Source organism: Betta splendens, chromosome 6 (genome assembly GCF_900634795.4).
Source record: "Betta splendens chromosome 6, fBetSpl5.4, whole genome shotgun sequence".
NCBI classification, from domain to species: domain Eukaryota; kingdom Metazoa; phylum Chordata; class Actinopteri; order Anabantiformes; family Osphronemidae; genus Betta; species Betta splendens.
In genome coordinates, this window is record NC_040886.2 from 10,525,355 (window position 1) to 10,595,859 (window position 70,505).

At 46.5% G+C, this 70,505-nt stretch overlaps 1 protein-coding gene across 5 annotated transcripts; it reads right to left on the reverse strand.

Annotated features, from left to right (window-relative positions):
* Window positions 1-17,487: 17,487 nt before the first annotated feature.
* On the reverse strand, window positions 17,488-41,677 carry sema3d (sema domain, immunoglobulin domain (Ig), short basic domain, secreted, (semaphorin) 3D). 5 transcript variants are annotated; one of them, XM_029154506.3, is made up of 19 exons: window positions 41,461-41,676; window positions 38,687-38,845; window positions 35,504-35,751; window positions 32,461-32,621; window positions 30,912-30,974; window positions 30,691-30,810; window positions 30,515-30,608; window positions 29,952-30,080; window positions 28,550-28,686; window positions 26,834-26,948; window positions 26,605-26,674; window positions 26,374-26,518; window positions 25,640-25,862; window positions 25,391-25,479; window positions 25,206-25,247; window positions 24,407-24,564; window positions 23,402-23,466; window positions 23,159-23,298; window positions 17,488-18,472 (listed from the first exon to the last, which is right to left on the reverse strand). In XM_029154506.3, exons 3-19 carry the CDS (start codon window positions 35,709-35,711, stop codon window positions 18,026-18,028), a joined length of 2,406 nt encoding a protein of 801 aa, XP_029010339.1. In that variant the 5' UTR covers window positions 35,712-35,751; window positions 38,687-38,845; window positions 41,461-41,676; the 3' UTR covers window positions 17,488-18,025. The 5 variants fall into 5 exon arrangements, with proteins under 5 accessions (XP_029010339.1, XP_029010337.1, XP_040927222.1 ...); XM_029154504.3 differs by having other exon boundaries at window positions 41,427-41,676; XM_041071288.2 differs by lacking the exon at window positions 38,687-38,845 and having other exon boundaries at window positions 24,407-24,561; window positions 41,427-41,677.
* Between the last annotated feature and the right edge of the window lie 28,828 nt (window positions 41,678-70,505).

Genomic DNA, 70,505 nt, shown 5'->3' on the forward strand with positions numbered 1-70,505 from the left:
TGTAGAAAATGTGTTAATGGCTCTAACAGACATGTCGATTCATCACGTCTTAATTAGTCTTACCTTCATTAACTTTATCTTAATAAGGCGCTGCTAAAATTAATGACTCATTTAGCTAATTAGGATTACTTGTGCGATTGAAACAGACTGCATGTTGGAATCCCGTGCCTTGGAGCAACTTTAGAAAATGTCAAATAATCACTTAAGCTAATTTAATAAGGTTTTGTCCTTCGCTGACAAAGGCTGACTTTCATTCGGGGGAGTAACAAAAGGTCTGGAATGTACGTCTGGAGTGTGTGGGACAGCACGTGCAGGCTTGTCAGTGAGTGTGTGCACAGTGGGGTGGAGAGGGGGGTGTGGCAGGTAATGTGGGGGGAACATGCCCAGATCCCCTGCTCCTCCACGCTGCCTGCACCTAGAGAAAAGGGTAAATGCGATACGTTGTCACAGTTTGCAAACAGCAGCGTCCGGTGGGGGCCGACGGGTTCGTGTAGCGGGTCGATCGTACAAAAGCTGATTTTGGGCAGCTTCAATGAAAAGAGGCGAGTGCTGCAGCTCGAGGTGGAGAGACAAACGCGGAGTTCATTAAAAAAAGAAAGGTGAGAACAGAGAACGTGTATAAAGGAGACATGAGGTGGACAAAAGGATAAGAGACCGAAGCCACGGACAACAATGCAAAATACTAGCACTAAAAAAGTCCTAAAGATGAAAGGATTCTGCAACAAGCAATCGCTCTATTGCTCACAGTGGGACGCAAATCCACCAGGGAGCAGGGAAATATGAGCCTAAGTGAAGGGGGGACCTTTCAAAGATAATCTGGACGATAGCAACTGACTGACAGTAGGTCAGAGATTTAGACCCAGTTAAGACACATAACCACAGGGATGGGAGCTAAAAGCAGGCTCACCTTTCAGCCGCAGCAGATCTATCAAACCTGCTGTCACACAGAAACACCTCTGTTGTAAACAGCTGATAATGACATATATGAAACTATTACCGGTGTTTAATTCCATTTCAGTCAATATATGATTAGGTTTAAATATCAACGGACATAATATTTCAAAATTGATTTAGCACACGCATACTGTAAGCTTTCGTGTCATTGTAATGAACATGAAAAGGTGGAAGGCAGCGCTGCCTCAGCCAGTTACTGAGACACAGTAGCTGTCATCTTCTGGCGCCTCTCGGAGCCATTCCACAGCATCTGTGTTGGCGGAGGTCTGGGCTCGGACCGGCACATAATCCGCCTCCTGGAGTGACCCACCCGGGGCTCGGGCCTCCAGCCATAAAGACGTCAGCGGGCGGCGGGTCCTCGTGTTACCACGTCCCCTTCCTCCAGAATCCCGACGCTGCTGACTCTGTAGACTGACTCTCATATATCGTCATGCCAGGCTTGTACCTGTTCCAGTCGTCAGTAGGTGGTTGGTTTAAGGCTTATTGGATTCCCCAAAGCAATTACTTGTCTCTGAATCTGCAAAGTAGATTTATTTTTTCTAAAATCACTGTTTTCCCTGAATGCATTTGATCTACAGTATCATGATGTCACTGTCTGTTCTCTGTGACAATAATCATGTTGTTTGCCTGTCACTGAATCCTTGCTCTTCTAGTTTCACTCTACTTTTGCCAGTTTCTGCCCAATGACTTTCTTCTGTTAAAGGGAGGTTTTCCTTTGCACCATTGCCGGGTTCTTACTCAAGGGAGATTTATCTCTCATTATAGTCTACTACATTTCTCTATATAAGGTATTGCCCTCAGTATGTGAGGTCCCCTCTGATTTAATAGTAATCGGGGTAAAATTAGAACTAGCACATTTGCTCCATATGTAAAGAAAAGTGAAGTCTTCCTCAGGGAACTATTCATATTAAAATAATTAGTAATTAGAAATTATACTTAGTTGTATTGTACCATATTATATAATGTCATAAAATGTTTTTTTAGCATATTTACACCTAATTGCTATAACTACATTCCACACACTAAAGTCATTAAATGCAGAAAGGACTTCAGTTTCCATTATAATTTTAATTATGTTTAATTTTTAAATCTCTTGGAATAATTAAGAGAAGTTCTACTCAAATAATATAATAATAATAAAAACATAATTTGTTCTTCGTGTTTTCTACCAATGCAGACATATGATGATTAAAGCCATTTCATGCATTCACATTTCCCTTGCTGTGAGGTCTGGTTGAGCAGGAGCAGAGGAGTTATGCTAACCCTCTTAACCTCGCCTCCATGTGGTAGCAGTCAGCTACTCTTAATGAGAGGTATTCTGTTGCATTTTGCCCAGAGAAACAAAAACCATGTGCGTATGTAGCTCTGGCGACGCAGCAGCTGACCATGCGGAGGGAAGAATCTAGACTAGATGCCAGCAGACAATGCGTTTTCAGTTCAAGCTGGCCCGAATATAATCCCTCAACACAGATTCAGCACTTTAAGTAGCCCAGAAAGCAGAAAGGCTGCAAAAGAAAAGAGCTGAGAGCATCAGTCTGTTTCATCATTACATATTTAGATTATAATATAATGTACCAGCTAATGTCTCTCTGCCTAACAGTGAGTGCATCAGTGCCTGTGTTAGAGCATTTGGATCGGCCTGGGCCACTGTCGGCACCTTTAACAGTTGTAGCTGCCATGTTGCTGCAGTGTGGCAGTAAATGAGCCTTCACGCTTTGCAGCCGCCCACTTAAGAGAACACGTCCCTGAACACGGCCTTTAATTAGTGACTTAAAAGATCAACATGAACAAATGCAGACACGAGGAAATACCGCACTTACAGCGCTGCCTACGATTTGCTACAGCAGTTATCTGTGGTCCATCTACAGTAATTACTCTAAATTTTGGTATTTAACGTACATGTTGCATGTTACTATTATTAAAAAACTGCAAAACTGACAGCTGGCTGCTTAAAGCAGGTGAGCCAGACCTGTACAGTACAGTACGTATGTGGAGTCTGAGACCATGTGGACTTGATTTTCCCAGTAAACAACGAGCCACACTCCTTGTTGTTCTCCCTCACACAGACACACACACACGCAGTAGAAAAACACCAGGTTGTGTTGTGAGATCACGTGACACGTCCGCGTTCCCTAGGGTGAATTTCCAGTTTCCGTCTCAGTCTCTGCCCAACAACGCCAACAAAACTGTAAATAAGACAGGTTTTATTGCCACAACAAGGTGGGATCACTGAACTCCTCACCCTGGCAGCACGCTATCAGTGACAACCAGACAATGGACCTCTATGGATAACGAGCAACAGCTGTCAACAGACGTATCACATCCTGTGTAATAACTGCTGCTAATGCAAACAAAAAGGGTGTACACTTACAATTTATAATCCACTGAATAGAATCCTCTGTATCTGAAAAAGTGTGTGTGAGGGAAAGCGCCTTTGGTCATGTGGTGAGTGTGTGGAACGTGGGGTTGGAGTAACAGCAGATGACTTTAAGTGGGCAGGAATATTAGTATATAGAGCTACATGACAACCATCTGCCATCTCCTCATCCTCTCTCTCTCACTCTCTCTCTCTCTCTCGCTCTCTCTCTCTCTCACTCTCTCTCACTTTCTCGCTCTCCCCTCCCCGATCTTCCAAACATAAACACAGTAGTGTTTTGAGTTCCTTAGTTACTGGTCTGATGTAAAAAAAAAAATCACGCTGAGCGTAAACGTGTTAATGTGTCTCGCACCATCACCTGGGAGAAGCTCAGTGACGTCACCCGCTCTCTGAGGAGGAGAGGAAGGCGCCGCATCCTTCGGGAGCCTGTGTTTGACTGTGTTTGGCACAGAGAGATGGAGAGTGACACGGTAGCTAGTGAATGAAGGGTGGAGGTGGAGATTCACGGATGAAAGCGTCTCCCAACGGAGGGAGGATGCGCTCGGACAAACATCACACCACAGACATCCCACTAACGAGTGACTCATTGGTGGAGACTGTGGGACTGACTGCGTGTTCCAGATGCCACAGACGCATAAAGCGACTACAGTATGTGGAGTCTATGGCTCCCGAATGACATTCAGATTTACAACCCTCCAAAGGGCTTCACGCAGTAGAGCAGCCTGCCTGCTAACTGTCCTGAATGTTCCAGTGGATCAGCAAATCTTTCCTTCTCGACAGTCCAACGCCTGACTTCATGTGACCCGTTTTTCCCTGCGTTCACTTACATGGCGTTGAGATTGAACTCGGAAACATGTGAGGTTCGCACAGTCACGTTGCGTGTGTTTTCCATCAGCGCGCAGTGTCACCGCCACGCGGAAGCGGATGAGCCGCATACATCGCAGAATCGTAAAGCAAAACACATGGACCACACTGTGCATAGACAGTCTGTCAGCCCCCGTGCAGCTTTTGCGTGATGATGTGACCCTATGTGCCGTCTACACTGTAAGAGCATCTATTTGTATGCAACTGAGACGGGAACCTCGTTTGTCGTGAGGTTCTGAACACGAGGATCCAGCTCATGCAGGGAGCTGAATTGTTTAGCTCACACTAGCAAGGTCACAAACAGAACGGCCAAATGGCAGCATGTCAATACTGTCAACGCAGGACAGGCTTAAGATAATCGATAGTGAACACGCAAAGCCACAAGCATCTACTGAGCAAAGAGTGTGCTATTTTCTCATGCATTCTTCTTCCTTTTTGCTCCATTTGATTATAAGAGAAACACATCAAATAAGTTCACGCTTCAAATACTATACAGTACTATTGATACACAAACACTGACTCGTCCGTATTTGGTGCTGAAACAAACGATTTCACAATCCACAGCAACCAGTAGAGTCTTTGCATAATAAGTGTGAGTAACTAACATTTTTCCTTTTGAAATATCATTATCCCTAAATATTTTTACGACATGATCACTAGTTCTGCTAAGTTTTCCCTTCAACTGTCCGAAACGACCGATTATACGCTGAACATCTAGAGGAGTAATTTATGTCTTTCTAATTAACATTTCAATGAAGTATGTCTGTGTGTGTGAAGGGGGGTGAAGCTGAAGGGGGTGTCTGTCCTGGTCCCTGTCCCAGGCTGCTGTAAAGTTACCCCGTGTCACCACAGGACTGTTGGATGGCTGTCAGGGCGCTAAATTAAAAACCACAAGCACTCCGTTTTTAATTTCTGTGTTTTTACCCCTAACGGAGTGGGACTGTGTGTGTGTGTGTGTGTGTGTGTGTGTGTGTGTGTGTGTGTGTGTGTGTGTGTGTGTGTGTGTGTGTGTGTCTGTACTGGGTATATGCTTACCTGGTTAGCGTGCAGGATGCGCTGTCTTCCTATTGGGAGAGTCATTATAACACAGATCAACCATTTGTCCATTTTGACCGTGGTGTTTTATATAACAGGATAAACCATATGATGAATAGCTGAACCGAGGCATGACCCATTTCATCGGCGGAGTCTCATTTGAAGGAAATGACTCCAAATGACAAGACAATTTAGCCAGACCAAAAAGAAGTGGCGAGCGTAATAACATTCAGGGAACAGAGGAGCAAAGAGAAAGGGAGACGTGTTTAGAGATAATTGTGTGTCTGTGCAGATTAGCAGAGTGTTGGTGGACTTGGTAAACAACAGTTATTCAAGGCTCCAGTGTGATTAGTGGTAACAACAGAAGAGCAGGACGCCAAGTTATACTGTTTACAAGCTGCAAATTAAATTTAATAGGCCAAATTGGATACTGTTGAGCAACCAGAGCTATAAGTATAGTTCTTAATAAAACACAGTGAAGCCTGAAGGAAGAAGTGCAACTTCTGTAAATTCAGCAGCTTCAGCAGATGGAGCCGAGCGTTTGGGTTAATGAAGGACTGTGGGAGGATGCAAATGTGAACTTTTATGTACCTTGTAGTGTCCACATCAATGGCCCTTAACAAACCTTTCACCCATAATGCAGCATAGTGGCCTTGTTCCATTTCACACACAGTACATAACATTTCTCTGACCTTAATTTAGTAGTTAAAAATGAATGAATGCCATTTTTATTCAAGGTTCAACATCTACAGTTGAAATACTGCAACATTATTGGTTTAAAATGTAATGTCACCTGATATTATCTCTATAGAACTCCTAGTGAAACACTGCGATGAATCTTTGCATCCCATTGCAGGACAAACTGTTTGCATTTCATAGGACACCTCTATAAAGTTTTTCACATTTCTTATTGGAAGCCAATAATCCAGTTAGTGCGAATATGTTTGGTGATGCTTTATTACTTCACTGGCTCCCAGGGCAGAAGGTGTTAGGAATACATGGCCATCCAGGAACCTTATGTAACAGCATGGCGCCATTAAATAGACCTCCGGGAGTAAAGTGGAAGACAATTAAATCATGTACTGTAGCTTTGTGTCTTTCCTTCCCCACTCGACTGAGCCAGATAGATTTCTTCTGTGGACATCATAGACTATGACACAGTAAACCCCTGACAAATTACTGTATAAAGTATCTCCCCTAAGAATGTGGACACAGTCAGGAGTCTGGTGAAGCTTCATCAGATAGCGGAGATTGATAGAGAATTCTGAATCCAGGGTTTATAATCCGAGGCGTTGCTGTTTGAACAGCCGCCCAGATCCAAAAAAGGCCACGCTTCAAGCCGACAGTGCTTTTTTAGCAAGTTTAGTGCTGAATACTAACTCTGCTGCTATAAGATAATCCACTTTAGCTTCAGTGATTTTCCAAACCATTTAAAACATTGTTTTGGACATTTGCCACCACCTGCTCAGACCTGAGGCATCGGTTTAACATAAGGGTTCAAAACGATGAAAGGAAGATATGTTTGTTCTGGATGGATTTCTACATCGGTCTGTCTCTGTTTGTTGAATGTCAGTCGGGAAAAGTTATTTTGTGTGAGTTCATTTGTAATAATGATTGTTTCCGTCTGTGAGACTTTTGTTTATTAAAAAAATACTAGGAGCAGTTCTCGTTCCTAGTTCTGGCTTCGCTCCTTGAATGTAACGCAGTGAGGGTCAACGGTTAATCAGTCTTTTATTTTTCTTGCCATCCTAAAGAAGTTAGAAATAAACTATGGCAGGTCGATTAATGTCTAACGTTGCAAATGCCTGAAAAATTCCTATACATTCAATTCTTAGTCTTCAGACGTATCAAAGCCCTTGTCAAACCTTCAGCGTATCGAATAGCCGGGACGGCGAGAGGGTACATCCTGTGGTTCACGGAGGTGAATGGAACCATGTGTAGGACGTGAGCGCAGCCCTGCCTTCAGCTGTATGAAAATACACACTGGTCTCCCTGATCTGACCTGCCCAGTCTGAATATTTATTATTTCTACCTGAGACGGAAATGTTTTGAAACTGGAACTGCACTGGACTGATGACTGCTTGGTGTGTGTATGTTACTGGGGACGATGAGGAGCATCACATGGGTGTGTCCAGGAACACTGCAAGCAATTCCCTCGAAAACAATGCTTTTTTGTGTTTTTTTTTTATATCAAGTAATCAATTAAATTGTTATATATAATATAATCTCCTAACATTTCAGCTGTTTGTTGCACTGCAGACCAGGATCTGTAAGGGAGGTTTTAAATTTTACTGCTATTTCTTACAGGTGGCTGTCGTGTGTGCGACAAGATGCTGATTTACACACACAGCAGGAAGTCCATGTGGTAACCAGGACCAACCAAGGGCAATAAAAGCAGCACCTTCCTAGTTAAGAATGTGGAGAAAGTGGGAGGAAGAGAAAGGAGGGGCATGAACGCAATAAAACTGAAAGTTAAGGAGCACAAACGTTTTCTTAGGACTGAAGCTCGTTCTACTAAAGATGCAATGACACTGCACACACCTGAGGTAGCAGTAAGAGCCTGAATGAGAAATTCAATTAAGGATTTTATTTATTTGATCATTTATTTTTTCTGCATCTGTTTTAACCAACCGATCAGCAACACATGTCGAGTCCTAGCGGGTCGTCTGTCTGAGCTCAGCACCTGGTCACGGAGAGGAAGTGAGTGTCAGTCATCTCAGGACAATGGCCACAGTGTCCGTCCCGCTATGACCTCTCACGCGCTCAGAACACACACACAACACTCCCACCCCCACAGGAGGCCTCGGCCATTTGCACAGGTCGCTGGCCGGCCTCAGTGACACTGTCCATGCATCCTGTTGCTCTCAGCGCTCTCTCTCTTTCTCTCTCTCTCTCTCTCTCTCTCTCTCTCTCTCTCTCTCTCTTTTCTTATCTTTGTTTGGGTTTATTCCCCTCTTTTCTCTGTTCCTGAACTTTCCTGAAAGTCTCCTGCAGCACTTGTGCACATATAATTGAATCGTCCTTGTAGTGCATCACTCTTGGACCCGTGCATGTTGTTCGGTGAGAATCAAAGGCCTAATGACTCACTAACTGAAAACAGTGGATGTGAGGGATGAGAAAATGTGCAGAATATGAGTGTAAAACAGGTCACGTAAGCAGCAGAATGTGTACGTACGTCTACAGCAGGGTGGGGGTGAACGGACTCTATATATAACTTTAGGGAGGGCGCTTTGGTGTGGCTGCTCATCTTCCTGCCCTATAACTGACTCCAGAACTACAGTCTACAGAGGCACAAAGTACAACCACAGCTTCCTGTTAGTTTTTATTACAGCCCAAATTACAGTGAAACGGGAAACAGTGTCTTCTCAGATTATTGCCTTCGTTTCATATAAGCAAGTGTATGGCCACAATAAACAGTACTTCTCTGCTCTGCTGTGCTTTTCTAAACATCTTATTCAAATATTTCAGTCCAAGATAATATATTGGATGCTAGAGTGCTGTATAATGAGAACTTGTCTATTTCCAGATAATCTAGGGATACTTAAATAGGAGCCCGACTGTCTTGGCTGCTTATTGCTAAATGTTCAACCTTGAAGGTTGAACCACAAGTTCATCGTTCTGAACAGGAGCAAGAGAAGCTGAGGGAGCGCCTCAATGTGGAGCCTTGCCTATGATTAATGGCTGGAAGCGTGACATTGAACTTGATGGACAACCTTTATACGCTGAAGGTCACAAACTGTATAGACACCAGTGAAACACTTGGGCTGCGCAGGAACCATGAGAAATGAATAGCTCTCACAAAGCGGCTTTGTGTGTTTCAGCCAAGGAAACGAAGAGGACGTTGTTACAACTTTACTCGTCAGCTATTCAGATTTCTCACCTGCAGCCAAACAACCAAACCACAACTGTCCCCCCCCGTGTCCCACACTGTGGCGCACACAGTCACACATTGACGGGATTTTCTACGCTCCGCGAGGCTTTGGCCGGGTGTCGATCTTGCGTGTGGTCTGTAAGATAATGCCCTTGTTACGAAGCCCTACGTGCTGGAGACGCTTAGTGTAGGATTTACACTGGAGAGACTTCTCAACCACGTCTAATCAAGACATGTGCAGCAACAACTGCCACCAGGAGCCAGGTGGTACAGTACTTGTCATCTAATGTAGGACTGGAGGATTACGTATTTATCATTAATTATAAAGTCATACTGTATTATAAAAAGGAATGATGGTGATGATAAACAGGTAGAAGCTACTAGGGTTCATGATGGGTAAAGCATTAAAAACATATTTTGATTTGATCATATCATGATCATCATTTGTTTTGAAACCACAAAGAAATCAGATTTTTAAACACATAAATTCTGTTTGCTGCCTGGATCTATCCTGAAGGAACCCAATCTGCAATTGACTTATAATTAATTGAGTTTCAGTCTTCAGATTGGTTGCAGCACTAAATAAAGATCAAATAGAGATGTCTCCAGACACCTGTGTGTGTGTGTGTGTGTGTGTGTGTGTGTGTGTGTGTGTGTGTGTGTGTGTGTGTGTGTGTGTGTGTGTGTGTGTGTGTGTGTGTGTGTGTGTGTGTGTGTGTGTGTGTAACAGAGACCCCTTTAAGCGCTCCCTAGAGACAGGACTGACACAGGACCTAAGAATAGCCCGGCAACATTACCACCATTTGGGGGTGAGAGGAGAGGGTGAGCAAGCATGAAGGGGGGTGGGACACTAACACATGGGCGATGATGGCCAGACACAGGCGCCTTCGTCCTTTTGGACAACCCAATTATTTGTATTCTGTAACCAATGTCCCCTCCATTGTCTGAGAGGGAAGCATACAGCTTACAGTACTCATCAGGCACGCACAGGTCAAGCCGTTTGCAGCCTTGCCCCTTATTTTTAGACTGAGTAAACAGCGGTCTGTGCTTGAGATGTCAATCATCGATGGGTGTGATGTTGTTAATTGCAGGAGATGTTTGGGCGAGATGAAGGGGACGAGGAGGGGAAGGGGGAAGCAGGAGGCAGTAGGAGGGACAGGAGGAGGAGGTTAATCATCAGGAAGTAGGACTGCCTGAGCGCTTCGGCACATTCTTAACCTTAGATTTATGAAACGCAAAGGTGGTTATTACTGATTAAAGGACAGCGATGCAATTTTTCTCACTGTTACCCCAGCTCTTCATTTTTCTGACAGACTAGAGGAGCTGTTTATTTAGGGGTCCTTCTTTTGGATTTGAAGACGGATGGATGGAGAGAGTGAGACACACGGAGCTACAAAAACAACATATCAGTGGATGTCGAACACTGTGACCTGTGCTACTCACATGTCACACATTCACACAGTCCTCTCACATATCAGGCGAGAGGTCGTGACCCCTGTACTAACAGCTCCGCTTCTGCTGCCACAGAATATGAGAGCTTCATGCCGGATGCCTGAATGGTTCAGGCGAGGCAACACTGCAGTGAATAACCTGTCAAAATAAGAGAATGACAGCTAAATGTGTGTGTGTGTGCGTGTGTGTAGGTGTGTGTGTGTGTTCACATTTGTGTTGGTGTTGACACTAAGAATATAGAGACATGAATAGCTATATTCCGGCCAGCCAAACAGCCACACTAGAGCTGGTGCTCAAGCAGTGTAGGTGATGAAGTCTCATAATCACCCATCATTTGAGATAATTGGGTAATTGGCGTAATGGATTTCAGTCTACTCTGAGCTTGTCATTAGAAACAGGTATAGACAGCTTTATTTATGGCATCCACGCTAGCGGCTCAACGGAATAACAGGACGTCCCAGAGGTAACTGGCTGCATCGCTGCGTCCTAACGCAGGAAGGAATGGCGAAAGAAAGCAAAACACGGCGACATATAAAAAAACAAGCAGCAGAGAGGCTCTGCCAGGTGGTTAATGGCGGTTCAGGGTTGTTTAATGTTCAGCAGAGGGAAAGACAAAGCTCGTTAAAACAGCAGCCTAACATTAAGGCCTCGCTGCCATTATAGATTTAATGACATGCTGGGTCGTGTCCAACTACATTTAACCCACTCATTTGCATAATAGTGCTGCCCTTACAGTACTCACAGGGAGTAATACCTCTACGTGATCAATCTCCCTCTCTTTATCTCGCTCTGGCATCCTTTCAAATACAGACACACACCCACACACACCCACACACACACACACACACACACACACACACACACACACACACACACACACAAAAAAACCACAAAGGACTATTAGCATATGATTTGCATAAATTGTCTGCAAAAAGGATATTGAGGACACTGTGTGTATGAAATGTGATAATGCCAAATTACCAGTTGTAAAAAAATATCCCCCCATCAATAACTTAGACTTTTATAGTGATAGTAAACTGACGATGACGCGTCTTTGATTTTGATTTCCTTGTTGTGCATGCGAAAAAAAATCGTCTGGCGCGAGCGATTGCGGACAGTAACTGCAGGATGGAAGCGTTTTACGGATTAAGGACGGAACAAGTCCAGCTGAGTGAAGGTAATGTCCACACTGGTGGGATGTCTGGAAGTCCCCAGATAGGCATAAGTATCAGTAACAGTGATGGCGGTAGATCAGCCTTGACTCTAGTCAGCGCACCTCAACAGCTGGAAGGACACAGACTCATGAATCTCGGGAAACGACACTTTCCACTGAGTACGCGATGCCGTCAATCACGTTGATTGCGACTTTTATGTCACCTCGCCCTCACGCTTCCAGTCTGCATGGATAATACGCATACGCACGCGTGCACGCGGGTGTAGAAACGGCGACCGCCATAAAATCCAAAGCAGGCCGGCTATGACCTCCGCGTCCGCTGTGAAATATATTCCCTGTGCATTCTTTCACATATTTCAGGCGTAAAATGGCAGCGAGCGCGCTCATCTGTCACTGCCCAACATCCACCGCTCTGATGAGAGCTGTGCCCTTCATGCTCGCTGAAGCCGGGGGCCTCGCTACCTCTCGCCATGCAGGCTGCTGCTGCAGCCTTCTACTGCATTAAACGACAATCAGCTCGATCAAGATGAAGGTTAACGGAGACAGTAGACTGCTCTGTGTTGCAGGAGACTGAACAAACAGCATTTAAAGTACAGTGCATCTAAAACAGAAAAGAATGGCAAAGAATGAGATGATGAGCGTGCACGTGTGTGTGTGTGTGTGTGTGTGTGTGTGTGTGTGTGTGTGTGTGTGTGTGTGTGTGTGTGTGTGTGTGTGTGTGTGTGTGTGTGTGCGTGTGTGTGTGTCGCTGGAAGACTGGAATGTGCCTGCCATAAAGCAACATGATAACCAACATGCGCATGGATTAGGGGAAGACATCAAAGACCGGGCCATATGGGTGAGATTATTAAAACCGCGGGAGCGAGGACGCTTGGGAAACGGAAGAAACAAAGGAATACGTCAAGATACAGTCCATCTGCAAGTCGACCGTGAATAATGATCGTCCGAGGCCAGCGTGTCTGTGGCGATTGATGAAAATAATGAACTTGGAATGAATGTAGAATAAGCTCATTACGGACGATGCCGGCAGACAGGTGCTTATCACCCCGGAGGAAGCACAGGCAGCCTCCCCTGAATCATCCATCATGTAAAAGGAAGGAACCGTCATCACCAGGGAATGCCCTCAGTTTCATCCGCGGTGAAGCGATGCATGGGATGTGAAGCCGGGGATATTGTTTGTCTTTGCGGCTCTCGCCGTCCGATGGGTCCAGTGCGTGTTACTGGGACAGCGGAGTGGAATTTAAGGCGTTTCATTCACTACGGGCAGCAGAAAAACTGCTTTTATCTGGTTAAGCACTCACGAGTAGACTGTGCCACATCATAAAGTCACGGTATGTATTCACTGCTCTTAGTCCTGCTATTATTCAGCCTTTTATTTGGTTCCTTCTGGAAGTAAACCTGGTGCAGATTGTCTCTTATGTAACGTTCTTGTGGATTTGGCTCGGCACCTGAGGGATCAAGTTAAACGACCCTTGGGCCCCATAAAACGGCTCTGTTTGGAACAGGCCCACAGTGAAGCAGAGGGGAACGTCGCGGGTGCCGTTGCAACAGAACAACAGATCGTTTGCAAAGCAGCCGCTTCGGACCTTGTACAAGTGAAGTGAAGCAACCGAAGCATCCGTCCTGTGGGTGTGTTGCGTTAATAGAGCTCCTGGCACCAATTAGCTCTTAACGGCGTCAGGTGAAAATCCACAGAGCTGCAGCTGCCTCAGTCACAGTCGTGTCATCAGAGCCTTTGATCGTCAGGCGCTGGCAACTCATCGCCATTCACACCTCTGGAAAACACTTAGAGCATACCAGCGTGCACGCATTTACACACAAGCAGTCTTCAAAGCACTGCTGATAATGTGTTAGACAGGCCTGTAGCATCGTTTCTCTCCCATCAGCTACATGGGACCGCTATAACGTCTTAAAGAACACTTGGCAGCAATTACTGTACACGTAAAACTCTCTTCACGACCACTGCTGTAGTTGAAAACAAATTAATTATTTCTTTATAACAGGGTGTCTGGTTTCAAGCAAATCCTAAATGATGTGACGTGTTGAATTGGAGGAGGTGTTATAGTCATGGTCACTGATGCCATTCAAGTATCCACTTCTCTTTATTCGTCTTCCTAAACCTCTAATCACTCCAACATGTGACACTGAGCGACTCTTCTCATATTTTCAGCTTCTGTTGCTGACAGACTTACAGTACTGAGTGTAATACAGTAAAATAAACACTGAAGTCGGTTGGGGTTGAGAAACTCTGGCGTAGCAGGAGGATGCTGTGATGTTGTCATGTCTCTTTGGCAGCTGAATATCTATTGCGCCAATCGTGGAAATATTTTCCAAACCATCGTGATGGGACGTGCAGCTGGAGAGCAACGCTAAGATAAAGTGACCAATTGGAAAAAGCCACTGAGGCTAAAGGTCAGTGAGGTGTGGCATCAAACTGCACTGTGCGCATTACTGGTGTCCATTACATGGATACTGTGTTGTCTCCAGGGATCTGCGGTCGCCAGACCAGCTCATAAGACGCATTAAAGCACACACCTGCAGGGAAATACACCAATATATACAAACACACGGTCAAGAATGTGAACGTATGAATGTGAAATTGTTTACAAAGCATGTTAATGTGCTAGAAATCCACTCATCTATCTTTTCTTACACAAGCTTTTATCAATCCCTGTAAATGTGCAACAGCAATGAGAGATATTTCATTGTTTTTTCATGAAATATCGGCTCAGATTTAAAGGAATGTGTGTGGCTAAGCAAAACCAAAATGTTTTCAAACTATATCTTCTCACTGACATTCAATCTTGGGCAGCAGGTCTCATGTTCTCGTACAGTCAATTCTAACACTGACAAAACAATCCTTTAGATTATTTTTAGCTGGTTAAGTAAAATAACTCCCCAGTCACATCTAATTCCCTTGTTTTCACACTTTTCAGCAGTGTGAACCTTGTGGGTCTAAGTCAGGACAACACTGTATTAAAGCCCACTACATTCTGCTGTACAGGTTCATGGGTTAAGTTGGCACAGTACAACACTATACAGATGAGTATCTCACCCACCTCCTGACCTACAAACTAAAGCCTGAAATTCGAGAGCATTCCTTACAGCCGGGCTTGGAAAGAGCTGGAAATCATTCCCTCCTCAATGTTCTGGGCAATTTCCATGTTTACTGAGCTCATTAACCTTCATGACTGAATGTGCTCTCTTGTGGTCTGAGTCTGTACAATACAGAGCAGGCAGAGGACAACCTGATTCTGTGGACTGTTGCAAGCACATGGTCTGCACTCCTGCGTTTTACTCTTTCTGTTTCACTTCCTTCTGGTTCCAGAAAGGTCCGTCCCCTCCTCTTCTTAACCCCAGGCTTTCATCACAGGTTACCAGACGTACTCTAACTATATAGATCTCAGTCCGTAGCAGAAGAACCACAGAGACATATTCAGCAGTTACATAATCCATGTTCTTGGGTTCAACATGGTCCCACAAAGTTTGTGTGACTGACATCTTCATGACAGAAGAAATGTCCGAAGATGCACAGACTAAGCTGAATTGCAGACAAACTACCTTTAACTGTCAGTGAAACACTTATTTGCATATGTTTTCGAGAGCCGTAAGTAGAATAAGCGTGTGCCTTTTGGAACTTGCCTTTAGTTTCAATCAAATTTGCAGGAGCGTTCCCTGAACTGTGGCTAGTTCTAAGTTCTTGTCAGACTCCCTCATGCTGCCTCATCCGTAACAATCATCGAACCTCTGTGAAAGCGAGTATGCGTCGCTGCCAAATACAGACTGACAGCGAATATCGAATCCAAAGCTGCAGGAGACCTTCAGTTCCATGGGAAAACAGAATATCTAGAAGAAGCGTTTGGCATTTGGAAATGTCAGAACACATCTAGAAGATATGTCTTATTTACAGTACAGTGCATCAACCTTCAAAGCAGCTCCATGCACAACAAAATGAAGACATCTATCAGAAGGTGTGTTTAGGGGACTCACTGCATCCTGTCCGTCCTGCTACAAATCCTTAAGTGTGGAGAGATCGCAGACGCGAGGACCAAAGGTAGTCATTACGCCGAGGGAACAACTGTTTCCAGCTCATACACGCATACCTCTCGCCTTCCAATACCCCCAGGCCGCCATTAATACCGTCCAGCCCGACAGGCCCCGCACAACGCTTCGGCAAGTCTCCACCTAAACTCAGGAGCTCACTGTCAGCGACTGAGAAACACAGCTGCACAGCTGTAAATACCCTGTAATATACATTCAGAAAGGCCTTCACGCTCCCACATCTCAATTCTGCTCCCGTCACCTCGTCTTCCTGTCCTGGTGTTTGATATCTTGATTGTAGTGTGGTGCTTCGTTAATAAATCATCTTCAAGACAGTGATACATGCGTTATTATACATTATTTTGCAATGCATACAAATCTTGCTTAACCACTTTAAACCTAAGCTCCACTACCTCTCACCAGTGTGTGAGAATAGCTAATGATCAGACCTTATTTTGAACCACTGGACAAAGTCTTTTTCTGCAAATGGAAGAAAAGAAGTGATAAAAGATGTTCGTGTGCCTTTGTATGTAAGTGAGATTCCTGTAAGACTGCAGGGGGTCCTGACTAAACTAGCCTGCTCGTTACCTCAATCACGTCAGACTCAGCTCGTCTTTCTGGAAACCACATCAGATCCACGCTGGTTCTGTCTGCCCAAGTCTTTCTGGAAGTCACCTTGACTCATCAGCTCTTCACCAGCCAAATTTGTAATCAAGTTAACTCTGTGAACAGCAGTGAGCTGAGCAGCTGACAATTTGTGATGGAAACGCCTGTTGAATGAAATTGCTGAAGATAAGCATCATCAAGAATAACTATCATCAAATAACTAGTTGAGCTGATCGAGCTCATTTACTGTTTTTTGTTGGGTTATTTTGTCACCTTCAGCGCGTTTAAAGCCCAGTCTGGTGTTTTCACGTTCCTCTGCTGTTGCTTTTTGGGGGAAATCTATTTTGTTTGCAGCCGTCTGATGAATAAACTATAGACAGGAAGGAAGTGCTTGAAATATTTATTGTCTTTGTTACAAGAAAAGCAGAGAAATCACTGGAGAAACCTGAGATGGGAGAGGTTAATACTCTTTGTAAAATTAAACAAAGATGTTTGCATTTCACCATAGGGTCAGTTTGAGTTCTAAGTGTTGGTGGGGACCCATTACATGATTTAAAGCATTTTCCCTTTATTTTCTGTAATCCAGCTTGGGGACAGATTTTATACTTCAAATGTCCCATTTTCTATAACGTCATCGTTATTTTTGCTTGATTGTATCCAAGCACTGTCTGTGCAACATAATATACATTTTAAAATATTATTCATTATGTTTTGAATTATAACCTTGTGGTTTTGATAGTGATGTCACCACAGCTTTATCAGATTGTTCTGGGAAAGCGCAATAACAAATACAATTTAGAATAATAACATTTCCTGAAGACATGCTTTTACACACACACACACACACACACACACACACACACACACACACACACACACACACACACACACACACTGAGGAGAGCAGCTGGTCCTGAATAACTCTGACATCTGCACACAGAGTACAGGGACTTGTTTTGCTATATCAGGAGAGGCTTGGCCGAACTAAACCGAACCCGTGAGTGTCTCAGTGTGTGTGTGTGTCGGTTTAATGTTTAATGGATTTATTACGCATCAATCTGAATGCAAGCAGAGAATAATATCTTAATGGGTGTGCGCGAGTCAAAGACAGAACAGCATTCAGCTCAACTTTATTTAAATACATGAAAAAAAAGCAAACCTTGGTTTTAACCTACTAAATATATGAAACTCCTGTACAAAAATATGTTGTTTTTCCACCCCACACTTAATAATACATGACTATACTTACTGTTACACAGATTTGAATGAAAGCAAACTGCTGAATATCTCCTGTACACGTTATATTTACAGTCACTGTACATGAATTGTCCTGGTCCTCGATTTTGAAAGTCTGAATCGCGTCAGTTCCTGTGCATTTCCCTAAATGGCCAGTTGATTTGCATAAAGGCTTGTGCGTGTGTTTAAAGGCTATAAATTGGAAACCATCCTCCTGCTCAGCTGATCTACAGTTCACCTGCATTGTCCATAATGAAGCTTTTTTCACTTATGACCAAACATTTTTAATTTTGGATTCCATTCCTTTTTAATATACTGTTGGTGACACTTCTCGCTGAAACAACCACTACTTGCTTTTATGCTACGTCTCGCTCATGATCTGTCATTGCAATTGCACAGTCTTGTGTTTGTTTCCTCACTGCTCTGCCGTCCTCCCCACCCGTCTCCTGTCGCTCTCCTCCACGTTATCTCTGGGGTGTCTCCTGTTCCTGCTCTTCTTCAACTCCTGAATGTGTTTCCACTTCCCCACCCGCCCTCGCGCCTTCGTCGGCTTTTTCTCCAGCCACAGCGAGTCACAGTACTCCTCCAGGGAAGCGAACGGCGAGCTCATCACCCTCAGGTAGTCTTTGTAGCGCTGCCGGGACTCGGCGCTGTGCCGGAGGTCTGGCGCCGGGTCCTCGGCGAGCTTGGCTTTGGCCTCTAACTGGCCGTGTGTGACGAGCTGAAGGGTAACGCGGAGCAGGGCGCGGGTGAAGTGCGTGTGCTCGTTAGCCACGCACACGTACACGCCGGCGTCGGACGCGTGGAGGGAGCGGATCAGGAGGCCTCGGCCGGTGTGGACGATGCGATCGTCCAGCCTGACCTGGAAAGGAAACAAAGACCAGGAGAGCTTCATGAGATGAGACCAGAGACCAAACGGAGACGTCCCTCTGTAAACTGTGAACAATGCCTCTGACACTATTCACACACATATATCTTCACGCATAATTAGCCCACTAAGGTGGGTTAAACATGGCATTGACCCCTGAAACAGGAAGCATATTGAATTGGGTGTGGTGAGTGCCACCCACAGCATGAGAGTCCAGAGGTGTGTGTGTGCGTGCGTGCGTGCGTGCGTGCGTGCGTGTGTGTGTGCGTGTGCGTGTGTGCGCGCGTGCGTGCGTGTGTGCGCGTGCGTGTGTGTGTGTGTGTGTGCGTGTGTGTGTGTGTGTGTTGCATGTGCTTGTCGTTGAGGTGTTTACGCCTTCTTCTTTTCATTTTGCGTCCACCGTGATTCATCAAACGCCGTGGCTGCTGTCAGGACCTAAAACAACACACCTGCGCTCAGAGCACAGACAAAGACCACGCCGGTGTCTGTCCGACATCGTGTGCCCGTGCACGCGTGGCTCTTTCAAAAGCAGACCTCCCACAGCCCTGCTCCAACCTCCCAGAGGTGCAAATGATATGACAGCTCAAGGAAGAGGCCCGGCCGTGGATATTAGTGCTCTGTGGTGGTTCTGACACTGATGATGTGTTGTCCAGGCAGACGCAGACCCACAGGCCTCAAACCCTGACCCCGACTCACGTTTGCTTCGGTCGTCTGTCTACTAACACGTCCTTGTTTTCTGACCTACCTGAGCGGTTTGATGAAACATGTGGGTTATAGAAGTAAGGTTTTGGTCATCATTCACTATGTGTTAATTGTGTTCCATTGTGTGTGAATCTACATGTTATATATTTATTTTCTTCTTTTATGTGTTAGAGTCTACATTCAGAAGTCTGTGTTCCCAAACGCCTTTTGGGAGAACAACCTAGTCAAACATTCTTAAATTGTGTTAAGTTGTGATTCTTAAATGAATCACAACTGTGCGTACGTAAGTATTTACTGAGCTTATCGTGTTTCTGCTCTTTGTTCCAATCAACATGCTTCTTGAAATTCAGCATCATCCATGTTTTTTGTATTACTCATTGTTAACAGGCCAGAATTCCTGACTCCAGGAGGTGAACACTCACTCACACACACACACACACACACACACACACACCACACACACACACACAAACACACACACACACACACACACACACACACACACACACACACACACACACACACACACACACAGCGAGAAGGACAGAGCCCTCTCTCCCAGCTGACGGTTTTAATAGCTGACTTTTACAAGGGGATAACAGAAGTATGTGCGCCTATGAGGCAAGTAAATATTAGAGGGGGCTGCAGGTGCTGTGAGCAGCTGCTTGAGAAGAACCCATCAGGGCACAGAAAGTGTGAGGAGAAATGCAAAAGGGAGGAGACTGTGGAAAAGCACGGAGATAACGTATAGGAAAACAAAGTAGATGGAGTAACAGGCATGAAACTGATGAGGGAGGAGAGAGGACAGCAGACGAGGAGAGATGACAGACAGGAGGGAATGGAGGAGAAGAGAAGCCAGGAATTCAGACGTCTCACTCTCGTTGACTGGCCCTGATCAACAGAAAGAAACCTTAAGTACACAAACGTATCTATTATTGGAAGGACTGTTTTTCTTCATATATTCCAAATCATCTTTATAAACAATTGACTCTTGCAGCATGCTTTTACTGCAGGCCTCATAAGTCACTTTGGATGAAAGCGTCTGCCAAATGATTAAATTTAGGCATAATATTTGCATACAATTAGTGGTAAAATACATTGAAACTGAATGTTTTTTGCACCTGACAGTGCAGATGCCAGTAAACAACGTTCCCAGGTGGTGGTCAGAGGAAAAGCAGAAGAACAAGAGAACGGGGGCCAATCCCTGCCTTTAAAATAAAAGAGTGTAAAATTAAAAGACTCAAAATCCAGCTGCAACGTTAAATCTGATCACAAACGTGTGATTACATAACAACGAAGCCCTGGTTTAATGAAATACATCTGTACTGTACGTGTGTTGACATGAAAACATCTGCTGCTCCTTATTACTGTAAACCGGCAGCGTCTGTTTAGGCGGCAGCATTCAGTCCTTTCTGAACCAAACTAACTTCCACGTGAAAGTCGTCATCATATATCGCCTATTACAGTTTTTCTCAGTCGCTTTAGTACAGTTCTCAGATCAGATTGAAATTCTCAAAACTGTTTGTTCAATCTTCACATCAAGATGTCACGTGTGCACATCATATAAGCAGTTTATCGCTACTTTGAACAAGTTGCAACTGCTTTGGTACATGCATTCAAATGATTATGTATAATTCCCTGCTCTTTGCTACAATATCAATTGTTTATGTCATGTTGATCAAAATGTATTATATAGTTCACTTTGCAATAGTCTTACTCCTCAAAACATCTAGTCATTAGTTCATCGTATAAGTCATTAACTGCAAAATGGTTGATCAAGTTGTCATAATGTGACAAACATATTTCTATATCTCCATTATATTTTTTTTTTCTAAATCTGTCCTGATTTGATAAATTGCTCTCAGGTGACTTAACTTTCTCTAACAAAGGTGCATCTCAATAATCATCAACTGGCAAGTATTTATATATGGCTGTTGAGAGACAATGTTGAGAGAGGAGGTCAGAGTGGAGATCACCTGCCAAAGTATGTGATAGTTTGGGACAATGTGAGTTTTCATCACTCCAACATCATCAGGCATCAGGATGGGAGGTTTATGATCATCAGCCACATAAACAAATGACCCTCCTGGCTGCCATTGTCCAGTCTCTTGCAATCAAACAAAAAGGTGTAACTTACATTTTACAGTAATTTTCATCCAAACTTTAGCCAGTAGTACACAGTAATATTGACAACATGACTAAGTACTTTGACTGTCTTGTTCGTAGACAATGACACAAGGACTTGATATTCTGACGCCACTTACACGTGCAATGACATAAAAACTTAGTTTTCAGAGATGAACTAAAGATTTTGAGTAAGTTACAGGCTCCATAGTGTTTTGCTGTTTGTACAAATTGTTTTAAGAAATGCACACACATATTTGCAAACTTCAACTCTGATCTGAGAATTGTACTAAAGCGACTGAGAAAAACTGTAACAGAAACATGCATTCAGTTATGTGAGACACTGAAGCATTTATGCTGCGGCCTCCCTGGGTTCAAGGCATTCCTCTGTATCTGGGTCTCCCCACCAACCCGCTGCTTGTTGTTGTTTTTGTTCCATTGGTGCTTGATGTTCTTTTCTCTATGTACTATTGGCTCCCGCCGACAGGTCGAGGCAGATGGCCGCCCACGCTGAGCCCTGGATGGATGGATGGACGGACGGACGGACGGACGGACGGACGGACAGACAGACAGACAGACAGACAGACAGACAGACAGACAGACAGACAGACAGACAGACAGATAGATAGATAGATAGATAAACAGATAGATAGATAAACAGATAGATAGATAACAGATATAGATAAACAGATAGATAGATAGATAGATAGATAGATAGATAGATAGATAGATAGATAGATAGATAGATAGATAGATAGATAGATAGATAGATAGATAGATAGATAGATAGATAGATAGATAGATAGATAGATAGATAGATAGATAGATAGAGAGATAGATAGATAGATAGATAGATAGATAGATAGATAGATAGATAGATAGATTCTAAACACTTTTGCTTACTGCTTCATCACTTTGTCTACAGTACAATAGGTCACATATCATCGCTTGTCTGAACACACAAACACAGAAAACTTCCCACTGTGGTCGTCACACCCAAACACATGGCCGTCCTTATACGGAGCAGTCTGTTGTGACTTCTGCTGTAGGAGGTTAGAAAGAAACTCGCACAGACACACACATCGTGAAGCGAAGCTGCAATCACGTGGCTTTCTGCTGCGCCGGCCTGTGAGGGGCCACATGGGTCTTCAGTGGCCCCTGCACCTGTCATTGTGTTTACACTTGCCCGTCAGGGGACACAGCCAGATGACTTCAACATGTGGCATTGAAAAACGAAGTTCTCGTTGAAATCACAGAATTAATCATGAAAAATATAATGAAATGTTTAAATCATTAAAATAAACTAAATTAAAGTTTAGGTTTTTTCATATACATTATTACATCTTGTTTATCTAATGTATATATTGTTCACTGCTTTCTTTATGATATTTATATAAGGTGCAGATATTGTCTTTTAACTTTTTCCATATCTTTGTTATTCGTCATCTTTTCCAGAAGGAACTGCAGAGATTTCATAACGCCCTGGACACTCATAAACATCAATAATGGTCCTAGTCAAGGAACTAGTAGCGATGTAGATTGCTCCCTTCTCACCTATAACTCCACAGCTAATGTGACTTCTGGGTTTTCACATTGATTATCCCATGAGTTGTGAACTACTTTCATTCTCATGAAGGAAAACAAGACCTGCGGTGATGTGATTTGGATTCTATGGAAGTCTCGACTGTTTTCAGTAGCGAACGGCTTCACCTGTGACCTGGCATGCAAAAAATGCACCCCCTCAGGTACAGCATCCTGATGAAAAGCTAATGAAAGGCCCAACCCCACTTCAGAGACGGGGTGAGATGCGTGTGGCGCGTGTGCTGCTGTGTGGGGGCGGGTGCGCGCTCTGACCTCCTCCCTGCGTTCGGGTCCAGTTCTCTGTATGTACCACTGGATCTGGGCCTGCTGGGATTTGGGGATACACTCTAGGAATGTTGAGTTGTTCTGCACCCCGAAGAGGACCCTCTCCTCCACCTGTCCCCCGCCAAGACCTGAAGAAACCACAGCTGTGAGGGATCTTTGAAGAAAGTGCATGGTGATCATCTGATGACCGGCTTGTGTTTACAGCCTACAAAGAGAAGGACATGTACGTACCGTCTCCTGTGTCCCAGCACTGACTAGCAGGGTCTCCGTGTTTAATATCCTGTCTCCTGGCTCGCCTGGAAAAAAAACAGAGATTGCAAGGTCATGTCCTGCGATACTGATAGTTTACAGTTGTCTTAAGATTCTCTGGTGGATATGTAAAAACCTAAAAGTCTCACGACGCCTCCAGCTATTCTGTCCAACACTGAGCCACATGATGTCGCAATACATTTCATTTATTAACCTTTATATGTGCGATAAGAGTCTGCCTCGCTGTATCGGATTTATAAAAAAGAAAATAGACACTATCTCACTGCACGTGAAGACGAATGCTTGTGCTTCCTTTCCTAAATCTTACAGTACAGTTGGTTAAAAAAGAGTCTTTGACCCCAGCTTGGAGTTGGGCTCCTTTTTGTTTGTATTGATTCCCCCTCCTCCACCTCCTGTCAGTCCCCTGTGATGGGACATCTGTAGCCTTCACTCACTGACACCGCGAAGATCAGCTTTCAAAGAGCCCTGGAGACCCAATGCTGGGCCTTGACTCTTCCACAAACTAAACCAGAATCCCTGCTGGCCAATAATATGGCAGGATGACCCCTAACAGTAGGGTGAATATTATATAGAGCTCAGATTCACGCAAGTACTGTAAGCACATACACTGTAGGTTATAAACAGCTGCAGCAGCATCTCTAATCAGGCTCAAACGCACCAATAACCCCTGAAAAAAAAAGCTGTGAACAGAACCAGAAAAACCCAGAATAGAAAACATATTTAGCAACAACCGTGGACTTATTCAGTCGCTCTCAGAACAAAGAATCTGCCTTAGGGACACACACACCTACAGCACGCAGAAGTAGAGCAACAGAGGGTCAGTCCAAAGCAGGTTTTTCTTTTTTGGATCACACATGTTTTGTTGGTACAGTGATCTTAAAAAGCTTCACCTAAAAAACCAACGTGTGGGTGTATGAATGCCTGCGTTTAGGGTTGAAGCGATATAATTGCGCGAGTGCAGCGCACCTCTTGGACGCGGGGACGTATCGCGAGCACGTGTGTCCATCCCAGGCGCAGTAGGGGTCCCGTGCCAGGCAGCATTCAGCGCAGGCTTGTCCGTACAGGTGACATCTGCTGAGGGGAACCTGGGCCAGGCCTTCACTCGAGCCCACGTAGAGCTGCTGCTGCAGCCAATCACAACACTTTGCATCAGATAAGTAAACATCAAGAGCCTATATCCATGAAGTCAATAGTGCACCTGCATGTGATATTTCTACAAATTGAACAATATACATTTTAAGCATCAATAAGTTGAGCCTGGGACATAGGAAAGACATTGTTAATGTGACAACAGGTTTGTTGTTAGGACAAATGAAACACGTCACAGGATTTCTCAGTCGCGCAAACTCTTCTATCTTGTCTGAAGTGGAGCAGAATCATGAACACAACCTCCAAACTACCACTGCAAACACTAGCAATCACACACTCACACTCATACACACACACACACACACACACACACACACACACACACACACACACACACACACACACAGGTCAAACGCCGCTGGAGATTAATGGAAGCTGTGATTGGGGCTGAAGTGTCTACTGACACGTGTGACCCTTAGATAATGAGGTAGAGTGGGGCGAGGGAGCTAGAAAGAAATGGAGAGAGAGAGTAGAGAGTGGATAGGAAAACAGCGGGTCTTGTGCCACTTCCGGCGTGTGCACACGCTGAATGCATTTGGCACGGAACAAGGAAAAGACCTCATAAAGACACAATTAGTAGAAAAGACAGGACTAAAAAGGATCAATAAGTTCAAACCTGTTTAGAAGAGATCTCCAGGCTGACAATGGGAGCGGGAACCTGCACAAAGGAGAAGCTCAATAAACACACACTGCAGTCAGAACTGTTTGATTAAATACAACAGAGGATGAAGCAATCAAAAAGCAGTGCCTGCAGCCAATAGATGCAGATTTGTAGTGTGTGCAACCATGAGGGCTCCCAACCTGGAAAACTTGAAGTTCTTCAAGCACGACCTCCTCTGTTGACCAGTTCTCCTGCGTGATGCTCACCACTTTGAGAACGGAACCAGCATCTACGACAGAACGCAACTGGGTTTTGCACCGGTGATCTATTGCCATCTGCTGGTCATGTTTGGAATTGCAAAAGCTATAGGCCAGAGCTGTGTGTGTGTGTGTGTGTGTGTGTGTGTGTGTGTGTGTGTGTGTGTGTGTGTGTGTGTGCGTGCGTCTCACCTGTTCCCAGGAACATGACCTCATACTGTCCATCCTCTGCTAAAACTCTGTCCACCACAATCTGGGTGAGGGTGTAGTCCACTCTGACGCGCGTGAACACTGGCCGGCCGGTCAGCGGGCGGACGGCGCGATGCATGAGGGGGTGGAATCGAATGAAACTGACAACCTCGTCTGGGAAGTCTTTGGTGGTCTTAAATCGGGGATCGTAGGTCTTGCTGGGACACTAAACAACAAAAAAGAGTTCTTATAGTTCAAAACTGCCCCACCTGTTTATTCCTTGCTTTCTATCTTTTCTATCTTTGCAACAACTCACTCTTCCAGCTCTTTACAGATTTAATGGAGCATGTCTCCGCCTAGTGGGCAAAAACAAAACTGCAACTGCAAAGCTCAACTGGAACATCTGTAACTCTGTTCTAACCCAGGGCTCACATTTGTGCAGATGAGTCTTACATCATACATTCCAATCAGCTTCATTAATTAAGCCATTATTAGCCTTTTAATTAAATTAAACAAGAGTGGGACTAACATGTCAAGCAACCCCAGGGTTATGTCATACGTCGTGAGTTTGCATGCGCAGATGGGAACATTTGTGCCCTGCAGCGTTTTGAACACTTCACCCTAAACTCTGTGTTTATTATCGCACAATTAGCAAAGTTAGATGTGAGACGATGAGACGATGTGTTAAAAATGTAGGTAGCATTGATCAAGTGTCCGCCTGTCAGTGGACATCATACCGTTCCAGGCCGTGGATACGGTATCCTCCCCTCATATTCCACCCATCTGTGGTCGGGCCCCTCCTTGTGGGCATAGGGTCCGTTAAACGCAGCCCTTATGTCGGCCATGCTGTACACACATACTGCTGATCCACGGAAAATGGAGCTTGGAGGGAGAGAACAAGGACGAAGCAAGGACGTTAACGACTCACGGAGTAGTGTCGATGTCGGTGTGGTGAGCGGTGAACTCACCTGGAGGTAGTGAACACAGCATAAACCACGGGGTTTTTGCCGTCTCTGGTGGGAAGAAGAAAGATGTCCTCTGGGAAAAGAGAGGAGAACGATGTAAATATGGTTCTTCGCCAGCGCGGGGGGTGTTGCTTCACACAGCATCCTTTACAGTCCACTGCTGCAGCTCTGCATTGTACTGTCTAGAAGATTAAATCCACTTTACTGGCCCAGATTTGGACTTTTTACTCACGGAGCTCATCAAAGTGCGTGTCCACTCCATCTGGGCCGGGGATAGAACACACAAGCCGGGCTTTGAGGAAGGTGGTCCATTTATTGGTCAGGCTTCTCAGCCCACCCACGTCATTCTGCAACACAGCAGTACAGTACGCTGTAACAAAACCATGACCAGCGAAGTGCAAGGCGACGGCCGCGATTCATAATAGACTCTGAACTTAACCACAATCTGACTGTAATCTACACACGTGGATTTAGACAACACAGGATCGCACCCGACTCTGGTTTCCTGCTCTAATTAGGAAAATAAACAGGTCAACCACATGCCTCTCGTATGGATCTGCTTATTTAACTAGAACAAGGGAGGCTTCGTGTTGGTATAACGACAGCTGGGAGAAAAGTGAGGCAGGGAAAATGTAGAGAGGGAGAGGAAAATATATAAAGACAAACAAAAGGAGGTGCAGCAAGCGAGGCTGCTGATTAATAATGCAGGGTTCATTTTAACATGTGAATCGCTGCTTTAAGAGGTAAGAGGGTTCGAGTGCACCTCTTTGTAATGCAGAGAAACCTCCAGAGAAGCTTCTTATTAAACTGGTGCATGGTGGTATAGAAAAGGATACGTCTGTGGTTCAACACACACACACACACACACACACACACACACACACACACACACACACACACACACACACACACACCAAAACACACTTAAGTTCGAGAGACCAAAAAATCGTAAGCACTTAATGAGGATGTTTCACAATGGTGATAATCTTCAAAGTGGATTTTAGTCAAGTGGCCTCTTTGCTTCAGCATGCAGGGGAAAACACACTCACAGATAATGAGGGGGGGGGGGTCCAGAGGAATCTCCTTCCAGTCTGCCTTGCAGCTTACTCCCAAGTCATAAATACACTGAGAGCTTTTGTCTAAGAATGTAGCGAAAGACCTCTGACTACTAATAGCAAACCGCTGTGTGGGCCGGTCCCATTTAGAATCACTAATGGCTCCCGGTACAGTATACAAACCGACCAATCACGAATCTATCCCGCGTCTGTCCTTAGTCACATGTTCAGTGCCGAGCCTGTTTTGACTCGCTGTCACGGCCCGTTGAATGATGGGGCCCAGCTCTCGTTCCATCGGAGCCAGGAAACTCTCACTGTGAGTTGGACTGTACTTACTGTACGCAAGATGTATTACGCAAATATTAATTATGAAAAATATAATATTAGAATAATACAGTGGTGACTGCTGCTACAAAAATGAATGTCTTAAGAGACAAAAGACAAATGCAAATAGTTTGACTATTACTGTACATTGTGCACAGATCTATTACTTGATCCTGACACCAGCCCCCTGCACCTCTTTCAGACGACTACAAACAAAGAATAATTCAGCAAGGCCTCCTCCTGGGGGACATAAAACACATTTGCCATGGCCAAAACAAAGATGCCTTATCCATTCCGATCACTGCAGGAATTATGAGACCCCCAAACACCTTAAGTGGTCTTTCCTCTTGGCTGTCGCCTCCTATATCACACAAACTGAAGCTTTGTCTTCCAGGCACGGTTTCTCTTATTAACCAATGACGTCCTTGTCCGCCGTTCTGGTCGGAGCCGTATTTATCCTTCCTGCTGTACTGTACTGCACATGGACGTACCCCCCAGTCTTCTACGCGCCCACGCTTTCTCAACGGCACACTTCGCACTTTCCACGCCTCCCGCCTGCAATATCTCACCTTGCACACGCGCGCCACTCGGGACAGGATGCTCTTGTCGTTGCCTTCCCAAGACACTTCGCGGAAGAAAAAGTATATCTTGTCGTCGTCCGGGTTGTAGGTGTCTGCGATGGGATGAGCAGATATAAACCTGGCCTCTGGGGACGAAGCGAGGAGAAGGCAGAGATTATCAAAACATGCCAGGTAATGACTTCGCCATGCGCTGGAGCCTTGACATCACATTAACGCTACACTTTGCACATGTTTGGTTAAAATCTCCTGCTACGCCTGTAGATTTATGACCGTAAGCTAAAGCTTACTGCTCATAAATATTCACCTTGTTGTACAGTTTTGCTACATGGACTAATACAGTTTAGATTTTAACTAAACGCGGCCTCTTGACTTACAGTAGATGAACTATCACTGTGTATTTCATTACAAGAACCAATTAAACGTCCGGCGTTTCAAATCCTACTCCAAACAGTATTAATTGTTGCTTTTGGTCATTTAAGGCAGTGGAACAAGTTGTAAACACAACAGTGACATATTACCACCTCGTAAAGTGGGACTCTGGCCCGCTCACACCACAAGCGAGCACAGATTGCAGTTGTGTTGTGTAAACTGAAGACTCGTATTCACTCTCCATTCAGCTCTGTTTCGCTGAGGGGAAATATCTGGCTCCTGGGCCGTCGAACGCTCCACCCAGTATCAGTCTCTGACCAGTCTATGAATGTTATTGCTATTCATTGTAAAGGTCCACATCCAGTACGTGCAGTAGGAAATGCAATGCACAGCCGAAGCTGCGTCCCGGCTCGGAGCGGAACCAGTCCACGGGGCCTAAGTGCTGCGGTGACATCATCCAGCCCCAGAGGGTGATTCCCCAACTGTGACAGCTTAATGTACCGCTGTGCACACACTTAACAGAAGGTCACTGGGAAGCGGCTCCAAAGGTTTACAGTAACAGGACACGCAGCCAGGATATATGCGCTCTTTGCCTCGGCGCGGCCCGCCTCAGCCCGCGCTGTTTACACAGAGCGGGGGGGGGGGCGTAATAAGTCCACACATCTCTGACTGTGCGGTTGTGAAATGTGGAGACCATGTGTAAGGATTTAGAGGCTGGTGACAGCCCAGTGACTGCATGTACACCCCCTCCCCAGTGATGACTGTGCGTGCCCACGTGCGTAGCGACAAAGACTGTGAACTCTGTGGGACACTGTAAACTCCCCCTGGAGGTGTGGTTGCCGCTCCGCTATGGCATTCATATAAAAAGTTCCGGCTAAATGAATAAGTGTGTTGTTTGGTCCCCGCTGGAATGCCTGTAACCATCCTGAGGGCACACAGAGGCTCTTTGTGCCACGCGAGAGGCCGGGCGTTTGCAGGAAAAGCAATAACAGTTGGAGGAGATGTGTGCAGGCGCGGGTACCGTTGATCCAGTAGTCCTCAGAAACGTCCGTGCGTATGTAGTGCTGGTCGGGCGGAGGGCCGAGGGAGCGCGTGAACGTCGTGTCTTTTCCCAGGAAGTCCGAAGACGTTCCCGCGTAGAGATACTGATCTGGAGCGATTTACAGAGTCAGGTTTGAAAAAGTGAACCAACACAAAGTGGGATAAAAGGCAAAAGGTCACACAGATCCATTTCACAGTTGAATGTTTTTTCCAATTCTTGTCGATGTGCTCACAGTAACGAATACTTACAATTTCAATACCTCGTATATAAAAACTGAAGGAGGTTTCAGAAACAAACAGAAGAAGGGGAGATAACACAATGAATCTCTGCCCACTAATACTGCTGCTGCCTGAGAAATGTCTACTTGACTTGAAGTCATTTGGAAGAAAGTGCTGAGATAACAGATACATGAATACAAAATCACTCAAAGCGAACGAAAACTCGAGGGGAAACCTAATTTCCCGCTGCCGCGCGCCAATGCGGGTCTGCGGCGTGCGCGATAAGGCCGCGGGGGGGGCGGCTGACGCGGCGGCTCATCCTACCTGCGAGGACGGACGTGAACGGCTGCAGCGGATCAAAAGGGCATTTCAACCTGCCAGACTCCACTGTGCCGGGGAGGAGCTGGAAGGCGCCGTCCTGAGGGACGAGGAGGAGGGAGATAAGGCTTTCAACACCCGCAGCGCCGCGGCTCATTCGACTGTCGCGTGCGCCGCTTTACCTCGCGCCGCCCGCCGACTTCAATGAAGGCGCAGCTGGGATGGAAGGCTCCCGTCCCGCAGGCGTAGACGTGCGTCCGGTTGTAGGTGTGCAGGAGCCGGACGAAGTTAGCGCACTCCAACTGGGACGGAGAACGAGCACGTGCACTGTAAACATCAACCCGCACGGCTGCATCTACCCCGTTTTTGTTTACTGGGTGTGGGTTTTTTTTTTTTTACTTACATTTGCATTTTTGCCCGCCAGTTTGCACATTTCAACTCTGTCCTGGGAGGCGGCCCAGTGAATCTAATCAGAAACAACAGGGTGAAGCATGAACCTTCCACATACAGCACATACAGTATGCCATTCGAGCCCTAAACCTCCACCATTACCTTTCTGAATTATTGAAATGTCTTTTAAGTGCAAAAAGCAGGTACGATTTAATGGATCACTTTAAAGGGTAAGTCTCTGACCCCCAATGTGAAATGAGCCTTAATGCAGCCTAAGATCCTCCACAAGGTCCTTTTAATGGCTCTTTAAGGCTTAACACCAGAGGACGCTGAGCCTTTAAAGGCCCCGGCTTCGTCGCTTTAATGTATTTAGCTTCATCGCGATCACTTCTCCGTGCTGTTGTAAACCATCTCCTGGCTCGGCCACGTCTTGATTCCCGGTGCCGCCGCTATCCGGTGCCTTCCGCCTCCAGGCGCCGGTGCGAGACGGCGTAATGGCGGCCAGGATTCCTTTAACGCGCCGCCATGTTCACACATGTGTTATAACAGGCTTACGCGCTTAGCGTGTTACTTCTCCTAAATCCTACCAAGGAGCGCTATCGCCAGACTTATTCATGGGTCGACAGAGCCCGGATACGCATGCAAACACATCGGCACACATATTAAAGCATCCCATGATTCCAAAGCACTGCATGTTACTAATTCATCGCGCTAACAAATGGAATTCCTGTCCGTTAGAATAACTGCGTGCTCTCGTGCCCCGAGGGTCCAATTCCAGGTATGATCCTTCATGATGCGATAAACACCACCTTCCTATCCGTAGATCACATTCACCGTCAAGTTCTAGTCCCCAAAGGCTCTGAAATGTAAACTCTCTGTGTCTATCTCCTTGGCATCGGTATCGCTGACCAGAGAGGCAACACTTGCAGAGCCCGTCTGAGCGCTAAAGCATCCAGATAGTGATCAAATAAACACACCGGCGTCCCACTTGCGGATCAATCTCAGCTGCATAAACACACACCCTCGTCTGCAAACTTTAACATATGGACGCCGTCCAAACGTATTTGTGTGTGTGTGTGTGTGTGTGTGTGTGTGTGTGTGTGTGTGTGTGTGTGTGTGTGTGTGTGTGTGTGTGTGTGTGTGTGTGTGTGTGTGTGTGTGTGTGTGTGTGTTGACCTCTGCAGACAGACGCTTTCAGACCGGTGCTGACTGAAAGGTGAGCTCCTCTTCTTCTGCACAGCTGAGTGCAGTAATGGAAAAAATAACACCTTGCTTCACCTCAACTTAATGGCAAAACAGTCTTGGGTAGCTAAGCTACACGATGCCTCTGATAATGAACAGCATATTACAGAGAGTATTAGGATGTCTCGTGTGACGCCGAGCGTGAGTTTGCGTGTCTGCGGATCGGGTCACTGACAGACGCTCCGTCTCCTGTTGGAACTTGAACGGCTTCGAGCACCAGGTTTCTGTCAGAGCGTGTGAAGACTCTTACAGCCCCCTCTTTATTCACCAACGCGCTAGTATTCCTGGCCTTTGTGACATTACCGCATCCTGGCGCGTACCTTCCTAGGAGCTCTGGCCACGTCGTCGGGATCGAGCAGGTAGACGTGATCCCTGGCCCCCAGCAGAAGACGGCCCCTCTCCTCATCCAGCAGCAGCGAGTGGGAGTGGAGGCCACGGGAGGTCCCCGAGAACAGAGAGACGCTGCCGGCCTGAAGCAGTTCTGATCCGGAGACAAACAAGGACACAAAATAATCCAGACCGTGAAGAATAATGTGTTTTCTATTATATAAAAAAAGTTTCATCCATCATCAAATTACTGCACGTTGGATTATGTTGTCATCTGTTATTTATTCCCTGCAACAAAATCCTGATGAGCACGTTTTCATGCACTTTTATTCAGGTCTTCACTACCTGGAATAAAACCGTCCTGATCCTCAGTGGTTCAAAGTGTCAGATACACATAAATAGAGAAGAGATGCAGAAAGAAAGACTTTATTAGATCACTACATATTTTCACAGCTGCTTAACCATGAAGACGTCTCTGTTATTCGCTACCTGTCTGTCTAGTGTCTAGACCTTTACACGCGGCTGGCTTCACGATGCGCCTGTCATAATTACTTTGAGAGGAGACGCGTTAGCTGCCGTAGCTCCATTCCCACTGTACGTTTGCTGCTCTTTAACCAGTAGTGGTCCTCTCTGACTCTCTGGGACCTGAACGCCGACCGGGTTCTCAGCGGGTACCCCCCCCCCCCCCCCCATCCCCTTGATGTGAGGAAATCCCTTCCATCACCAGACCCTTTTCAACGAGCCAGTATAGCAACATGCCTTGAATAAACAGCGGCTCAATGTGGGGGAGTCCTGTGGGAGTCACTCTGGGGGGATTGACATTGTGATTACCCTCTCAGTGTGAAGGATTGGAGAGGTTACCAACCTTTCAATATTTGAACTTCGAGGGCCGCTCCGCGCCACGCAATCCTTCTTAATGCCTTCTCCTATACGCCAGCTCACATGCTCATATCTTTAACCCCCCACACACACATACATCATACCCACATCAGACCGAACCTCACAGAGAGATTAGGCCGCTAGGCTTCAGCTAACGCTAATCTGTTCTGTAAACACAAAGCACTATGAGCCCATTGAAACAGGCTGCTTCGTTGTTGCTGCTTAACATAGTGATCCACACCTTAACAACTGTTGATTAGCTTCTCTGCCGGTGATACAACCAAGCTGGCTTCCTGCCAGCGACAGACGTAAGAGTAATGTCTGACATAGAACAACGTAGGACAAATGGGACCCTGTCTTCATTGTTGGCTTTTGCTGTGAACTGAGGACATCGTGCCCATTAAAAGTGATCCACAGAGCGCTTTAATCTGAGAGCGGCTCATTACGTGCTGTTTAATGCTGCATGGTGATGATGCCTTACCCATAGTTGGAGAGCACACGCAATAACGTCACAGCCAGTATCAAATCCGTCAGTGATGCTGATAAGAAGCCGGTGAGCGTCTCAGTACGACCCGATTTAATTTAGTGGAAAGTGTTTTGATTTGCCGACACTAAGCCTGAACTGATTAATGCATTTCTGTAGCTTTTGGGTAATAAAAGGGCCACAAGAGCAAAAATAAGATGGATTAACTCAATGAAAGTGTAATTTAGTGCAACTTTATCTGAATGTTCATACAGTAAGAAAAATAGCATAAGAACCATCAAACTCTTTAACTCTGACCAGATGATGTTACTTGTCATTTGGCAGACGGCCACGCTGTCTGTGCAGCGACTCTGCCTGAAACATGAACTCATGATGTGTTGTTTTCCACAGTGAGCTCCACAGGGCGTCTGTTTTGGAGGCGCTCACTGAATCAGACTTGATTGGCCTTTGATCATTTAACCCCTCGCTCATCGAAGCCTGCGCGGCGCGCCGGCGTTTGGATGCTGATCGCTGCCGGGCGGCGTCGCCTCTGAAGCGTGTGCACCGACGGGACGATGACAAGGTGTGTGCGTGATGTGTGCGCTGGGTCGGGGGTGGTTTTAGCTTCTGATGGATTCTTTGTGCTTCAGTCATTCCCGCTAAGCCGGCCAAACATGGACATTCTTCTTCTGTAACAACAGAGGGAAGCCACTGCGTGCTACAGTCTGACGGCCTGTTCCCACTGAATGGACAGAGAAGTGCATCCAGCCATGCTAGCACTGGAGCAGCCAACACATACAAGGTGGTATTTTTTAATGCTGTTTGTCTTTAATATCTACGCCAAAATAAAATGCAATCATATGAGAAGTAACAAACTAATGCATTTTATCAACTGGGGGCTTGGAACAAACATCAAAAAAGATAAAGCAAATAGTAGTCTAACTGCTGAGTAAACACTGTCCCTAGTAATCAGTAGTCCTGCAACTGCTTGCAGGTATTTATGTTGGACTCTCTGGACATACATGCATCTATTTCCAGCCACACCGGGCCCTGGAAGCCTTTGAGCGGAGGAGAGCTCTCGGAGGCTGAAGTCAGTGTGAGTTTACTTTTAGGTCACAGTGGGGATTCAGTTTTATGGAGCGAGACTCAAGTTCATTTGTGTGGTTTCTTGGAGCCGCTTCGTAGCGCGAGGGACGGAAGGCTTTTGAAGTGAAGTTTGCACTGGAGCTCAGGACGGGTTTTAACGGCGGCAATAATTTAGGCGTCCTCGCTGGCTCGAAGCAAACCGACTCAAAGCTAAAGACCGTGGGCGCTGCACAGTGCCAGGACCACGGCAGCAGACTGGACAGCATCATTTATTCTACTAGACCAGACACATTGTGTTTTACTTTGAAAGGCGCTATCAGAGGAACAAGTTCATTTATTAAGGATTTGTGTTGATGAGGAGGTTGAAATTGTGAGTGAGTCTTACAGTAAATTTTCCCCTCGCATTTACACTGATATTTCAGACTGTTTACTCCTGTCACGCCTCCTCTTGACTGTGCACACAGTCACAGCAGCAGCAGAGACAAGTGGAGAGACAAAGGCAGACGCGGCCTTAGAAGGTGCACACTGGAAACCTGATGGAGGGTTATTTTAGCTCCAGCAAGTGCACTTACAGTAAAATGAAATATGATTAATGTTTCAGGTCCTACCTCTGTGGCTGAGCTTGACCCTGGGGAGACTCTGCTTGATGCTGGCTCCAAAAGGCAGCGTGGCAAGCAACAGGAATCCCACCAAAGTGAGTCCAGGAGGGGACGACAGCCTGACCGTCTTCCTGATGGCGTCACGACTATGGCGGGACGTGAAGAGCAGGGCGCCGGCTTCATCCGGACTCTGATCATTAGAGCCCTCCGTCTTCATGGTGAGCGGACTGGTCCTGTTCTGGTTTCACTCTGTCCTTCTGTGCAGACCAGGAGGGAGACCAGAGTGAGCCGGGGAGGAGCAATCAGAGGTACATTTGTGTGTGTGTGTGTGTGTGTGTGTGTGTGTGTGTGTGTGTGTGTGTGTGTGTGTGTGTGTGTGTGTGTGTGTGTGTGTGCAGGCTCATCTAACCTCACACAGGATACGTACACACATTTGTGTTGTGACTATTGAGTTGTTTCACCATGGAGCCCCTCAGGCATGTCCCCCTCTCTTTACCCACCCTGCATCAGCTGTTGCCTGCCACTGGCTTTCCTTTTGTGTCACCTTTAAATCTGTTTGCCCCAAAACAAAGGTCAGGCTAACAAAACGGTCCCATTCGAGCAGCTTTCATTCAGACACAACTCTTTCTTTTTCCACTTTCTCTACTCGAACTTCTTTTCAAATGAAGAACACTTTTAATTTCTTATTTAAATTATACACGCCAGCGTCTTTAGAAATGGCTGATGAACATGTCAGCTCTTCCATTATGTCCTCTAAAAAAAATTATCCCTGTCCTCTTAAAGGCGTCATAGCGCGTTGAAGAGGCCTTCGAGACATTAGGAGCCTTTGAAAAGTGAGCTGTATGAGTGAACAAACACAGGACCGTTGAGAGCGCAGGCCTCGGGCCGCGTGCAGTAATTCAATACAGGACAGGAAAGAGTTTTAGTAAAGTTGAGAAGTGACGTTTGCATTAGAAACATGCAAGCTGTCATTTTATATCCATGTGATTATTTAACGTCAGTGGCAGGTGTTACTCTTCACACTGATCGACTAAAACATTATTTGGTAACAATAAAGCTGGACATGAATAGGCATTAAAAAAAAGCACACTAGCAACAGGCGTCGGAATAAAATTAGTAGTTTGTGTCACATTGGGAAAAAAAGTGAAGTGAATCATAGACATTAGGTTAATGTTTAAACCAGATAATCAATAAAGGAATGAATGAAAGCACCAGAGGAATGAGAAAGGTCCCAGGGTCAACCCCTCATCGCTTTACTGCCCCCCTCATCTGATAACACACATAAGCCTAAATTAATAACGCTTCTTCCTCCAATTCACCAACAAACAACTTGAGTCTTTATCGCCTCTCTAAAAACTACTCTAGGAAATAATACGCAGCCGTCGCATTGCACTATGGGATGATGGCAGAAAGAAATGGGCTCTAAAGGTACAAGTCATTTCATTTAATGAATCTTCTGCTGTTTAAACCAACTCATTACGGAGAGTCAGGTCAGAGTGGACCCCTCCAAGTGGCTCAAGCCTTTAAGCTGGAGAGGATTGGATTCTGATAAACACACTGCTGTTTATTCAAGATGACAAAGTGAGGTCTCTTCACACCTTCGGGGTTAGAAATACAGATTTAAGCTGTGGGTGACTGATTAGACATAAGCAAGAGCGAGGAAGCGAAGGTTTCAAGCTGTGCAGCTCCAACACACTCGACAGCAACAGTGACTGGTAGAGAGAGAGAGAGAGAGAGAGAGAGAGAGAGAGAGAGAGAGAGAGAGAGAGAGAGAGAGAGAGAGAGAGAGAGTTTTATTAGCCCGGGTGGTGTTAAAGTAATGTATCTGTCTGTTAAGAAAGGGATGACATCAACATGCACTTCACACAGACTATGCCAGGAGGAGAAGAGGTCGGTGAGAAGGACAAACAGACGGCTTGTGCCATGCGGGTTAAACCAACAGCCATGTTTCCTGGAGGCTGGAGTCCCTGTTGTCTTTGGCAGCACGGTGATGGGAAACGACCCCGGCGGCGATGGTGACAGACTGAAAAGTAGCAACCAATACCGTACAACGGGAGCTTTCTCTGCATCTAACGCGCGTCACCTCCTCAAGTAGACGGAGATTCACGGTTCCTGCTCAGCGCGACGAGCCGCAGGGCGACGCTGTAACTGCATGTGGCATGAAACGACAATAAAGCGACAGCTGTTAATCGAGAGCGGCTAGCGGCCTGGATGCTGTTCGCAAAAAGACTTATTTCCAGAGGACGGAGCGGGAGCTGTTATGAAGTGCTCTGCCCACATGCATCCTCACCCCGAGACCACCCCTAATGAGGCATTTAGCAAACCAGGTGCCATGTAGAGCGCGCCATTATCAGGCCTCTCCATCTCCGCAGGACAGAGTGCATTAGCACGGCTATTTGTCTTTATTCCCCGACCACCGGCTCTGACCTGGCAGAAAAACACAGGTAATTGTTTCGAGCTCTCGAGACGTCGGTTGTTTTTCTTGGCAACAGTCAATCATCTTTTTTTTTTTTTTTTTTTTGACCGGGCATTTAAGGGAGCACGCAGCTCCCCCTGTGAGGCCGCTGTGAGTCAAAGTCCCGCTGCCACCAGGCCTCACTGTGTGTGATCTCACAAATTAGAAAGTGCACAGGGAAAAGAACAGTTTGAAGTGGACCAGCTTTTTAATAACACAGCACATCTTCTGCTCTTTATGCTTCAGAAACAAAGAAAACAACTGTCGGCTCCTCGTCCAAATGCTATTAACAAGCCGTGCTTATATTAATGTCCAACATCTGTGTTTTCATGTCTAAACAGTTTTGTCCGCTTTGAATTCTATTATTATACTAAAGGTTTTTGACTACTTATATGATCAGCTGTTCACCTTCAGTGAAATCGGTTTGCTCGACTCACCCAGGGCCCTGTTTGCATTAAAAATCATACACCACAAAGCCACAGTAACAAAACACCAAATGACACAGGGAAAAAGACAGACATTCCAGAGGAATCCCTCCCGTGTTGGAAATAAGAAGTCTGACTGTACGGATGAACCAGGGGTGGATAAAATTCCAACCAGAGGAGCTGTCTTTCCATATTCTGTGCCTCCCTAAGCTGTTATCTGAAAAGCCCAGTAATAGAATCCCCTTTGCAACCGCTGGTTTGGTAACCAAATACACTGAGAGCAGATAATAGTGCGTGTGATGCTTTTGTTACGTTCAATGTTGCTGATTAATCCTCCATTGTGGGCCGTACGGCTCAGTCACCGCAGCGGAAACAGTGCCAGCGCAGGTTTGTTGTCACACCACGGGTGAGTGCGAGGGTGGGAGAGTGGTGGGAGGCGGGAAGCGATACTGGATCTGCGGTTGAACCTTTCTGTATAGATAAGGTGGAAATGGAAAAACATCCAGTGGAAACAGTGGAGTGGTTATAAAAAAAATAAAACAGCACAGAGCCGTGTAACTGAGATGACGGATAAATATGCCGATTGGATTGTCGGAGGACAACAAAACAAGTAAGTCTACACACGCCGAGCGGGGCGTGACCCCGCCGGGGCTGCTTTGAGCTCGAGTGTCTGCATGAACGAACACATGTGGGTGTAAACTAATACCGACCCGAGGCAGGCAGATGGGAGCGGGGGGGCAATAGGGCATGAAAACAGTGAGTGACAGCTATAAGTGCCCCGAGTGTCTGTTGACGGCCCGAGGACACGGGAGCACACCTACTGCAACAACACCCCTCAAGAGCAGCGCGCGCTGCACATGTGGGAACTCCATTGTTCTTTCTCAGGTGTGGGAAGGGTTCCGTTCTGCAATTATCACCCCAGGAGGCTTTGTGGGTTTCATCTCTGACTGATGGGTGGGTGAGGGGGTGTCACAGACCTGCAGGGCCGGACTCAGCCGCCTGTCTGTCCACGAGTCATTGGCACCTATCTGTTGTAGACTCTCCAAATATCCCAGCATCAGCACGGCAGTGAAGGTGTAGCTGTGTCGGTCTAAGGCGAAAAGCTCTGGGAACGTGACCATATAAGGTTCGGCCAGTGGCTAACATTAGATGTTAGCATACATGTAGCAACATTAGATGTTAGCATAGCAACATTAGATGAGTCTTTCTAAACCTGCGGAGCTGAATGAGTCTTTCAGTTTTGCGTTTTCATCCCCGCCTGGAGAAAAGCCTCGCACGAACTGCAGGAGCGCTGCTGTAGGCCATTCAAAACATAGCTGAGGACTGATGTGATTTTTTTTTTTTTTTTGGGTGATGCTGGATCAGTTCAGGCACGTCGTGCAGAACGGCAGTGAATTACTGTAAGACACCCTGCAGTCGGGAATAGCACAGCACGCGCAGTCTGAAGCGCTTGATGAGAGGCCGCGCATCCTACAGTGATGCTTAATTCAGCTCCACGTAATGACTTGTTATCACAACCGCACAAAGGAATAGGATTCGATTATGACAGTTGAAGAATTCCTCCAATCAACAGTTTCCCAGAGCGGATTAATAAAGACTCCCATCATCACTCACTCATCTCATCCTTAGCCTCTCCCAGCTGTCACTGGTGAGACGCAGCTAACCAGTTCACATAATCACACCTGTGGTCTGAGTCCATGAACCCCAAGCACGGCGCTGCACGCGCTCAACATTGTAGATTCCGAGAAGGCGGCGGTGACAGGGTGAAGGAGAAGGGAACTGGCTGCGGTTCGGGTCATCAGTGGGACGGGTCAGAACCCGGACAAAGCTCCTCCTTCATTAGATGCACAGTCACACTGGCAAATCCGACGCAGTGTCGGACAATTCCCCGCCCTCGCGTCACCGTTGACTGATTTCACTCACACTGTGACCTATGAACTGAATACCTCCATTCGCATATGATGGGTCAATGCATGAAGGACTACAGCAGCCACTGCGGCGGGTGATTCATCCTCCAGCCACTCTGCCAAAACCTCGCGCCGCGCTTTCTGCCTCCGCATGTCATTTTTTCCATATCCAACCCAGACTGTGCACAGTGAGGAGCACAGCTGTAAACGTGCCCGGCACAGAAGCCGAGGTGCAGGAACAAACGAACGAAGTTAGATCTGTTCATAATTTACTGAAGTGAAGAGAAGCCCAGTGTGTCCGTGTAAACAGTGGAGCACAGTGTGATGTGGGTGACGGGTGGATGTAGATGGGGCTCCGGGTCCAGCGACGCCGTTGGACTGGACAGTGTTTAAAAACAAACCCAGACAAGCTCTTGAGTTGTTTATGTCTGCAGCAGAAACCATTGATGTAACTCAGTCTTTCTGACTAAATGACATGGAGCTCTCTCTCTCTCTCTCTCTCTCTCTCTCTCTCTCTCCCTCTCTGCTCTTCCTTCCTTTATTAGTCTCTTTTGTGACACTCACTCAAACCACAGCTGCTTGTAGAAAGTTAGAAAACGTAGAAATGCTGGTTCACTCCGACGCTCCGATGAACAGGCTGAACTCTGCCTGACTTTTCTGTCTCACTTGGTTCTACTTTTGCACAATAAACCACAGAGACTCAATATGTGCATCTCCGTGCAGCTGCTTCAAATGTGCTGCACATCTTAAACACATTAATAACGTTAGGGAGGCGAGGACCAAGCTTTAACAAATCAAAAGCTGACAAACTTCCTTTACTCCTCAGAAACTGACCAATCTCTCGTCAAACCCAGTGACCAGTGTTTTTCTGTATCAAAAATTAAGCACTTTACATGTAATACGTATTGTACATAATGTATTTATATCTAGATAATATGCTGGAGGCGTGTACAGGTGCACTTAGTTTTAAAGGGCTAAATGTGACCGTTGGTAAACGATGAAACTAAATGAATGTAGTGTCGCTTTAAATCTAAACTACTGCGTCAACAAACGTCTAAAGCTGCTTCTACTGGAACAACGACTGCGCAGAGCGACAGCCGCGTAAACATTCGCACCGCGCGTCACGTCGCCGTGTCTCATCTTACCTGCGCGGACGTGGACGGGAGCGTGTCTTCCTACCTGTCCGACCAGCGAGTGGAAATCACCCCACGGCGACTCCGGCACTTGGGCACGGGACAAAGTGGAGACACGACACGTCAACGCTGCTTTCGGCGCAGCGAGACGCGCTCTGGCGCTCTTGAACCCTTAGCGCACAGTTTAAGTATGTGTGCGCGTGTTGCGGGAGCGACAGCGGGTGAACTCCCTGTTGCGCCGCCGCTGCTGGAGGGGAGGGGCCCTCGGCATCTGTCCCGCTGCCAGCCGCCGCTGAGCCGGGACCGGGATGACGCGTGGACTGATTCACGCCTTGCGTGCGTAAAAGAAACATTTCACTGGACGGTTCCTGCTCATTTATGATCATGAAGCTGCCGATCCCATTATTATCTCATAACTGCCCATCTGCTGAGCAGGGTGCATAATTACAGTGTGGTATTAATATTTTACAATCTGACCACCGTCTGATTCTGGCCTTTGAGAATAGAGTAAAACACAGAATCTGTGTTTGGACCCGAGCGGTCGGTTCTGCAGGGTGGGCCGCCTCCACCACATTTCTTCTAGACCCGAGCGTGCGCTCTCAATCCGTTGGCTGAGTCTGAAGTAAACTTGGATTCCTTTAGTTCTTTCCTACATAGACACAGACACAAGTCAGTCCAAACGAACTTCACATTGCGCTTTGGTGGCGCCGCTGCCCCTCTGCTTTTGCTGTGGGCGTGCGCGTGTCTGCAGCAGATGTCACTGGATCCCGGCTAACAAAGAGTTCACAGGTTAAAACAGTGTCCTCCCTCCCCATGGGGAGCTTCAGTGTTAGGGTGCGCACTTCCTCAGGACAACTCCCTCCCACACACACACACACACACACACACACACACGTTGGGATAATTGCGGTTCATGCTCGAGGCCACGTTCAATTGTTTCATGCGTTCCTTTTCTGCCCCTTTGCTACATGCGCTGTAGCACCTTGCTTCTAAAGCACGGCTTCCCCGGATTTAACTGAAAAAGCCGTTTTGCTTTGGCCGCGTTCCCAGAGCAGCTGCCAAATGCCAAAATGAGGAGCAAAACAGTGCCACAACAACCGCAGGACGACCACTCGTTCAATTAGAGGCAGAACCAGCCTGTCGACGTCTGACTTTCATTTTCATTAACTGTTTAACTTTATTTAAGCAACATGTTCCCCGAAAGAAGAAAGAAAGAAACCAGAACTTTTTTCATACAAAGCGAATGAGTCACGCTGTAAAGTGAAAATTGCAGTTATAAACCTTTAGTTTCATTTCAGTGTTTAGAATAATAAAAATATGCCTTACAGCGAGTTATCTGTCTGCTCCTATATAGGAATAGGAATAGAAAGAGAGGGAGTGTGCGTGTGTTGGAGCTTGATGCGTTATTCTGCATCTATCCATCGCTTTACAAAGTACGAGCGAACTGAGGACACGGCAACGGAAGACGTGATAACGCAAACCGCAGAATAGCTGCCTAATCCCCCGTCATTTCTACAATGTTGTTATACGGCTGATCCTCCATTAAGGAGGATCAGCCGCTCGCTGTGGATGAGGTGGGAAGCTGCAGAGAAGTGAGATCAGCAGGCAGTTATGCGCAGACAATAGAGCAGCTTGGAACATGCTGCTTGGGGGTTTACAGCGACTCAGAAGCTGCGACCGATGAGAAGATGAAGTAAAGGAGCTCACACTGAAACTGGTGCAGGAGATCACGCGTTAGAGAGGATTCGTAGAATGTAATGTAATGACCTGTCTCTGCTTCTTTGGGAGGCGCTGGAGCACTTTGCAGGTTCTGGTTCGAGGCACCAGCGTTCCATTAGCGGGGCTTCAGTCGTGGGCTGTGAGTAACCACCAGCTTCTCTTTGCCCGCGCTCGCACGCGTGGCGATGCTGGAATCCAGAAAGAAGCACAGTCTGTGAGTAATTTCTAACAGCAATCATGAAGATCTCCACGGAGCGGGCAGCCAGCCAGGCCTGCTCACCCAGGGAGTGCCTACACACACACACACACACACACACACACACACACACACACGCACACACACACGCACACATACACCACAAGCACGCACACACACACGCACACACACACACACACACACACACGCATGCACACACACACACACACGCACACACACACACGCACACACACACGCACACACGCACACACACACACGCACACACACGCATGCACACACACACGCACCCACACACACGCATGCACACATACACCACAAGCACACACGCACGCACACACACACACGCACACAGTCTTTCAAACTTAGTGCCAATAGAGTTGAACTGATTAACTAATCTTGATGAAATGAGTCGCCACCAGGCTAGTGGTGCTCCAAAGCAAGCTGTGCAGGGCTAATTGTCCCTGATGGTTACTTTATCGATGATTAGGAGTGAGGATCGTTCATTAGATCTCAACCAGACATGTGGTTAAAGCACGGAGGGGCCAGAGCGTCTCTGAACCCCCCGCATTCACGCAATCGCAGCAGCAGAGTCACAGAATGAGCACAAATGTGACCACAGCAGGTGAACATGGAGCCAGCTGACCGACGCATTCACTTACAGTGTATGAACAGTAATGGGTGTAATAACATGACACCCATCAGCAAACACATGCACTCAGATATAACGTCGACCAGAACTGCCTCTGGGCAGCGCCGTGTTTCCTGTGTTGTATTTTATTAAACTGTTTAATGTCACAGCACATTAAAAGGATCTTCAATTTTATACCTCATGAATTTCACTTCGCAGTTGTAAACATGTCCTGTTCTGACATTTACCAGAGCTTACATTGCTGGGACCAATCGCTTTACATCATACAGAGTGTCAACACTGACTTACGCATCACCTCATCGCTGCTTATTTTACCTGTGTCACGTCCCATCAAACTGTTCTTACATCTCCACAGGCGTGAAGTCATAGTCACCGCATTGTGTGTCCTCTGATACACACCCTGACCCCCACAAAAGCCCAGCGCAGTGTATTTCCTTGGCTGAATGAGAGGTAAACAATCACGGCTTCAGGCATCACAGGTGACACATCTCAGCAACAGGCTGAACACTTAACATTAGGCCCATTAGGCTGCAACTGCTGCAGAAAGCATATTGCGGTTTCGCCTCAGTGTTTTCCTGCGTCCAGACTTTGTTTGTGTGCGTTTCGGCTTCGCCGGTGATTGGCAAGTGTCTGAGCGTGGGATTGTTTATTTACATCCAGCAGGAACTTGCAGTTTTGTGGCTCCCGTGGAAAACAAGTAGGAGTGAGGTGACTTGAGAGCAGAAACAGGTGGGACGGAGAGAAGCCGGGAGACGGGAGCGTGAGACAGTAAGAGCTGCGTTTCCATACGAAAACAGGATGATTCAGGCCTGAAGAAAATGAAGTCACTGAGGTGGAAAGCAAGAAAATGCAGTTATTTGTGAAGTTACTGGCAGAAGCACGAGGAAAGAAAAAACACCTGTAACCTGAACCTGTGTTTGCTTTATCTCTGCTTGCATCTCTCCTTTCTGATTATATGCGGCCTCACGTCCGCGCTGGATCCCGTCCAGTGGCCGGGAGATTCCAGCCAACAGTCCATGCAGCAGTTTGAAATGAACCAGGGGGGAATGAAACACGTCTCACCCAGGTAGACGCAGTCCTGAACGGTTGGGAAGCGCTGCCAGAATCACCGTCACTGTCGGTGCGATAATCAGCTTTTCTGTGCGGGAGAGGAGAGGAAAGTACCGAGCGCGAAGGAGGGAGTGGCCGTCCGAGGAAATGGATGGCTGTTATCTCGCCAACAAATAAATGTTATTCTAAGGAAAGTCGTGGATTTCAACAGAAACGGGCGTAGCAGAAATTCAAACTCAGGCATCAGAGATGTCAGAGGCAACTTGACATCCTCTGATCGTTCGGGGGAGGGGGCGGGTGTTCATAACCCCTACACTGCAGCTATCGCTTCAGCCTTGTCAAACACACATCTTTTATTTGTTTATTTTGCTATCCAGATTAAATAATGCAGCCGAAACCTTGATAGGCCTTCGTACCGTGCATGGACCTTATCAGATTAATCAATGGGAGGAGGACGGTACAGAAAGAGACACAGATAGGAGGATAAAGTGTGAATTAGCCCTTCAGGGGAGGAGGCTGGCGTGAAGCCTCAGATGGTGTGTGGGTCTTTGAACACAACACGCTTAATAACATCCTCCCCTGTGTAGCTTGCGAATGTACACGTAGGTGTGCGTGCGCGCGTGTGTGTGTGTGTGTGTGTGTGCGTGTGTGTGTGTGTGTGTGTGTGTGTGTGTGTGTGTGTGTCCTGTATCATTTAATGAGTCTCTCCTCCCTCCATCAGCTGTGCTCCCTGTGTGGACTCCATTCGGGCTGTACAGTAACGCAGGAGGTATCGCTCGTCTCTTTACACAGATCCCATCTGTGGATTCTTTCCTCCGCTTCTAGGAGGCGCGAGCCGAAAAGAATAACAAACAAAGTGTGTGTTACGCTGTGGTTATTGTCAGCATAAGTGATCCTGACACACTGGAACCACGTACACAGATCCATAACACAACGGAAAGGTCGGCGAGGTTTCAACTTGGGCTGTCGTCACGGGTCGCTTGGCGGCAGCAGCCAGTGACAGACAAAGGAAGCAGAGACAGGAGGCATGTGCGCTCGACTTCCTGTCAGAAGGCTTAATTGTTGTGTGCCACGGGGACCGTGATTTCTCTCTCTTTTATTTATTTTTAGCCGCCGCTCTCTGTTGCACTCGTCCTCCGCCGGCCTCGTGTTTTTTTCCCCCCCGCTGCACTGTTGACAGGAGATTCCAATCTACAGAAGGAGCGGCAGAAAGAATGGCAGGAGCAGATACAGCGCTGCCTGTGGCCTTCAATGTGCCTCTCGCAGCTCACCAAAACCACAGATCGGGGGGGGTTCTGTTCAGCCTGGGGGGTGGGATTCAGACAGGGCTCCGTTAAAGATCAAGCCTGGATCTGACTTGCCAGAGTAAACAGCGTTAGCTCGGATTCCAGTGAACTAATATGCTGTGCTAGAGAGGCAAAAAACATCTGGATTACAATTAAACCACATTTCATTTTTCATAATATTACATACTTCTTGTAGAGCATTAAATTAAATCGATACCTTCTCTTGATATCTGCGTAAAGCGTTGGCTCCATGCAGACTGAGCTGACTGAGTGTCAGTTCTCTGCATTCTCCCAATGAATCATCTGCATCCTGTGCTGTAATTGCGGTCACTCGAGCATTAGGGGGGGTGGGGGTGTGGGGGGGGTGGGGGGCACGGGACGAAGATCAGGTAGGAAAAAAGCTAAAGATAACCTTCGAGCCACCGGCCCGTCCCCGCGTCGCATTCAGGTTCTCTTCTGTGTGTGGGCCTCAGACGAATCCACTCGGGTAAATACCAGAAATAATGCGATTTTATTAAAGATTACCAAAAACCAACATTTCTCCTGCCAACCCACCATCCCTCTTACTGGAAGTCTGATCTGACGCGCCGCTGCCAAAATGGTGCTCTGCGGTCAAATTACTGCTGGAGCATCAGCTCTAATCTTCTTTACCGCACCAGTGACCGGCCTGTTCTGCTATTAGGTCTCTATTTCTGGGCCTATTCATTAGAACAATGGAACGCATTTACCTGGTTTTCATTAACCCTCACAGGAACCTATTGACAATATTGTTCATGCCAGTAAAGTGTGACTTCCCCATGACTTGAGTCTGCCATAGGTGTGTTTTTAATCAGCGCCCTCACCTTTGAGGGACGCTCATTGTTGAGGTCTGCGGCTGGCTGCTCTGCTCGAAACCATAAATCACTCCATTACAGTATTTCAACCAATTGAAAGCAATTAAGGGCAGTTAAGCACCCAATTACCAACACATTCTGGCTGCTGTGGAACCTCAGCATCATTACAGAGAGGCTCAACGCTAATATGGTCACAATCCAGGCCGGGGTGATTCACGGTGTCCCTTACTTGCTCTATAAACGTGAGATTTAACTGAGCAATTTAGGCTAATTGGAAACAATTCACAGCAGTTAGGAGTTTCAATAAAAGTAAGGCCACTTGTAGAGCAGGACCCAGGGCCCCATGTTGGACGAGCACGAACGGCACCGCACCGAGGTGGGAGACGTGATTAATCACAAAGTGTACGTGTGAGAGTATCTGCGACTATTCATGCAGGTTCATTTGTAGTGGGACCCTCAGAGAGGCCCTTGTGCGGCACCTGACGGGGCCGAACAGGCCAGACTGAACCGTAAAAACACCTTCTCCTCCATTAGGCCATAATGAGCGCCGTGTCTGCTGGACTATGGCCGCTACCACAGCCCGAGCCCTCACTGGAGAGGAAATAAGGAGTGACTGGTACAATGACTCAATGTTAAGTGGAGGTGGCACTGGGAGAAGCCAGAGATATGTGCTAAGAGTGGCGCTGGTGGTGCTTATTAGCCTGCGAGGTGCCGGTGCTGCAGCAGGAAGTGCTTGCAGGCTTCTGGTTTGTCTCACGTTCTCTGTGTGTGCGCCGAGGCTTATGGGACAGATAAAAGTAGCAGCCATGTTTTTTTTTTGTTTTTTTTTTATTATGTGAACACGGCACCATTCTCTCCTTCATGTCGTCACCGGCCGGTAACACCTACAGTAACTGTGCCGCGCAACAATCACTTTCACTGCCTGATTGCATGAATACAGATGGAGCAGTGTGTGAAAATATGCAGGGTGAATAAATCAAAGCCACTGACAAGGAATGTTTGCGTGCCATAACCGATCTTCAGCGGATCTCTGTTGCTTGTTGTGTAACCGCATTATTTTAATCCTGCTGGTAGCGCTTTGGGAGTCTGGGGCAATCGTTTGCCCGACGGTGACACCCACAGGCAGAAGAAATGGGCAATAAATAAGGAGCGCAGGCCGCGGAGGCGCGGAGGAAAAGGGTAGAGCCGTGATAAAACTGGCAAAATGAAAGCCTTTATCTGCTTTTCATCGGCGGTAATGGTCATTAGCTCGGCTCGCGCTAGCTCGCAGTAAATTTTCAGCCTTTAGAATCACAAGGTCATTGCTTAGAATCACTGTGAGGAGCTGGTTATAAATCTCGGGGCTTTTATTCCCCCCCCCTCCCCCGACCACATGGGACAGCTCATTAGATTTTGCCCAGTTCAGCTGAAACCAATTCCATATGGTTGTTAACGGAAGAGAGTCAATTAGCGAGCTAACGGGGTCAAACGAGGGCACGAGGTTCCAGCGGCGAGATGGACAGACACAAACGCGGACGCCGCGCACGGCGGTGAACCGAAACATGAGGAGGCAGAGTTCCCATGTGTGTTTACTTCCACAAATGAAGACCAGCAGCTGTCTGGGAATTTCACCTATTGATAATGGGACAGTCGTCATAGTGACTATTGAGATCAGCTCATTTATGCAAAAAGAATGTTTGTCTTTTGTTGCAGACGGTCAAATGAGACTGAATGCAGGTAGATACTGTATAGACAAGTGTCAGATTGTTTTTTACATTGCCTCCTATTATTCTACAAATTAAAAGCACTAAATTGACAATCTTTACATTTTAATGACCTATTAGCCCCTCAACCCAGCCAATATAGGGTTCCCCCGGCCCCAAGCCTGACCTTAAACTTAAAGCCTATCAAACAAGCGGCGGCGTCCCCCCTCTTTCTGTCTCCTCAGTCTCTAAAGCAGACCACCTGGGAAACCGTCTTTAGCCTCCGCTTTAACCTCTTTACCTGTTTGAAGATCCCAGCATGAATCATGACCTCACTGAAGCCATGATCCTCACAGGAAGCGGGATTTAAAAATCAGGAAGTTGGGGCAGAGGGATAGCCCAAGGCCAGTAATCAATCACCGAGTATCTGGCATGAGGTCACCTGTCCGTGTGTGTGTGTGTGTGTGTGTGTGTGTGTGTGTGTGTGTGTGTGTGTGTGTGTGTGTGTGTGTGTGTGTGTGTGTGTGTGTGTGTGTGTGTGTTGAAGCGTTCGCTGTGTCCAACAATTAGAAAAACTCTGCCTTTGAGAATCACCGCTACATTAGATAGCATCTTGTCCAACCTTAGAACCAACAAAGGCAATCAGATAACACACGTGTTGCCGCAGCGACCATGTGTTTAGCGGAGGGTTGAGAACTTGGACCCATCCCCACCAACATCAAGAAAATAGTCACGATGATCGACCTGCAGCACCGAGAGCGTAGTTTAATGAAAAGCATGTTCTCCACACGTCGTGTTTCTGTGATCGCCGTATGAATGTTACAGTACATGACCTTCGTTGCTGCGGTTTGTGAACGTAGCGTGACCCCCTCGTTTCTATGGTTACAACATGGCAATATCCAATTAGTGGACTGACAGGTACAGACACACAACGAGCCGTGCGAGTATTCTCTCCGCTTCTCTCTCAAAGTGGACCGGACAAAACTGTGTTTGTATTCACTGTTTTCACTATTCTGATTCACCTACAAACACTGTGACTTTTAAATATGTTGTGTTTCTCTTTTGCTTTGCAGACATACTGACGCGTGTCTGGCTGAGACTCGTGGACGCTCGTCATCTTGTGCTCAGCCTGTCTTATTAAAGCCCTACTGCCCCCTGTGCATTTCTGCCTTTGTGTTCAGCCCTGTCATTTGCACTAACACCAGCGCAGGCCTCTTCAATCCCGCCGTCCCTCAGGGCAAACACAGGAGAGGAAAACAACAAATCCTGGGGCCTGTGTCGCTAGTTAGAATTGAAATAGATTAATTCCCTCTGCTGATTGTCTGCACGATCAGATTTTGGCTACACAGCAGTAATAAATCACATTAATAAGGAATGCATTTCATTTGATTAGCTTCCTGTTCATGTGCATACACTCCCACTCCCACACAAATGCAGATGCATTCATACACATCTCACATCGCATGCAGGGAATGATGCTTGCGTTCTTTCGGCAAACAGCTCTGGAAACCATTACAGTGTTCATGTTGAGTCACACGCAGGTTGATGAACTGCACCTGTCCCACTGAGTGAAGGCACAGAGCAGGCCGCTAAATGCACTGCAGCCTCCAGAGCTTCCGTGTCCCCTGCTGGCGAGGTCCCCTAATGGATGTAACCGGTCGCTATGGCCAACGTGTCCAAACCATTGTACGCGACACAGCTTCTTTTCATCCTACACCTTTGTTGTGCTGCACATGTATTTTTGTTACTGCATGTGTTTTCTGTGATCGAATCCGAGTCGTGGCCTGATTGTTTTCATAGTCTCCATTACTGTCAGTACGTATAAATATGCTGTGTACAACAGCCCCCATTATTACCTTACGTGATATGTGATATGATCTGCAGATCTAAAAATTCTTGCTGACTTACGTGGACTTGTGTGTTTGGTATTTGGTTGTTGGTTCTTTTTTTTTTTTTGCTTGGAGGACATGAGATGCAGCTGTTTTCTATTTGGCACCGCTACGCGCCACGCTTTCAGACACACCTATGCGCTACGGACGCCGCATTACCTCACTCTGTGAACTATGAACACAAAACGTGCCGCCCTGAGGTGAGGCTCTACCATAAGCGTCTATTGAGAAGGTTTTTTGGGGAAAAGATTCAGGGGAGCTGGGTTCAGTAAGTATTGTGTTAGAGCTGTCAACAAAGCGTCTCAATTGCACCCTGCTGACTTGAGCCTGCAAAGATTCTGTAGACGCGTCCATTTCTACACACTCTCATTTCTCTCTAGGCCAGTGAATTTTATTATTACCTGTAAAAGGAAATGGTATGTTGACTGGCTATCTGGAAGCGCTGACACAGTCCCTCTGGGCCCGGGGAGTAACTGGAACGCATAAAAGGACAGATGGAGCCAGAAAAAAAAAAAAAAACCCTGGACCTTTGATGTGTTGTTAGTGATAGAGCCTCATGTTGATGCGTTTGATGTCGGCGAGCCGAACTGTCAAGCTCAGCGCTCACACCTGGAACACTGTGAAACAGCGACTCTATCAAAGTGCACTGTAAATCCATGCAGCAGCTTTATGCAACGCGGCCGTGCATCATCGCCCGCGGGGCTTCGCTGAAACAGGTGGGACGAGCCAACAAACCCGATTAGCGATCTTCCTTACGTTTGTGAGACGTTTCAAACACTTGTCATCCTGAAATATCAAATAGAAGGCAGTGGACACCCGACTCTACATAAACACACGGAACGGAAACTTGACAGAGGCAGCAGCACTTCAGTCGACTCGCTCCCCCTTTGTTTTCTCTCCCCCTGGAAATCTCAAAGAGGTTCACTCCCTTTGTGTTTTTGTTGCAGAACTGAGTCTCACTAACAAACTGTCGAGCACTCAAAGAGCCTCTAAAAGCGTTCACGCTGCTTCGATGGGTTTTATTTGCTTTTTAAACGCCATAATCTCAATAACCTCGAAGTCAAACTGTGCACCAACCACAACTGAAATCACGCAGCGTTTCGCGTCCAGATGTTTGCTTCGTTTTTTTGTGCTTTCCTCTTACGAGCGCCGGGTTGGTGTTGTCTTTAAGGGCTAAATATGAGCAGTGAGCTTCAAACGCTGTAAACCAGCCACTTTTGAGCCGGTCGTAAAGGCGTCTGAGCAAAAGGTTCTCTGACAGTAAAACAGCGGGACTCTGTATACAGCACGCACGCACACGCACGCACACCTATAGACGTACAGAATCAAAGACTCCCCTGATGATGCCCCAATTAGGCGGTACCACATGCAAGCCATTGAGTGTGAAATTGAAAGCAGAGACGGGGACACCATTATAATCTCATTGCTCTGACTGTAGTGGACTGTAGTGTACTTGGGTCTGAGATCAAATCGTCATCGTGCTCGGACCAACACGTCTGACGGCGGTGACGAGATGAATTATTGCGATCTCTGGCTCACGGTCGCGCTCGCGGCTGTAGCGAATCATCATCCGGCGTTAGATCGAGTAGGATTGGGAACGTTTGGGACAGCTGTGTAATGTAGCTGCTACGCATCTCAGTTCACGTCCAATGATATGTGATCAAAGAAGCAGCTACCCAACAAACGCAGCAAACGTGTACAAATAAGCCAAAACAGCCGCTGCTGGACCAGAGCTGAGGTCCTAATTAATCCCCAATAGCACGTAGGTCTATTGAAAATGTGGTCTGATCTTCATTTGGAAAATAATTAATGTCCAACGGAAGAAAACAAGGCTGAGGAGTTTTTCCGTATCGCACGGGAGCGAGTCGGGTGGACTCACAGACACAGACCCATGCACAATGCTGCCTCTCCCCCACAGGCCTTTGCCCAGTGAGGTCGAATGCAAGAGCGGCGCCTGTAGGACTGCGCAGCGTCAAATCTACATACGAACCATATACAGTTGATGTATAATAAATGAACTCGCCCGCGCTTTATGTTTCCTTCTGTTTCCCTGCTCTTCTGCTCTTAATCTGAGGCTCTCAGCTTGACGTTGCTTTTCCTCTCTGCAGCCTCGAGGTTCCATAAACAGAGCAGAGGCAAATTTCCACCCTGGTTCCAGGGAGATGTCCTGCAGAGGCCTGAGGCGGTCGGGGGGCGGCCGGCTCCGTGGCCCAGACCGGAGCTGCAGCCTTTTGGCCTTCCGCTCCGCTGACAGCCGACTTACCGCACCTCTCGCGCTGGCGGCCCATCCTAAACGCACTGTGCAGCACACTGCGCCGCCTGTTCACATCTCTGCACCTCAGGCCCGCAAATTCCAGCTCCCAACGTCTCCTATTTGACCTGAGTTCAGGCTGTCATCGCAGCATTACAACAGTTGGCTCCACTTTAGGATTTAACCAAAGGGAGGAATAAAAAAAAAAAATCGGCGTTGTCCGCTGGGACTCATAAGAACTCAGAGGCAGAGTCACTGATATACGGAACCGTCATCTCCCCCTGCCTCCCTCCATCTATCTGTCTGTCTGCTCCCTGTAGGGGCTGTGATGCTCCTCCTAATGCGTATTTAACGTCTCGGCTGCGCTGTCACCACGCAGTCAGGATGATGTCTGTCCTGCCGCTCCACAGGACGTGCTGTGGTTTTGATGACAGTGGAACCGCTGCTGTAGCCTCCTCCGGGGCCCGCGGGCTCCGAGTCTGTCGGTCGTTTCATCCCTCCATCCATCCTGTCCCTCGCCTCCTGGGGTTTATGTCTCCTCGTGCCCCCCTTTGTCACAGCTTGTCCTGTCATTACTCACAGTGGCTATCTGATGACAGGAGCGAACAGGAGGAAAAGCGTGTGTGTGTGTGTGTGTGTGTGTGTGTGTGTGTGTGTGTGTGTGTGTGTGTGTGTGTGTGTACACTCGTCTCATCTTGTTACATCCTAATCAGCAGAGCAGCAGCCAACAGCGGGGAGCAAATCACATTAAGATAATTGGGAAACACTTCATGTTGGACAGCTGGGGTTGTGCTGAATTGATTAAATAAATTTGATGTCACAGAGGAAAACCAGTCCTCCCAGAGTGTAGCGACACCGCGAGTGCGCGTTTGTGTTGGTGCGTGCACCGGAACGCGTGCAGTGATAAAAGACACAAGAGACACAATTAAAGAAACAAGGCGAAGGTTTATCAACTCGTCACAGAAGAGAACGAGATGACTGAAAGAGGGAAAGCTACACAGTGAAGAAAAGGTCATGAGCGTAATGTAAGAGTAAAACTAGTAATATAGGAAGTAAATAGTAATTTGGTTTCATCAGCACAGACCACACAATGTTTCCTCTGGGTGACCACTAGATGTCACTGTTATCTCTGTATAAAATCTCCCTTAAATAACTCCTCTGATGTGTTTGACAAATATTGTAGCAGCTGCTGAAACTGCTCCACAGCCTCACACTGTTGTTCTCAATGCACTTCTCTGAAAATACCCGGCAAAATGAAAAAAACACGATATCTGCGTCAATAAACATAAAGAGATTAGCTCATAAAGGCTTTAGCGAAGTGTCACAAACATAAATGTGATAAATGGGCGACTCTGTTGTTCTGATTTCTTCTGAGGTCACTTCACCTTTGCTGGAGTAAGGACATATTGGCTTTAACTAAGTATATGCAAATGAGCAGCAAGTAATCAAAGTTCAGGCCGAATTGTTTAAGAGTTCATTGAACTGGAATGAAAAGATGTGGAGGAAATTACTTCAGTTTGTCATCGCTGTGGCAAATTAGGCAAGGACTGAATAAATGGATTAGCAGAAATATGTGTGCTTGAGGATGAAAGCGTGTGTGTGTGTGTGTGTGTGTGTGTGTGTGTGTGTGTGTGTGTGTGTGTGTGTGTGTGTGTGTGTGTGTGTGTGTGTGTGTGTGTGTGTGTGTGTGTGCGCCATCTGCCCGAATGCTTTGGAATGAGAAGCCAGGGTACACAACATTGCCTCCATCTTTTTAATGGTATACGTCCTACTCCTCCCTCTGTTGTCATGGTGATGTGTCCCTTCCCAACCTTTTTTTAGCTAGGTGTGCAGGGTTTGTTCCTCCTTTGCAATCTGACACACATACCGTGCAGCCGAGCTGCCATCAACACAGACTTGTTGAAGAGTCGACAGCTTGCAGTGTTGTGGGGAGAAAATTCCCAACGTGCTTATCTTCAGTTCATGAAAACACCTAAACTCATACCTGGGCTTATGAAAACCCTGATGTTGAACCTGAACCAACCTTGAAGGGATTGGAGGTTTAAAATAGCATCTCTCCTTGAGTCCTTTTAGGTAATTTTGTCTCCGCTCACTCAACTCAAATGCTGTTAAATGCAAACTGTTCTCCTTTATTCACCTCACTCCAACTTCCACCGCAGCCTGAAGCGCAACTTTGCGACGCAGGACTCTCGTTGCTGGGCATTAGTAATCGATTAAGGGGAGAAATACAGACTCAACTTATCTGATTTAGATTAGTCAAGCGGAGGAGAAGGGAGGAAGGGGAGGCATGGACAGACAGGCGCGACTCTCTTATCTCCAGCCTGTGGTCACATCCACTTTTCACACCTTCTGTTCTATCTGCCGCCCACGCGAACGCGTAAACACACACGGCTACCTGAGAAGCCACACACACACACACACACACACACACACACACACACACACACACACACACACACACACACTTAAAGCCGCGGTGCCTAATAGAAGCGTCGCCGGATGATTAATTATCACATGTATTGGCTATGATTTAGCCCAGTTATTACATTTCCCGGTGCATGGGTTTTCATCACCACCCAGGCTCACACAAGCGTGACACGGCTTTGTTTATTAGCGCTGCGCTCAAAGACAAAATGATCACGCCGGCGTTAGCATGTGCAAAACTTAACGCACCTGTAGCGACTCTATTATCCGTATCTGCAGACTGTTTGCTATTTCCCAGTGTCCCATTGTGTGGTTTAACAAAGCCTTTGTACCACGCAAACACGCGCTCACACATTCAGCAAAGCCCCTTAACACGTTATTATCAAGGCAGACAAAACAAACCATTTCCCTGTATGAGTGGTTTCCTATTACATTTGAACAGGAAGCAAATTAGGGTGAGGAGGCTGTTGCTGACGAGAGGTGTGTGTCTGGATGCCAGGTGCGCTGGAGAGCCCATTTTGCATATCAGAGAAGTGCTATTATGCACAGAGCCATGCATAGTCTGCATTAGTGGATGTAATGACCAAATGAGAGGAGTCTAAATGAGGGGTTAACACACACACACACACACACACACACACACACACACACGCACACGCACACACACACACGCACACACACACACGCACCAGCATTGGCGCTGTACAAACAACAAAACAAAACTCAAACCCTCCACTGTGCATCGAGTCCACGGCCATCGATGATGGACCGGACCAGCGCCGGGTTCGCATCTCCATACAACCTGTTCTCCATGCATATTCAGAAGGAGGCGACTGAAGCCGTGCCACGTCGTTAGCAAATGAAAAGCAGTTTAGCATGAGAATGAGCGGGGTCGCAGGAAAAGAGGTGCACGGGGACAGGACAGAGTCCACTCGGTCCATAATTGGTCCAGGAAGAGAAAAGGAGGCAGGGGACAGCAAGGCAAAGATGAGCGCTCACCCCATTGTTTTAATCAGCCTCATAGTGACGCTGCTGCCGGCATCTGGATACACAGTTTGTTTAGAACATCTGTTTGCATAATGGGGGGATTGTTAGTAGACAGAGCCATGCGATATTGAAATCACATGGCTCTGTCTAATAACTGCATTTGTTAGTGGGGTTTCATGTCCAGGTACAGTAGCATGACACGTCTGCACCCTGAGGGTCGCCGGCTTTGATCGTGCGCAGTGTCCTCATCATTTGCAAAATAAAAACAATCCTTTTCTCAAAACCACCAATATTTCACAAACTTTAGAGCCATCGCTGTGACAACAAGAGGGACTTTGAGTGCAGCCGGCATCCTGCTGGCAGAGATTCATTACGGGGTGGATGACATCTTCTTTTTCCACATCCGTCCCACGGTGCGGCGCATCCACCACATCACCACATCGCAACGAGGCGCTCGCTGGCTGTGACCTGCTTCCCGTCAACAAACTTTGGGCTTAATGTGTCCCTCTGCAGTTTGCCGACCCTGACTCTGTGGATCGCAACAGCTGAGAGATGGTGGAGTTTGGCCAGAGACAAAGAACAAGGTTCAGGGTGGCACCAAATGATGAAATACGACGTCACGCTTTACTATTGCAAGCTAATGTTGTGCAGGAGTCCATCAACGTGACTGTGGATTTAAGGTAGGGTAAAAAGCTCACTCATTAACTACTGCAGCTCACGGGACTCATGGGTCCATGGTGGTGGTCGTCTTTAAAATAAAGGATGGGACAGTGATGTGAACCTGCGCCGCTGTTGCTGTGAAAGGCACAGTGTGAGCCGCCGCCGCTGGAGGACCGGCCCTCATCCGTCTTGCTTTGGGAGACTCAACTGTGCAAGTTATTGATTTGCTGGCAAGATGAAGTTCAGCCCAGATATTCCAGTCGACTGGTGGCCGAGTAAAGACCAGCGCCCGGACTGACCAGTCATCAAGACCAGCACCAGTCCGAACCCATTTACTCAACTTTGGAGAAGCCGCCACGCTCCACCGCTCACCCCTACACCTCCCCCGGTCTTTGTCTTTCTCTGCTCCCTCTCTTCCTCTGTGTTTTTTTTTTTTATTTTTTTACATGTAATCTCTCTGGCCTGAGTTGTCCACGGAGCAGAAAGTCATTAAGTGTTGGAGAGGTGACAGCACAGTGATGGTTCAGCCTGAGAGAACACAGTCTCCCCGAGCAGGCCCGGCCGCGGCTGCACACGGATTAGCTCATTACAGGTCGAACGCTCGCTCGCTCTCCGAGCAAAGGGCAGCGAGGTGATGTTCTCAATGGGACCTTTTTATTTGCAAATCAGCTGGAGTTTTTTTTTTCTGTCTTTTCATTTCGTCTCTTTTTCGTTGTACATCGGCGGGATTCGTTTTATTACACAGCAGCAGCTCTGCAGTGTGTCCCGATCATACGCACCTAATGCGCGGCGCCGACACACGATCACTCACAGAACCGTCCCACAAAGGTGTCCCACAATGCCACGCGAACCCAGGTGGGAACGGGGAGAAGCGCGTTTTTGCAAACAGCCTCGAACTGTTAAACGTGGCGCCGGCGCCCGTCACATTTTATTGATTAGACTTTGCTGTTGCATAGCAAAGGCCAGACAGAAATCACAGCTAGGGTCTGAAATTCCGTGTGCATGCGTGTGTCTGCCTCTGTGTGTACACCTCATTAGGCCCACAGCAAAGAATAGTAGCCTGGCCAATTACACCGAATTCAGCTTCTTGCCCGCTCTCTCTCACTCTCTCTCTCTCTCTTTCCTCGTCTCCATCCTCCCCTGACCTCCCCAAACAAACACGGCCATTTGCATATCGCCTAATGGCTTGCAAATCACCCGACCCCCCAAAATGAGCCTAATTGAGGTAATGCATCATCTTGTCGGCTGATTTAAGGAGGATAATCATTTTTGATGTCATTTTTAAATACTTTTTGTTGCTTTCCCATTTGTTTACACTGGACAAAAAGTTTTTGGAGTGAAGTGGTATAAATAAAATACAAGTCAAACAGTTCATGCCTGGGTGTCTTTGCAGACTATACGTTATAGACAGACCATAGATGCATTTTATTAAGAGTAATTGCGGGTTTGTATGGTTTGGATGGCTACAGACACCTACTGGCTGTAGCTCCAAATGTGTTAGCCGTGGCCTTTGGGCTTCTGAATACAGGTTAAGACATGTATAGGTGTTAACTACTTGGCAAAAGCAAGTGGTGCTAATCTGCTCTAGAGAGGATTGTTGACACTGAGACAGAGCACTACAACCTGTGTGTGTGTGTGTGTGTGTGTGTGTGTGTGTGTGTGTGTGTGTGTGTGTGTGTGTGTGTGTGTGTGTGTGTGTGTGTGTGTGTGTGTGTGTGTGTGTGTGTGTGATGAGATGGCCAATAGACACCCCGAGAGAGCAGGTTCCCATGACCCATATAGTCCATTAGGAGTTCTCTTCCACTTTTCCAATGAGTGCATGTGCATATTCACACACTCATTTGCATACGCACAAATACACACGCACAGACACACACATACAATGTGACCACACACCAATTTCAGTCGATCTGATCTCAGGCTAATTTGCCAAATACCATCCTTTCGGTCTTTGCTCCTTTATCGAGGCGCTGCTGAGGATTCCATCTGTCCCTGCAGATTTCCCAGGCCCACTCACCCACACTGCTTAAATGGAACAACACACACACACTTGCGGGAAAAACATGTATCACACAACTTATGAACCTAATGCAGACAACTGACTGACATAACACAGAAAGACCCAGTAAAGCGAAAGTTCAAAGAAACTTTTAAGATACATCTGGACAGCAGAGTTTTTGACAGAGAACCTCCGTCTGGCCTGAAATCCTCCGAGGTTATCATCTGAAATGACGTGAATATTTATGAAGTGAGAGGAATGAGACACAGTCATGTCTAAAATATGAATTTTCTAATCAGAGCTACTAAATATTTGACTTGTGGAGTCTATTGTGCAGATGAATAGATATCCAGGGCTAAATTCTTAATGTGAAGCCAACCATACGGTACGGTTCCCCATTAGGACCCAAGTCATCTATGTCACTTACTGATGACGTCGCTGTCTGACCCTGTCCATGCCGCATTTATTACTAATAGGATCATTGAGAAAAGTGAAAGCAATTTGTTAGCATTAATCCGTATTCTAGCTGAGTATTGTCTGGAAAGAATGCAGTGGTGTTTGTTCATTTTGGAGCACGGCGCCCGTCCCTCTGTGTATCTCTCCTTGATAAATGATGTGGCAACCCCTCACCTTTATCTGACCATCAGTCACCTTGTAACTTCACCATGGTCAGAATTTTAACAGTGCCCTCAACAGCGTTTCATCAGCAGATAAAGGTAGAGAAGAGATAACAGGAAACTTATTTTTTTTTTAATTCCTCTGTCATTTTAAATGTGTAAAGTCTATCTGCTAAGTCTACTAGCAGATAAAACAGCTATGTACAGATTGAAGCAATGATTATTGAAATCTAATAAAAACAAATATGACAATGACAAACCCTCAAAATGCTCAGAAAAAATATAAAAATGTTGAGTCACTGACACAAATAGGACTAAATCTAATCTAATTCTAAAGTTCACAGAAACACTTTCACGCTCGTGGTCCTGCCAAAACCACTGCACCTACAGTATCTTTACGTTGTATGTTGTAACAGCCTTTTATGAGCCCAGAGGAGGCAGGAGAGATAAAACTAGAGAAAATGTCGTCAGGGGGAGAAAAGGAGCCAATCTTTTCAGGCCTGACAATAGGAACCAAGAGTCGGAGCCAGAGTGGAGTCAATTTAAATTCCCTCACAAGTCGACTATAAACTGGACTGCATGCTGAGAGTGATAAACCAGCGGGTTTATTCATCCACCTCATCCTCCACCGCAGCTGTCCACACGTCACCGTTCGCCCAAAGTACAGAAACCGAAGCAGAGAGGGGATGATAAAGCAACTAAATTACTTCACAGCATAAAAACATGTGTGTGTGCGTGTGTGAGTGTGTGTGTGTCACCAGCACACCAACAAACAAGACTAAAGGCTAAAAATATCCAGGACAGAGCTGTCACAGTGGAGCAGGCGCACACAGTGGGTATAGAGCGCTGCAGCACATGGAACATATTAGCTTAGCTTAGCACAACAACAAACATGGAGAGAGTCAATCATCTAGAAAACAACAACTCCTATGGATCCTGAATGGCTCGCCGAGGACAGTGTGCTTTGTAGTAATGGAAAACATCTACATGTGTTTTAAACAGGGTGAGAAGAAGAGGCGTTAAACTGGGTAGAAGAAGAGGAAGGCGAAGTCAGCCTCAAGCATCGATGCAGCTTATTCCCCACTGTGCATAGAAGTGCATGTCATGAAGAGTCACTGCCTCTCACCTCAAACGCATAGAGGGAGTCACACACAAGCTTTAAGTGCAGTTAACACTCATCAAAAGCTTTCTGTAATTCTTTTCTCAACATAGTTTTAGGCCTCGTTCTTAATATTTGTGTTGAATGTTGTTGCACGCTGTCAGCCGTCGTTGTGCGTTGCGGGTTCATCACGTCCCTACAAACAGGCTGACTCGTGCCGGTGACAAACAGACACCTTCCTCCCTGAAAAGGGGGCGCCACCCTGGAACGGCTGACAGCGTTGTTTTTCTGCAGCGGCAAAGTTAAAGCCGTCGAGAAGTTGCTCTCACGCTTCCCTTCGCGGCGCTCGAGTTCAGGCAGCAACAATCAGAAAAGTTAAAGTCTTCTACTAAAATCTTGTTAAATTCAAAATGTGAGACACTGTAGGAGGGTTACTTAAGTTCATCTCTCTCTCTCTCTCTCTCTCTCTCTCTCTCTCTCTCTCTCTCTTTCTCTCTCGCTCGCTCGCTCTCTCTCTGTTTCATCTGGCAACAAAGCCATCCAACAGTATGCAACACTTGGCTTGGTGCTTCTGCACTTCAAACGTACGTCACCTATTCCCCCGAACATGTGCACAAGGCGCAAAAGCACAAACGCAACGATACATGCAGATGTGTAGGACACACACACATACACGCATATCAGGCTCTAAGTTACACCTGTTTGCAAATGTGTGCTTCACTTAAGGCTGAAAATGCACTGGTTATCTAATTCTCGCCAAAGCTGTGCAGATAAAAAGGCTTCAAGTAAAATATGGTCATGTCTTATTTAAAGGGTGAATTGTGGTCAAACAGACAGGATACACATCCCTGACGTGAGCTACAATAATGGGAACACACACACACACACACACACACACACACACACAGACTCAAGGCGTGACATTCCTGCAGTGCATCTGCAGAGAGGAGGGCGAGAGCTCCACATTATGGACAGCAACAAGAAATGATTTTTTTTTTTAAAAGACCAAATCAAGGCCAAACACTGGCTCTGATTTTCATTTTATCCACAGGATATAAAAGAAAACACATGAAGATGTTGTAGGACACTTCAATCATTTGCTTATTAAACTTTCCTGCCCATCAATAGAAGCCAAACATAAAAGGTGTTTCAAGAGCAGCAGAACCTCGGTTTGCTGAGCTCAGTCAAAGGAACTCAAGTAAAACCTGAGAACACACTTTGTTCCTTGTGTGAGTCGGAGTCAAATGTTGTAGATGTGGAACTAACAAAGCTACTGCCTTTTGCTGGGACACGTCCAAATCTGTGCAAATTAAAAATCTAATGAACTGTACACGATGTTAAATATGCCTTACTGTGCAAACACCACAGCAATGACAGGTGTCCATGTGCTGCATGTAGGTTTCATGTCAAGAGGTGATACATTATAACTCATGACTGTATTTTGTGAGAATTATGCAGGCAAAGCTGAGGTTCTGCAGCTGAAACCGTGAACTATTCCTGTTGCTTTACTTAACAGAACTTAGTAATATCAGCAGCAGAGCTTTTATCTTCTGCTGAAATGTAAGGTGGGCACACGCACACACACACACGCACACACACACACACACACACACACACCCTCGCTCGCTCGCACACATACTCGTACAGATTGCTGAAGCACAGCAAGACATGCTATCTAGATTTCACTTTCTGAAGATCAAACTCCTCACGTCTCAAAGACGAGACAGCTCTGCTACCCTGCCCTATACTGAGCGAGGAGGAGGTAGGAGGTGGGAGTGAAGACTGAGAGCTAGGGCAGGCGCAGGGAGAGGTGAAGGAGAGAGGGGGAGACGGGAAGAACACAAAATATGTATTAGAGGCTGAAAAGATTCAAGTCAGCTTAAAGGTACAGTCAGAGGTATACGGAGAAACTGTATGTACTATAAGGTGAGTGGGTTTGTGTATTTATACACCATCAAACACCAGCAGAGGATTTCACAGAGCGAGGAGGAGAGGAGCAGGTTTATGCATCGAAACCCTTAGTTTGTGAGTCCGGATATTTTCAGATTTATCAGGGCTTCGCATCGTTGCAGGTGCGTCTCCTGCTTCTGCACCGCAAATATTGATGCTTCATGTGTATTCTATGCAGCCTGCCTGCTTCCCCTGAAGCTATAAAGAAACAGACACACACACACACACACACACACACACACACACACACACACACACACACACACACACACACACACACACACCTTAACATGAAGGGTGGCCTGCAAGTTCAATGGGAAACTCAGTGTGTAAAACTATGATGGTGAACATTGTCCTCAGGGACGGAGAACTGAATGTAACGGAAAAAAGGCAACAGTCTGCTGGAAAGTATTGATTGGAAACACACACACACAGACAAACACACACACACACACATACACAAACACCTAAACACCAATGTTGTTTGTGCAGCTTTCAGCGAAGACCGTGTGAAGCTGTAATAAGATGCTTTGAGTTAAACATCAACAATATTGATGATGTAATGTTTTACAGGTGTATATATCAGATTATTGATCTCGGGATCCATGTGTGCAGGATTTATTTTGACATCACCTGCCCATGTTGGTCGATGATTCTGTCCCATCCAATGGTTGTGTATCATTTTCAGCTACCAGAATAATAATTACCGTTCCCGTTTGTTTTTCCCAGTGAACTCACTGGAGCTTCCATCATTTCAATTCCAGCCTGAGTGCCATCCGTTAATTTCAAATCCCTGGATCACTGAGTTTTTTCCTGGAAAAAGCTGTTTGCCTTTCTCCATCTGTATTTACCAGAACTCTGCGCTGCATCATTATGAGGGAAAATAAGTGAAAGTGGAACAGACCGCAATTAAATTAAACCGTTCTTAGTTCTAAAAGTGCTGTTTTAAAATTGACGTGGTACAGTGTGTTACTGTACATGCTGCTGCTTGGTAAATGTCCCATTCATTCTCACCCTCCTGGTGGGGTGAAGGTTCTCACTGTGAGGATGTCACCACACCCCTTCTCTGGTCTCATCCAAAGTCACTGTGGAGGTAAACAGGCCCCGGTTTGCTGCGTCTTTGCCCGGCTGCTAATTTCTCCCTACAAGAAGATTAGCTGCGAGGAGTGATGCAACACAGTCAGACTGCACAAAGTTGTTGCGCAGCTCCATTCATCACCTCTTTAGCAGCCTTATTAGACTGGCACTAGTCCCCGCTCACAGACCAGCCTATATGCAGTACACATGGCAAAGCCTCACCTCCACCAGCATCCTCAGACACAAACCATTAGAGGTGTCAGGCTGAGCGCACTCTGGATTTCAGTGTCAGCTGTCACCTCCACATTTACGTTCTGCAGCATTCCATACTTTATGCCGCATCCTTTCAATGCGCGCCCCGTTCGGCTTGTTTATATGAGTATCTGTCACTTCACACAATATCGTTATAATTAATGTACGCTGTCCCACAAAGTCGGCTAACGCGCCTCTAAGTCTTCCAGGCAGATGTTGCCAGCCGTTTGATACGAATGCAAAACCGGGCATGATTTTTGCTTTTACAAGAGGATTTGAGGTGTTTTGCAAGAAAGAGATTTAGTATTGAGTCATGAGATGATTACTGTTGCATACACACACCATACAAACAAAGGCCTCAACGTCTTTGTGAAAGTATCAGTACAGTATATGATGTCATGCAACACTTTTCCCATCACTTTATGCTGGACACGCTCTCCTTTAGGATCTAGTGGAAAACTGTCTCCCACACACTTGCACACAAATATATATAATGCCTTAAGCATGCAATTACCTCTGTGTATGCGAGTGACTGGTGGCAGTGTCATCATGGTGGTTGGAGGATATTAGCCCCAGCAGGAGTGGCTGACATCGCAGCACCGCCATAGGGCTGTCTAACAGTGCAGAAAATAAAGGCTGGGAATCTCATTAGGGCTCATTTACTATGTGTTGCTACTGAGTGCTCTAATTTAGACACAAAACTGACTTCAGATCTGCTCCTGCAAACTGTGCGCCAGCGGGCGAAACACATTCGCGGCCCCCAACTCTCCACTGGCCTCGTTGGCTGCAGAAGTGAGAAGGTGAAAACTGTACATGACAGAGTTTTACAGCCCTGGAAACATCTGCAGGAAAACCTCAAAATGTAGCTCTTTAGTGGAGAAATGCCAATAGTTGTTAAGGTAAAGGACAAAACCCAACCATGGAGTCCCCATTTAGACCTGATGATGCCTGACAGCCAATAAATCGCCATGTATTCACACCTGGCTCGCCTGGTGCATCGTGGCCTGTGCTTCCTGTAACTTGATCAGTAAGAAGGCCACCTCAAGGCTGCCATTGGAAATTGAACCCCCGAGGCTCCAAGCCACAGTTCACACATGTGCCTTCACCTCACACACACACACCGGAAATGAAACAAATCTCGAGCAGTGATGAGGTGAGAACACAATCACACACACACACACACACACACACACACACACACACACACACACACACACACACACACACACACACACACACACACACACACATACGGTCCGCGCTATATGTAGGTTGTCATTTGTGAGATTAGGTGAGCAGGAAATGATTTATTACTCGCGTAATTTGGGATCACATTGGCTGCAGTTTGTGCGTGCGTGTGTGTTTATGCTAATACGAGGCCCGTGTGCGTAGTGTGTTGTCTGTTTGCGCTGCACGGCTGCGTTACGGTGTCGCGTAGACGTGTGCACGGGACCGTCTTTCCAGGGCGCGCATGGGTCGGCACACAGATCCCGCCAAGATCTATTTGCCTGATGATGAGGACGCCGGCGTTGCATAAAATCGATTCAAAGACACGGTAGGGTCATTAAAAGCAAATCTCTATTACAGAACCTGCAAAGCTGCTATTGCAAATGAAAAATAACACAATTGCATCTCCCTATACATGTAAGATGACGCTACCTCCTGCATGATGCTGTGAGGCCCAGGATCACGTGTGGCGGCGTTACAACCTCTGTCTAGCAAAAACCATAAAGGACATTATTGCACATGGGTGGAATAATTGCGCCGGTACAGATGGAGCTCCTGTGAGGGGGCATCTATCCGTTAAAGCTCCCTGAAAAACCTAAGCGAGTGCCAGGATTTGGAGTTGACATTGCTTCTCCACTTTGTCTTCAAATAGAATAGCACACACAATTAGACACACATAATTACACACACACACAGGCGCATATGGTCTCATCTGCAGTCTGGCTATGCTTTTACTGATTAGAAGAGGGAAGGTGAAATTAAAGGGGGGATGAGTGGAGGCAACAAAAAGAGGTGGACTGAGAGAAGCGATGAAGTCCAGAGAGAAAAATAAACTGTTAAAGCACTTAGGTTTGTTTTTTTTCCCTCTGTGTTTGAAAAGGCACCAAGGGAAAGTTTCATGCCAGAGCAATTGTCTTTCAGGTTTTTGTTTAGTCCAACTTGCTATTTTAATACGTGAAGGGGCTGAGTGCACCAGAAAGACTCTGAACATAATGCTGTGTCTATATTGTACTTGTGGGCCGGCAACGGAAAGCTGCAGACTGAGATTTTGTGCATGCGACTATGTGTGATTTTAGTGTGGATTTGAGTATTAGCCGTAACACTGCAGGGCAATTTGAGACCCCGAAGGCCACTCTGTGTTGTGAAAGAGTAGAAAAAAGCTGTGGCGCTGCCAAGCTCTCACCTGGACAGCTCTTCAAAGCAACGCTTTCAGAGCGGCCGGCCTGGAACGGCTGGCATGGGCAGGAATAGCAGCATTAATGGACAATGATGCACAGCAAGACATATAATAATATATGAAGTGGGCGACGGACTCATCTGAGGAGAAAATCTCATCGGCCACGGCTGCGTTCCCGCAGATTTAATCAGTTTAATTTAGCTCAACGCGTCATTTTATTTATGTTGCCGTCGCGTGAAAAGGAATCATGGGTGGGAACAGGCAGAGGATCCACTTCAACTGAGAGGTTTGTAATTAGCAAGTGTGATAATTAACCAAATGGGAGATTAATGGACAGGAATCAGATGATTTCCAGGCTATTTGAATCATTTATTCAAGAGCAAAGCCCAAGATCCAAAACAAGATAATACTGATTAGGAGATAAGCTAAAAATACAGGCGGGAAGCAGGAAAGCAGGGTGAGCTTCACTACCGCGGCGTTGCCCTGGTTTGGATGACTCTTGATATCCTGGGATGGATCACCTCATTAATGAAACATCATTTTTTATCAAATCGCCAAATTAAATATTAAAACCGTGTGATGATGAACTGTTCTGCCTGTTTAACGTCGCCGCGTCTCAGAACCGAGGCAGACGAGGCACACAAGCGCACACTTGCGCGCACACACACACACACACACACACACCGTTAGTTGATTTAAAAGGGGTAAGCCTGCCCCTTATTCATCAGCGGCCACCTCTGTGACTGGCCCCTGCCGAGTCCTGGTGAGTTTTATCAGTGCTGACAGTGGACATATCTGCCTCTCTCTCTCTCTCTCTCTCTCTCTCTCTTTCAGTCTGGCTCTATCGTGGAGACGTACAGCTCTTATTGTCACTGTTGGATGACTGTCATTATCCTAATTCTCACTCGCTGAGTGTCAGCGCAAGTGCTGCGTGTTTCAGATCCAATTTTGGCCGGCGAACCAGTGTGAATGTGGAGCAGCGTTCAGTCAAAATGACTTTCTCGCCAGATGACGGGAATGTTGCAATGTCAACAAATTAGGAAAAATAACGCTCTACCTGCAAACATTTACTTACAGTACATGCAGCACTGTTTATCCTTCTGTAAACTGGAAAAAAGCTTTGTTCAAACCGCACTCTCTAAACAGGACTTCTTAAAGATTGGGCCCCTTTATGTCCAATTTACATCAATAACTAATTAACCTTTACATTTACTGTAGGTGGTGCAGTATAGTTTGTGTATTTCTACAGTGACTACTGCTTAAATAGAAATACCCTGAAACTGTATATTAATAGGCAATAGAGACTCTGAAAGGACAACCAGTATTTGCTCTGAGAAAATAGATTGGGCTTGTGTCTAAAATCAGATACAGCATCAACGGAACAAAATGACACTGGCTCCAAAACTGAGATTGATTGAGAACAATAGTGGCAGCATTAGTCCTCAACCTGAGGTTCAAAATGGGGTAATAAGTCAAAATCACTCGGGCTCCAGAGTCCAGCATCTCATTAAATTTGTATTCACTGCATGTTTACACTCGCATGGAGATTGTAACGCTTGACCACAAGTAGTAGTGGTTGATGAATTTGTATGAGTGAGTGAGTGAGTGAGTGAGTGAGTGAGTGAGTGAGTGAGTGAGTGAGTGAGTGAGTGAGTGAGTGAGTGAGTGAGTGTGGATACTCGCTTTGCATGGTATTGAATGGGTCTCTCTCTCTCTCTCTCTCTCTCTCTCTCTCTCTCTCTCTCTCTCTCGCTCGCCCCTTTTCTCCCATCCACACTCTCGTATTGTCAGAATGCTGCTGCAGATCGCCTCATATCATTAATCAATTATTCACCCATAGTGTGTTAATGTTTAATGAGCGAAGCTGCTGTGGTCAATTACTAATGAATTGTGCTTATGGTGAGAAAGCTCCAAGGAGAGGCCGAGTCAGATAGTGTACACAATCTGCACATGTGCATACAGTCAGCACAAGAAGACTTCTGCAACTTTAAAGCCTGTGTGTGTGTGTGTGTGTGTGTGTGTGTGTGTGTGTGTGTGTGTGTGTGTGTGTGTGTGTGTGTGTGTGTGTGTGTGTGTGTAGACCTCTGATTGGTAAGCAGATGAACATGAGACAGGTCAGCGCCCGTCCTGCCAAGTGTGTGGCCCGCAGTCTGTTGGCCATGCCTCTGCAGCCGCGATAATTAGAGACCAGCCCCCTGTTAGGAGCCATAAACAGCCCTCCAACACTATCGACCATATGATATTCATGCTCACGTGTTGTAACGAGAGCATCTTAAAATGGATTGCAGCATCAGGCGAAATAGTCGACTGTCTTTTCGCACTTTTCGTCAAGCATCCAACCACAGCTGTGCCATGGGTGTTTAAAATTAAAGGAACGACATTTAAGCTAATAAAATATTATAAATTAGAGTTTCATTGGCTTGTTATGGAGGCATTTTATGGGTTGTTTATGATACGATGCTTGCACCCAGTGGACATACAGTGCAGTGAAATGCAGTGTCGAGTCTGAATAGGCAGAGCAGGCATTCATATTATTTCTAAATGCACCATGCAGGTCTACACTCACTGTAAGAGCAAAATGTAAAGTGCTGCCAGCTCATCCCCCGAGGTCTCGCCTCCCCCAGCTGGAGTGCGCCCAGGGAAATGCGACTGAAGAACTTTTCAACCTTATAAACTAACCTCTCTTAAGAAAAAGCAACTTCAGCTTGTGCTTAATGCAACAGCAAATGGAGGATTGTGGTTCCCTGTGGAGCCCTGCGTGGCCACGGAACCATCATTTTAAAGGTCTTTATCATTATTTCCTTTCTCCACATGTCCACAGCGCACGTGACCGCAGTGGCCGAAGCCAACGGCGGCGTTCGCGCGTAACCTCGCCGTCCGGCCGACCGGCGCTGGGCACACGTCTTAGCACGCTCACTCCTCTGTGTGAAGCTCCATCCATCACGAGGCCAAGACAGGACAGAAGACCGCGGGAAATGAAGCATGGCTAATTCTGTTAGCACGGGGACACAAACAATCTGTGGAGAATCAAAGAAAAGGGGAACATAATCCCAGTGGACCCACTTCCTCCTGCATGAGCTGCACTTCACTGGGATAAGGCAAAACAACACACACACACACACACACACACACACACACACACACACTCAGCGTGTATCATTTCTTTCTTTCTTTCTTTCTTTCTTTCTTTCTTTCTTTCTTTCTTTCTTTCTTTCTTTCTTTCTTTCTTTCTTTCTTTCTTTCTTTCTTTCTTTCTTTCTTTCTTTCTTTCTTTCTTTCTTTCTTTCTTTCTTTCCTGTCATCCCTCCTTTTCAGCTTTTCGGCCGTGCTGGTCCTCAGTGGACGAGGAGAGGCCGGCACAAAGCTCTCTCACTGAGGGACCCTTATGGGACAAAGCTGGCTTTCTGGGCTTTCTGCATATATGCATGCCATCCAGACAATGGGGCTTTTATTAGAGCAGCCAGCATCTCCGAGCTGGAACGGCAGGGATGAGGGCTGAAGTCCGGGAGAGCTGTGACTGACACTGGGAGCTGGTGTGCATGTGTGCCCGTGTCTGTTCACTTCCCACCGCTCGCTCACAGATCCTTGTGCGTCCTATTGGTGTGAAATTGATGCTCTTACCCTTCCTCAATCTGGTAATCAATCTCCACCCAGCCCGGGCTCATCCTCAGAGACAGATTTCCGATGCCATATGTTGTCACACAGTATGTACATGGGAAACATATGAGCCACTCAGGAACAACAGCCTCCTGTCATCACACGTCTGCATATAAAGCAGGTACAACAGCATGCTGTGGCCTGCAGCTGCAATCAAAAAACCGCTTGGAGCAAGCCCTCAGACAGTGTATCTCTATGCACTTGACTAACTTTACAATACCGAAATCAGACCTCTAGACTGAGCCTCTGTGTGCGTGTGCGTTTCTGCTGGGCCGAGAGAGAGAGAGCGAGAGAGAGAGAGAGAGAGAGAGAGAGAATGCTGTGTGAATCAATCATGCGTAAGAGGATTTTCTGTTCAATAGGAGCTGCACACTTGCATACTTGCATTC

Excerpts from the sequence above, each read along its gene's own strand:
- sema3d (XM_029154507.3), bottom strand. The coding sequence starts at position 35,711 with ATGAAGACGGAGGGCTCTAATGATCAGAGTCCGGATGAAGCCGGCGCC. Across the intron at positions 26,675-26,833 it reads CACGCACTTTGATGAGCTCC|AGGACATCTTTCTTCTTCCC; the intron begins GTGAGTAAAAAG and ends CTCTTTTCCCAG. Across the intron at positions 25,480-25,639 it reads GGTCATGTTCCTGGGAACAG|ATGCTGGTTCCGTTCTCAAA; the intron begins GTGAGACGCACG and ends GTTCTGTCGTAG.